Here is a 71,794-nt window from a genome sequence, read left to right as displayed (position 1 = left end):
TAAGATTCTAACCCCTTGGGTTCACTATAAAAACAGAGGCTTGCCCTCTCATTAGGGAGGCAATCTCCCATAGTCAATCTACACTACTCAAAACCATCTATTTGCTCCTAAAGTTCTTGCTCCCAAGAACCCGACGCCTCCACCATAATTCTAGCCTCCGACAAGACTCCTGGTAATTCTTCATCTCCTTAATTCTTATCAAATAATCTCTTTCAGCCTCGCTGACTTGAGCGTCGGAGTGCCTACGGCAAACACCACCCCGGTGTTTTCTGGAAGCTTCACGCTTGCCCTTTCATGTGTGCAGGTCTAGCGGATTGTCAGTAGCCTCAACCTCACGGGATTAGACCCTATTTTCATGACGGTAGATTTTTTGCATCTACAAATGACACAATCAATGTGTGAAAGGCATAGAGAAAATGTGTAAAAAAAAAAAATTACTAATACTTGGGAATTGAGAACTTTTATGGATATATTTGAAATGATGTATTGAAAATTATTTGAAATACAATTGCCTAACAATAAGACTACATTGACCAATTGAAATACCGACTGACACATCCTGACTGACGTGTCAGTTTACGTGGCATATGTCAACATCAAATTCACGCCACGTCAGACCCCAAAAACTTAAAAAAAAAAAAAAATTAAATTAAATACCCTCCAAATAAAAAATTTCTCCCAAAAATTTCACACCTTCTCCTAAATCAAATTTCACTCATTCCCCTAAATCAAATCTCTCTCCCAAAATTGAAATTGCTCTCCCACCACCACCACCCTACCACCAGCACCGTGGGCTATCGTCTTCCACCACCACTTGCAGTAGTCATTCGGTCTACCTCTTCCACCAACGCTCTATCCTTTACAAGACCCACACTTTTCGAGCATCTACCACCACCGTCGTCTGTCCTCTAACATCACCACCACTCACAGTAGTCCATAACGGAAAAATTACGGCTTTGGCAGGTCAGGTTGCAGCGTGTACCCTGTTCCAGCATGACTCGCAGGAGTCCTTAACGGAACAGAGAAAGGCAGGAGGATATGTGACCTAGCTAGTGGTAAATCATTTATTTTTTTTAGATTGAAAAGTGCATGGGAGACTCTGAGGTAGACGTTGACAATCCTGTTCTAAAAGAAGAGCAGATGCCCAGGTAATATTTTGTACTGTTATTAAATTTTAGTACATCTTGGTATGTTTCAGTATGTTTAGGCACATAAAGTTACATTATGCAATGCTTTTCTTTTCCCTTTCTGTTTCAAAATTGGTGTTCTTAGCTCAGTTGTACATAACCACGTTGATAAGAGCATTTTTATTAGTAAATTTAATACTTTCCGAGAAACGTTTGAGACTTGACAATCTCTCGGGTGCGGGGTAAAATTAACCCTTTCAAATAAATTTTTTGCTGCTTCAGTACAAAAAACCTTAGGGGTGGCAAATGAAATTTACCCAAATCATATATCCCACTAGATCGCAAACTAACATTTGCGTTTCAGTCGCAAATACTACCTAAGCTGACGTCGTTTGGCGAGAACTCTGATTCTTCCCGCCCACTTGCCACCGCCAACTCTCAGTCGCCCATAGATTACGGCGCTGATTCTTAGTAATCCAATATTCCTTGAATTAAACGCATTATAAGAGGTTTTGCGTTATTATTGACACTTACAAAGAATTTTTTGGATTATGCCAAACCTCCAAAAGTTTAAAGTAAAGAGTAATATTACACTTACAATCTAATATTCTCACAAACTTTCGCTCACAAATCAAACATGATAGCTCTCAAAGTTTAACAATGAGTCATGTCTGACTAATTATAAACTGACCAATTACGAGTTACCATATCAAAGTTGTGAGAGAGAGTTTGTAAAATTGGATTGTGAGTGGATCTTTATTGTTAAAATAATAATCCCTAATAAATAATTGGTTTGCTTTGTTAAGAAGCTAATCTCCCTTGTCAACGAAAGAAAACCATATGATAAATAGTAGCCGCCCCCTCTTTCTATAGATTTTCTTTCGTTGATAGAAGAGATTAGCTAATTCAAGAGGTTATAATATTATCCTATTCCTTTGACTCGAGAGATTAGCTTCTTCAATGGAACATACCGATTATTTATTATTATTGCACCCAATCCCACAAAAGAAACCTTAACACGTACCTTATTATGAAAAGATCAATCACTCTCTCTTCTAAATGTTTTCATTATTTAACATTGGACTCCATTATATATGATCAATTAATCATTAAAAAAAATATTTCTTTCTTTGACTTGGATCAAATCCCTTAGATCATGTACGAAGTATTGTACATGGGAATTAATAGTATCCGGCCCTATTTGGAAATATTTTGGATCAAAAAAGCTAGTTCAAAGAGAGTTTGTTTGCTTTTATCACTTTTCACTTAAATTTAAAACTTTTTAATATCTTCACCAATAGTGCCCGAAATTGGTTGTCGGAATTCGATGACCGGAAAATCTTTTGGCCTTAGACAAGGCCATCACAACCTTGGCTTGTTAAGGCTATCGATGTTAGGAGATCACACAACAAAAAACATACATCCGAGATAAATAACATAAGATTAAAATCACACCACATAAAGAGACTTGATATTTACGTGGTTCGGCATAACCCTCCTATTTACTATAGTTTCATGAACACGATATACATGAGTACACAACACCATAAACTCGGTACATAAAATAAAGCAGAAACAAATTCTAGTTTCTAACCACGCTCAACCTAGTACATAGAGCGGAAACAATCCCAGTTTTAAGACACTCTACCCATAGTATTTAATAACCCTTACATCAAATACCCTATTTTCTCAGATTCTCTCATAACCTCTAATTGGTTCACACCCCTATATTTATGGGTAGGATATAAGATATTCTATTTCTAATACGATTCATATTTCAATTTCTAATAAGACTCCATAATTTTACTCCTATTTACAATTGTATTAATTATTGAATAGTTTTCTTAAAGACATACAATTTCACGTGAGAATAAATAGGAAAGCGAGTCATAATATCCCAACAATCGTAGCTGCACAAACAAGGTTGCTATTGCGACCTTGAATTTTTAATTAAAAGTTTAATATGTTAATTTGTAATTTAATTAATATTTTGGAATGTTTGACGGGTTGATATTGTTTGTTTCGATGGGTGGTTGTGTCTGTGATTCTAGAGGCTTAATTTTTATTGATGGAGGTGATGGGGGGTGATGGTGGGGGTATGATTGAGAAAATATGTAAGTTAAGGGTTCGAACGACGGCGATGGGGGTAAGAATACAATATTAAGTTGTCAAAATGTCAAACCCCTTGGATCATGTACGAAATATATTATAAAATACTAGCCGGCCCTATTTGAAAAAAATGTATGAAGAAATGAAGAAATATATTATTTTTTTCCCAACAATTCAGTCGTTAATACTGTTACCAACTGCTTATTAATTGTTAATCAGTCTATAAATGAACACACTCATCATTTCAATTATCATTTTATTTCATTGCAATTCTCCTCTTCTTGGTATCAACAAGATGGCTTCAGTAGAAAATATGGTGGCAGAAAGCCAGAGAACTAGAAGAAGAAAAGCTCAGGGCACAGCTTCAATTCTGACAATCGCCACCGCAAATCCACCCAACATTTTCTACCAAACTGATTATCCTGACTTCTACTTCGGAGTCACCCAAAGTGATCAACTCACTCAACTCAAAGATAAGTTCAAACGCATTTGTAAGTGCATAATATCGATCCTTCATCATACTATGAAGCTATCACAGCTGTAATCTTCATTATACTTCATAGGTTTGCAGGAGAGACGGACGGATTAATATTGCTTTAATTTCTTGCCATTTACAGGTGAGAAATCAATGATAAGGAAACGACACATGCATTTGAGTGAAGAAATCATCAAACAAATCCCAAACATGACAACTCTCAACTCTCCATCTCTCAATGCTCGTCAAGAAATCCTGGCAACTGAAATTCCAAAGCTTGGCAAAGAAGCTGCATCGAAAGCCATCAAAGAATGGAACCAACCCCTATCAAATATCACCCACCTCATCTTCTGTACTTCGGCTTCCGCTGGAGAGATGCCCGGCGCCGACCACCAGCTCACCAAGCTCCTCGGCCTTCCACCCTCTGTTCAAAGACTCATGATCTATCAAGGCGGTTGCTTCGCCGCAGGTTTAATATTATTGTTCTTTTATAGTAATTATAATTATATTTGACTTATTTTTTTGTTAAATAACTAGCTCCGCCGTTGCTGGTTGCAGGCACCGCTCTCCGCCTCGCCAAGGACATTGCAGAGAACAATGCAGGCGCTCGTGTTCTCGTCGTAAGCTCTGAACTCATGCTTGTCTGCTTTCACGCACCTTCAGACACATACTTGGACGTTATTGTCGGCTCAGCACTCTTCGGTGACGGCGCAGCCGCCGTGATCGTAGGCGCTGATCCTAACAAAACCACGGAGCGTCCACTGTTCGAGCTCGTCTCGGCCACTCAAAAACTCATCCCGGACTCAGCCGACGGCATCGTGGGACACGTTCGCGAGATGGGCTTGCAATATTTCTTATCCAAAACCGTTACTGAAAAAATCGCCGACAATATTCTTCAATGTTGCGACGAAACGTTTTCTAAATTCGGGGTCAGTGACTGGAACTCGCTGTTCTACATTGTTCATCCCGGCGGGCCGTCGATTCTACGGGCTGTGGAGGAGAAACTGGGGCTGAAGGAGGAGAAACTGGAAGCGAGTTGGGGTGTGCTGAAGGAATATGGTAACATGTGGAGTTGTAGTGTGTTGTTTATACTCGATGAGATGAGGAAGCGGTCTATGGAGGAAGGGAAAAGCACCACCGGTGAAGGGCTGAAGTGCGACGTCCTGTTCGCGTTCGGGCCGGGGCTCACGGTTGAGACGATTGTTCTGCGAAGCTTTGGCCTGTGAGGGACGTGATCATCTTCTTCGACCTTGTGGAGAGTTTATGTGTGGTTAATTAATTGGGTATAAATAAGTAAATAAATAATGTATAATAAATTATTATATTACACACTATACATTTGTAGGAGATCTATTAGCTTTTTGTGATATACAGTAAAACGTCTCTATAGGTATAATGGTAGGATAAATTAATTTTATTGCTCTAAAGAGGTTATAACTTAATGATGATGTAGTTATAAAAATTATTGTTTTGATTTCTTATTTTATAATTCATGTTTAAGTACTACAATATTAGAATTTTAATTTATGCTTTAGTAGTATTAAGATTTCAATTCAGCACTTTAATTGTCTACTTTTGAAACAGATAGAAGATTGTGTCTTGGAACAAACAAAAATAAGTGTTATGAAACTATAAATGCAGTTGATGGAACTATAAATGTAGTTTATGCATAGTCAATTGATGTAGAGCCACAGACAATTGTCAATGGTTTTAAGCACTCAAAATTAGGACATTCGATGTTGATGAATTGTAAGTTACAAATGAAGTTGATGAAGAGAATAAAAGAGCCATTGCAGAATTGAGTGATAAGATTCGACAACTTCATTGCACTAATCGAATAAATATTAATGTATTTCTTGATCATCCAAATGAGCAATAAATAATGTATGTTTTAATAAAGAAGAAATCATTGCTACAATTTAATAAGAAGAGAAAAGAAATAATCTTGAGGATGATAGTATGGAAATACAAAAAGTTTTATGCTATGAAGCTCTAAACATGCTTGAGAAGCTAAATATATTTTGGCTTCAATAAGAAGCTGTCCATGCTAGCGAGTTATTATGTACTCACAAATTAAAAGATGTGATAACAACTCTGAAGCATAAATTATTATCTCAAATAACTTTAGATAAATATTTTATTTCATCTTAAATCTTTAATGCAACATAAAATATATATTTTTGTAATATACAAATAATTATTACTATGTGGAGATGACTTTTCTTAAAGTGGGAATTAATAAAAATTATAACTTATTACAATATAGAGTTTATTCTTATTTATAACTATCACAAATTGGGACTATAATTTTTTATGACTATATATAATTTATTCTTATATAAAGTATCACTATAGAAAGGTTTTACTGTATTTAAACGTTTTTTATTAGTAAATTTAATACTTTCCGAGAAACGTTTGAGACTTGACAATCTCTCGGGTGCGGGGTAAAATTAACCCTTTCAAATAAATTTTTTGCTGCTTCAGTACAAAAAACCTTAGGGGTGGCAAATGAGATTTACCCAAATTTATATATCCCACTAAATCGCAAACTAACATTTGCGTTTCAGTCGCAAATACTACCTAAGCTGACGTCGTTTGGCGAGAACTCTGATTCTTCCCGCCCACTTGCCACCGCCAACTCTCAGTCCCCGAAAGATTACCGTGCTAATTCCTAGTAATCCAATATTTCCTGAATTAAACGCACTATAAGAGGTTTTGCGTTATTATTGACATTTAGAAAGAATTTTTTGGATTATGCCAAACCTCTAAAAGTTTAAAGTAAAGAGTAATATTACACTTACAATCCAATATTCTCATAAACTTTCTCTCACAAATCAAACATGATAGCTCTCAAAGTTCAATAATGAGTCATGTTTGACTAATTATAAACTGACCAATTACGAGTTATCATATCAAAATTGTGAGAGAAAGTTTGTAAAATTAGATTGTGAGTGGATCTCTTTATTGTTAAAGTAAAATCCCTAATAAATAATTGGTTTGCTTTGTTAAGAAGGTAATCTCCCTTGTCAACGAAAGAAAACCATATGATAAATAGTAGCCGCCCCCTCTTTCTATAGATTTTCTTTCGTTGATCGAAGAGATTAGCTAATTCAAGAGGTTATAATATTATTCTATTCCTTTGACTCGAGAGATTAGCTTCTTCAATGGAACATACCGATTATTTATTATTATTGCACCCAATCCCACAAAAGAAACCTTAACACGTACCTTATTATGAAAAGATCAATCACTCTCTCTTCTAAATGTTTTCATTATTTAACATTGGACTCCATTATATATGATCAATTAATCATTAAAAAAAATATTTCTTTCTTTGACTTGGATCAAATCCCTTAGATCGTGTACGAAGTATTTACATGGGAATTAATAGTATCCGGCCCTATTTGGAAATATTTTGGATAAAAAAAGCTAGTTCAAAGAGAGTTTGTTTGCTTTTATCACTTTTCACTTAAATTTAAAACTTTTTAATATCTTCACCAATAGTGCCCGAAACCGGTTGTCGGAATTCGATGACAGGAAAATCTTTTGGCCTTAGACAAGGCCATCACAACCTTGGCTTGTTAAGGCTATCGATGTTAGGAGATCACACAACAAAAAACATACATCCGAGATAAATAACATAAGATTAAAATCACACTACATAAAGAGACTTGATATTTACGTGGTTCGGCATAACCCTCATATCTACTATAGTTTCATGAACACGATATACAAGAGTACACAACACCATGAACTCGGTACATAAAATAGAGCAGAAACAAATTCTAGTTTCTAACCACACTCAACCTATTACATAGAGCGGAAACAATCCCAGTTTTTAAGACAGTCTACCCATAATATTTAATAACCCTTACATCAAATACCCTGTTTTCTCAGATTCTCTTTTAACCTTTAATTGGTTCACACCCCTATATTTATGGGTAGGATATAAGATATTCTATTTCTAATACGATTCATATTTCAATTTCTAATAAGACTCCATAATTTTTCTCATATTTACAATTGTATTAATTATTGAACAGTTTTCTTAAAGACATACAATTTCACGTGAGAATAAATATGAAAGCGAGTCATAATATCCCAACAATCATAGCTGCACAAACAAGGTTGCTATTGTGACCTTGAATTTTTAATTAAAAGTTTAATATGTTAATTTGTAATTTAATTAATATTTTGGAATGTTTGACGGGTTGATATTCTTCGTTTCGATGGGTGGCTGTGTTTGTGATTCTAGAGGCCTAATTTTTATTGATGGAGGTGATGGGTGGTGATGGTGGGGGTATGATTGAGAAAATATGAAAGTTAAAGGTTTCAAAGGCAGCGTTGGCGGGAAGAATACTATATTAAGGTGTCAAACCCCTTGGATCACGTACGAAATATATTATAAAATACTAGCCGGTCCTATTTGAAAAATGTTCGAAGAAATATATTATAAAAAAATGGACAACCGTTGAAGTAATTGCTGGACTACAGTTGCTGGCCGTCGACGATTGTTTCCGATTACTGGGTGTAGCCGGGATCGACGTGAGTAATGTGTGTGCTATGTTCGAATGGACAGCCCGATACCAAATCAATTAATTAATCCTCACGGGGTCTTTTTCAAGACTAAAATAGTAATTATGTAGCTACTTTTCCAAACAAATATATAATCTTACTTGATAAGCAAATCCCAAATGCAGCTTGCATTATGCCATTATTTATTTCAAATTCATTGTTTAATATAGAGTTCATCAAGTTCAAACCTTAAGGTATTGGTTTCTCTAAATAGAGAAGGTAATTTGGATGGGCAAAAAATTGTCTTAGGCCTTATCAAACCTATACCTGAAACACCTACTATATGACCCAATTTTGATTAAGCATACTCTAAGATTCATGCCATAGGCCAGCCCATTACACCAACCAGACAACTAGCGAGTTGGACCTTCCAAATTACTAAGGCATTGCCCCAAATTAGGCCTTGCTGTTAGTTCATTTGGGCTCAGGCCCATCGGACCATGGTTGCTTCATAGAACTTAGAGTTCTGTTCATATCTTTATTCCTTTACATCCTATTTTATCATTCTAATTCATCCAATATCCCAATCTTAAATGAATTAGGACTCTTATTCCTATAAATCAAGACTTTCCTATTTACTCAAACTCTACTATTATGAACTTAGAGTTCAACTAGGATTCAAGCTCCTAAACTCATTATATAAATAGAGGTTATGCCTCTCATCCAATATTCAATCTCAATACCATCTATGTGCTCCTAGGAACCACCTTCACCGTAGTTCTTGTCCCCTTGGTTCTCACTAAATAGTCTTTTTCAATCTCGTTGACTTGAACGTCGGAGTGTCTACGGCAAACACTACACTGGTGTTCCCGTGAGCTTCACGCTTGCTTCTTTACGTGTGTAAGTTTAGCAGATCATTAATGACTTTAACCTTATAAGATCAGTCCGTTTTATAACAGTAGATTTTTACCGTTTACATAATTGAAATGCAATAATAATATTGTCAGGCCTTGGAGCTCAGTATAGACTAAAAAGTAGAGCAATCACCGATAAGGTACTAATTTCCTAGGTTAATGGAACCAGATCCCCACCACCAACAAATATAAAACTTCAAATATATATCATTAAGTCAAAAGAAATTATAAGAAATGTTTTTTGGTTCCATCGAAGAGATAGCATGACAAGAGCAAGATTCACATTTTTTTTTTTTTTTTTCTGGAATCAAGTAATGAAAGTAGTATTTTACACATGGTATTTTGATAGATATATATACAATAATAATAATAATAATGCATAGTCCTCTTAATTGATAAAAATAATTCAAAAAAATAAACCAATTTACAAAATAAAAGGATATATGTGCATATATTGCAAAAGAAGAAATTTATGATAATAATAAATACAAATATTGTAAGTATTTTTGTCAAATTATAAATTCAGTATGGTAAAACTGACTTTTGTTGTCATAACATCGCTTTCTTAATGCATAATTCTTTTATGTTTTTCTGGTGTCATGACACTGAGTGTCCGCGTGATGACACTTGCCCAAGCAGGTTTTATATACACATGTTGTGTCTCCATTTGAAGTTAGGATTTTATTCTTATTTGAGACATGATGTGTAAGTGGTCCTAGTACACTTGTAATTAGCTCATTGGGTGGATCAAAAAATTCGTTTTGCTTTATTGTGATCCATAGAAAGTTGATGAAAATTTTCCCAAAATGGCAAAACTCAAAAAAGGTTGTCAGTTGGCTGTCCCCTGGCATTGGTGCCAAGTTTCTTTATATTTGTCTTCTCCAATGCATTTTTTTCAAGCTCGAATATACCTCTGAAATTTCTTTACATATTTTTTGAAGTTTCTTTTGTTTTGTCAGGTTTCATATGCTCTAGGTAAGCTTATAAATACCTTGTTACTTTGTGCTGTTCATGGTTGGAACATGGGTTTTCATTGATGATGCTAGATGGGATTTCAAGCTAATGAAGCTGAAGTGCATCTTTGGCGTTGAACCTTGAGAGGAGCTCAAGCGTGACCAGGTGGTCTCGTGGAGTGAAGCTAACTTGATAGTTTGAAGTTCGACCAAAGGGTGAAGTTTTAAGTGTTGTCATAACAGGAAGTGTTTTGCAACTGATGCTTAACTTTGACTTTATAATTGAATTATAAATGTTTACTATAGTGGATTAGATTCATTCGGACGTGGTCTCATGGGTGTTGGCAGGTTGCCGAACCATGTAAAAATGTGTTGTGTGCTTTACAGTTTGTCCTTGATGCATTGTTTATGTTGATGTTAAAAAGCCAACACAAAACGCACAAATGAACATGTTAACTCATTCTGCTTAAGTTTAATCAACTTGGTAAAGTGATTAAAACTTTCAAATATATACTTTAAATATGTTCATGTTTGATGATATATTATTCAATAAATTTGTTGTGAACTTTGATAAGTATTTATATATTTTGAAATTGTTGAATATATCTTGAGTAGTGTTATATGTACAAACTAAATGTACAAACTCATGTATACAAGCCTTCTTTTATTACCACAATATTCACCTATAATAGTTCGATATTTATTGAATTAATGTTTTTGTAGAAACCCATCCATTTATTTTGTGTCTCGTTAGTTTGTGTGAAAAACTTTATATATCTAGTATTAGTTATATATTTTAACTTATGAAGAATATCGTTTTTAATATATTAATTTGAGTCCATTAAAGAAAAAGAAGGATCTTATAAAGTCGAACTTTTTTTTAGCTATTGAAGACATAATTTATTTACATATGAATGTGATATTACAACTATATATATATGTTAAATATTTTATATCAATGCGTGGTATACATTAACTACCCACCCCCTATATTGGTAACAGGGGGTTGGGTTAAATATTTTGTTATTATTTTTTTCCCAACAATTCGGTCATTAACACTGTTACCAACTACTTATTAATTGTTAATCAGTCTATAAATGAACCCACTCATCATTTCAATTATCATTTTATTTCACTGCAATTCCCTTCTCTTCTTTGGTATCAACAATATGGCTTCAGTAGAAAATATGGTGGCAGAAAGCCAGAGAACTGGAAAAAGAAGAGCTCAGGGCACAGCTTCAATTCTGACAATCGCCACCGCAAATCCACCCAACATTTTCTACCAAACTGACTATCCGGACTTCTACTTTGGAGTCACCCAAAGTGATCACCTGACTCAACTCAAAGATAATTTCAAACGCATTTGTAAGTGTAAAAACATCCTTCATCCTACTATGAAGTTATCACATCTGTAATCTTCATTATACTTCATAGGTTTGCAGGAGAGACGGACGGATTAATATATGCTTTAATTTCTTGCCATTTACAGGTGAGAAATCAATGATAAGGAAACGACACATGCATTTGAGTGAAGAAATCATCAAACAAATCCCAAACATGACAGCTCTCAACTCGCCATGTTAAGATTTTCATAATATTTTGTATATATTTTGTAATCAAGTGAATATTATGTAATCTTTTAGTCATGTCAGGTATACGATCTCAGAATATTCTAGAGATTATGTAATACAAAATATTGTGTAATCCACAATTGACATAATTAGGAGATTTAGGAGATCGTATACTTCCTATATAAAGGATGTAACTCCTTAGTGATAAATCAATGAATTGAAAACCCAATTCTTTCAAACAAACATGGTATCAGAGCCACTCTCTGATCTCTAAAAAAAAAAAAAAATTCTCATTGTAGAGCAGCCATCAAAAAATCACCGGTGAGTAACCATCCCGTCGTCGTCAATCCAAGAAGGAGAAAACGACTGCAATCAATCCAATCCTCCAAACTTCAGTCACCAGAAAACATCCTCGGCCTATCAGCCCACACACCAACCTCAACTCCACTATCATCAAATATAGCTGCAATGTGAAACCAAAAAAAAAAAAAAACACTACCAGCCATCAAATCCAGCCGCAAAACAACACCAAAACTTCCTGCAAAACAATAAATCTGCCATATCAACCTCCTGCCATATCAACACCAAAACTTCCTGCCATATTCAACCTCCAGACTTCCTGCCATATCAACCTCCTGCCATATCAACCCTCTGCCATATTCAACCTCCAGACTATACAAATCATCTTCAACAAATCTGCCATATTCAACACCAAAATACCCAAAAAAAAAAAAAATTCCAAAACCAACCATTTTCAACAAATCTGCCGCAAATTCACATCATCACCCAAACAACTTCAATCACCAAGAAACACCACCACGCTGACGNGAAGATTTTGTAACAAGCCACTTTTGATCACTTTCTTTGTCTAGAGCATCAACCTTCTGCTTCAAGTAAGCGGGTTTGTTGCCTGCATATCGAAAAACAATCAAGAGTTAGAGCTAATTTTTTCAAGGATGCAACAAGTTTTTAGAACAGTTTAGTGATCATTGTGGTGTAAACTAACCTTCCACAAGGTTAACTTTCCTGATGCTTCCAGCCCCTCCATCGCCTTCAATGAGTTCGACACTCTTAATAGCTTGTGGCATAACCTTGGGGAAGATATCATCAGCCTAAAGGACAAAGCCCTTGAACATCTTGGTTGCGAGAAGGGCACAAGTCACTGTTAAGATTTCCATAATATTGTGTAAATCTTTTGTAATCGTGTAAATATTATGTAATCCTTTAGTTATGTCAGGTATATGATCTCAGAATATTCTAGAGATTATGTAATCTCCTAATTATATCAGACAGAATATTGTGTAATCGTAATTGACATAATTAGGGGATTTAGGAGATCGTATACTCCCTATATAAAGAGTGTAACTCCTTAGTGATAAATCAATGAATTGAAAATATAATTCTTCAAATTTACATGCTATTAGAGCCACTCTCTGATCTAAAAAAATTGCTCACTCTAGAGCAACCACCAAGAAATTAACTAGCGAGAAATCCTACCATCAACCGTCATCAATCCGAAAAGAAGAAAACACGGCAATCTAAATTCTAAAACCCACCAACCCAGCCACCAACTGTCCGCTGCAAAACACAAAACACCAAAAATCCCAATCCAAAACAAATTAACAACTCCAGTCATCTTCAACCAATCTGCCGCAAATCCACATCATCACCCAAACAACTTCAATCACCAAGAAACACCACCACGCTGCCGTCGTTGAGTCAAGTAGGGAGAAAACCAGATCAACAGGACAAAAAAACCCAGATCAACGCTAAGGCTTGTCGCCGAGAAACTGCCAATCTGTCGTCGTCTTTTCGCTGATTTGTTGTTGTCTCAACCACTGTCGCCATCATCTCCGAATGCTGCTAACGTCACCGATCTGCTGACATCAACTCCGATCTATTACCGACGACTTTGATCGGCTGCTGCTGCACCACAGTGCATTTTCTTTCGTGTTTGTGTTTTTTTTTTTTAACTTTTTTTTTTCCTTTTAGTTTTTTTTTCTTTATTTTTTATTATTCTCAAGTAATATTTAAAAAAAAAAAAAAAAAATTCAAGAAAAGCCAAGTCCAAGTAAAAAAAAAAAAAAAAAGGTCAATGTCAACAATGTCTGAATCATCAGGATCAAAACCTATTATTATTCAACCCGATGGAGCTTTCAATGCAGGAATTACTCTTACCAAATCGAAATATGATGTGTGGTCTCAGCTTATGGAAATGCATATTGCAGAGAGAGAAAAACTTTCCTATATTTGTGGAAAGAAACCACCACCAAAAGAGTCCAACGAGGGGTACAAAAAATGATATGCTGAAAACCAGAAAGTCAAACGATGGTTGTTGATGTCCATGTCTCTTGAGATTATGAAGTGTTATCTACGCTTATCCATTGCTCGCGAAATCTGGAGTGCTCTATCCAAAGCTTTCTATGATGAAAGCGATGAGTTATTTGTCTTCTCCTTGCACCAGAAAGCCTTCATTGTTAAACAAAATGGAAGGCCACTCTCTGTCTATTATGGAGAATTGACATAAATATTTCAGGAATTAAACCACCGAAATAAAGTGGTTATGAAGGATCTCGATGACATAATAGCATATCAAAAATCTGTCGAGCAATTGCGAGTTCACATTTTCCTTGTAGGTTTGGATGGAGAGTTTGAACAAATTTGTAAAGAAATTCTAAGAAAAAATCCGGTTCCAAATCTGGAAGAGAGTTACCTAGAAGTCGACGAGAAGTAGTCTGTCAAACTACCTTGAAGGGAGAATCAGGAAATATTAAGACTTCAGTAAATGGTAGCCCAAAATAGAAGCCAGCATGCAAAATCCAGCAAATCAAACAACACAGACAAGAAGTGCACCCACTGCAACAAATATGGTCATACCAAGAGCCAATATTTTGAACTGGTTGGATATCCAGACTGGTGGGATCATAGTCGTGATCAAAGGAAGAAGAATTCCAAGAAAACTCTACTGCTGCTATTGTGGAAAAGAAAGAAGATGCTGATCAATGCTCATCATTTGTAGCAACTATTAAAAATGATGATAAGTCTTTACATATGTGTACATCTGTTTCTAATAGTGCATAGATAATTGATTCTGGTGCTACCAATCACATGACATTTGATTATATGCATATTTCACACTTTAAACCATCCTCACAAAAATTTGTGTCTACTACCAATGGTGAGTCCACCCAATTCATTAAAGAAGGATCAATAACCTTCCAAAATACTTTAAACTTAGATTCAGTTTTAGTTGTTCCCTTTCTAAATTACAATTTGTTGTCAATCTCACAAATAACCAAAACTTTATCTTGTGTGGTGATTTTTTTGCCTGACTTTTGTGTGTTTAAGAGCATTTAAACAAAGCAAATGATTGGTTGTCGTATTAGACGAGGGAAGTTGTATTTCTTGGATTTAGAGAAAAAAAAATTTGCCATAGTACAACAAGCTTTTACAGTTAGTGGCTTGGAAGATGACAAGCAGAAATCCTCCATCTGGTTATGGCATCGGCGTCTTGGACATGCTTCATTTGGTTACTTAAAGAAATTGTTTCCAAGTTTGTTTAAGCAAAGTGATGTTAGTTGTTTCCGCTGTGATGTTTGTGAACTTTCAAAGAGTCATCAAGTTTCTTATCCAATACAATTGAATAAAAGTTCAAATCCCTTTATGCTTATTCACTCTGATGTCTAGGGGCCCTCCCAAGTTAATACTTTAAGTGGTTCACAGTGGTTTGTTACTTTCATTGATGATTGTACAAGGATGACTTGGGTTTGTTTGATGAAATCTAAAGGGGAGGTTAATCTGGTATTTCAAAGATTTCACCAAATGGTTCATACATAGTATGATGCTCAAGTTTAGGTTCTATGAAGTGACAGTAGAGGAGAATATCAAAGTACGGACCTTCAATAGTACTTGACAACACATGATATTATTCATCAAACTACTTGCCCCAACACACCCCAACAAAATGGTGTTGTAAAGCGCAAAAATCGGCATTTATTGGAGGTTGTTGATGCTTCCTTAATAGAAGCTCACATGCCATTGTCTTTTTGGGGAGAAGCACTCTCTTCTGCAGCCTACATACCTTTTAGCTCAATTGAGTTCCAGACCCCATTCCAGGTTCTTGGTAAAACAGTGAATGCTCCAACGGTCGCGAACTTACCACCTCATGTTTTTGGTTGTGTTGCTTTTGTACACCTCCATAAACATTAACGCAACAAGTTGTCTCCTCGAGCATTGAAATGTGTTTTTGTTGGGTATGGTGTTCATCAAAAGGGGTATCGTTGTTACCATCCTCCAACTCAACAACTATTTGTAACCATGGATGTTGTGTTCCATGAAGAGCTGATGTATTTTTCTTCTGAGTCTGAACTTCAAGGGCAGTATTGTCCAAAAGAAATTCAAACTCTTAACTATGATGTTCAAGATGTGGGAGAGAGTCAGAAACTAGAACCGTTGATCAACAAGAAGATGAAGTGGATGAAAATGTCAAGGTGGTATCTCCGTCCAAAGAAACTTCATCTCAGTCTAAATCTCTCATTCCTGGTATATCACAACCACCATTCACTACAAATGTTCTCGATTTAGAGTATGAACCAATAGAGTCTAAACCAATTAGGAAACAGTTACCACCACGGAGTACTAGAGGGATTCCTAAACCAACATACGAACCTGAGCCATCTAGTAAGGTCAAATATCCCATGATTCATTATGTGTCTAACCATCGTCCGTCAGAATCAAATTTGTCATTTGTGAATCAATTATCCACTATATCTATTCCTAACAGTGTGTAGGAAGCCTTATATGATCCAAAATAAAAAGCTGCTATGAATGAAGAGATGATATCATTATAGAAGAATGAGACTTGGGAACTTGTTGATCGTCCACTAGGAAAGAAGACTGTTGGATGTCGATGGGTTTACACTGTGAAGTATAAAGCTGATGGTATGATTGAACGATTTAAAGAAAGACTAGTAACAAAAGGGAACACTCAAACTCATGGGATAGACTATATAGAGACATTTGCACTTGTAGCCAAAATCAACATAGTACATCTCTTGTACTCTTGTTTTCTTTGGCTGCAAACCTGGATTGACCATTACAACAGTTTGATGTGCATAATGCTTTCCTACATGGAGAATTGTCTGAAGAAATCTATATGGATCCTCCACTAGGGTGTATTTTACCAGGGAAACATAGCCAAAAGGTATGTAAGTTAAGAATTACTGTATGGGTTAAAACAACCTCCGAGGGCATGGTTTGGGAGGTTCACCAAAGCTATGAAGTTTTTGAGCTACCATCAGAGCAATTCAGATCACACACTATTCCTTAAAAAACAAGGAAAAATCACTGCACTTATTGTATATGTGGATGATATGGTGGTTACAGGAAATAATCCAGAAGAAAGGAAGGCTCTGCAAAAGTACTTATCAGAAGAACTTGAGATGAAAGACCTAGGTTCTTTAAAATATTTTCTTGGAATTGAAGTGTCTCGATCTAACATAGGTATCTTTCTATCACAAAGAAAGTATGCCTTGAATGTGTTGTAGGAAATTGGTATATCAGCATGTCAACTAGTTGATACACCAATCGAAGAAGGCTTGAAATTAGGAGTCGAGACTGATTAAGTACTAGTTGACAAAGGGAGATACTAGAGACTTGTGGGAAGATTGATGTACTTGTCTCGCACTAGGCCAGATCTTGCTTATGCATTGAGTATAGTCAGTCAGTTCATGCATAATCCTGGAGAGTAGCATATGAACGCAGTTATGCGTATCCTAAGATATTTAAAACATGCTCCTGGAAAGGGAATCTTGTTTTCTAAAAATAAGGACTACCAAAATGTGCATGCATATATTGATGCTGATTAGGCTAGAGCAGTGGATGACAGACGATCTAGAGCAGTGGATGACAGACGATCTACTTTTGGTTATTTCACTTATGTAGGAGGTAATCTAGTCATGTGGAGAAGCAAGAAATAGAATGTTGTGGCACGCTCAAGCGTTGAAGTAGAATTTAAGGGAATGACACTTGGGATTTGTGAAGCTTTGTGGCTAAGATTTCTACTACAAGATTTGGGTTATCAACCTAATCAACCAATCCAGTTATATTGTAACAATAAAGCAGCATGTGACGTTGCTCATAATCCAGTTCAACATGATTGTACGAAGCACGTTGAAGTAGATAGATTTTTCATCAAAGAAAAACTGGATGAAAAGATTATTGAACTGCTCAAGATTTGATCAGAGGATCAATTGGCCAATATTCTTACCAAGGCTGTCTCCAAATGTATTTTCTCACAAGTGTTAGACAAGTTGGGCATGTGTGACATCTATGTACCAACTTGAGGGGGAGTGTTAAGATTTCCATAATATTATGTAAATATTTTGTAATCATGTAAATATTATGTAATCTTTTAGTTATGTTAGGTATATGATCTCAGAATATTCTAGAGATTATGTAATCTCCTAATTATGTCAGACTGAATATTGTGTAATCGTAATTGACATAATTAGAGGATTTAGGAGATCATATACTCCCTATATAAAGGGTGTAACTCCTTAGTGATAAATCAATGAATTGAAAATACAATTCTTCAAATTTACAATCACCTCCAATTCATCAGTGATAACTCCTATGATTACCTTAAGTAGTTGAAAATGGAAAGGAAGAATGAGAATCGATTATTTATAAGTAAGGAGCTTTGAGTTGTGGAGATGTTAGAAGTGAAGGTGCTATTTATGGGAGCTTTGAGTTGTGGAGATGTTAGAAGTGAAGGTGCTATTTATGGGCCGGGGATACAGAATTTTGAGATTTATGAGAGCTGAAAATTTAATTGCTTATCTTTTTTTTTTTTTTTTATCACGTAATCTGACTTGACTAAATAGAATATGCCTTGCAGAAGAATTTTCTTGGGGTTGGACAGATCCTTCTAGTATTAACACAAGAGCGAAAAAACAAAACAAAAACATTAGTTCCTTTGTAAAAGTTTTAAGTAATATAAGTACCTGCAGAAAATGGAAATCTCTGCTGTAAAGTAGATTTTACTATTGGCAGAAGAATGAAGATGATGAAGTTCAAAATTTTAGTCATTATAGCGCTAAATGCATGTCCATGAATTCTTGATAAAGTCACTCAATGGCAGAATTAGTTCAACTTAAATTTAAGAATGAATGGATTTAGCCTAGTCACGGAATGCAGGTTTTATTTTTATTTATTTTTTAATAAACGGCTTTTTCCTACCCAAGGTTTGTCTTAACGACACTTTTTCACCCAAAAAGTTTCAAAATACCACTTTACCAACCAAACGTTATGTTCCATTAATAATTTTTGTTAAATATAGTGATATTCATTGTGAAGATGGAAATACCCTTCTCTCTTTTTCTTCTCTTCTCTTCTTAGCCTCCATCGTGGCCAAAACCACCACCAACTCCACCTCCTCCTCCTCCTGCTCCACTACCACCACCAATACCACTTCCATCTAATCTAATTTTTTTTAATCAATCAACCCACCATTCAATCAATTCCAATCAATAGTAAAAACAAACACAACAACTCTCTAAAATCCGACAATAAGGGGTCATCGGCATGCGTGTAGAGGCAGTCGCGTGGGTGTGGCGCACACAGGTGTGGGCTATTGGAAATTGGCTTGGGACTTTCGTCAAGCAGTTAGTGGAGGTGGTTTAGAGCTTCATAAATCCGACGATAAGGGGCCACCGGTGGCCAAAAAATCAAATCCACACACACTCAAAGCACTTTTACGACTTCCAATTTCAAAAATCAACCTCCAAAATGCCCTAATTTCATTAGACGAGCAAAAACCCCAATTTCGTAAAGAAACAAACCCTAGAGAGGAGGACAATATTGACAAGTGAACGGTGTTGGGGTGGAGGTTTTGGATAGGGGGTGCTGGTGAGAAGAATGGTGGTGACAGGGGTGGTTTTCAGTGAAGGAGTTGACTAGAATCAGCAAAAATCACTCGGCCAAAATAGTGGGCTGTAGCCAGTGATTGGTGGGACGAATAGGGAGGGGGAAACATGGGTTTTGTTCAGGAGGCTGAAGGGAGTGCTTTGGTGGTGTCGGGGGTAGTTGTTGATGTCGAAAAAGGGCTGATAAGGCCTAGGTTGGTTGTCTTGTGCGGTGGAGGATTTTGCGAAAAAAAGTTTGATTTCAACCAGATCTTGGGCAAATTTGGGGAATGGCTCAATGGATGAAAGGGGTGAATATATCTATTTATTTGGTGAAGAAATCAATGGAAAACAACACCCAAATGGCGGCGGCAGCATCGACAAAGGTGAGGTTATGTGGAAGATAAAAAGATTGAGTTTATTTAGGTGGCGGTGGGGGTTTTCTAGAGTAGGTTAATTGATCATCATACCCTTACTTATAACGGACTTTTGATCATCTTGTCCTTCTTCACAATGAAATTTACTAACGGAACTGTGCTATGGGTAGTAAACTGATATTTTGAAACTTTTTAGAAGGAAAAGTATCATTAAGGCAAACCTTAGGGGGGAAAAAGTCGTTTACTCTTTTTTAGTAAGCTGTAAGTCAGTTAATACAAACGGAGTTTCTTTAGAAAGACAAACATTAAGGTACTTATTCTTGTCATGGTATAGCATTCAGACTATCCATGATATATCTTGCATTTGAACCCTATTTTGAGTTAAAAAATTATAATAACAATAACAAAACAATGAAGTCTTGTTGATGTATTTGGCAATTGGTCCAATACATTATCAAAGATTATTTGACTAGGTTTGTGTTTTGATGTTGCATATTGAATGGACGTGTGAGTTAAATATTGCAACAAGAATTAATTAATTAGAACTTATCACCTACCAGTCTGGATGGTGACCACGTTCCCACGTACTTACATTAACCAATATTCAGATATAATATTCAACAGAATGTGAATTATAAAATTCAAAATTCCTGCCCATTCGACTTCTATGTATAATTATATTTGGAGTCAAGGACTTCGTGCTGCTATAAAACAGAAGGTGTCATGAGTCTATTTTTCTTTTCCACCAACCGAATATTGCTCTTAAAAAATAGTTTAATTTATTTATGAATAAAGGATGCTTCCGTGAAATGTGGCTATATATATAATTGATAGATATTCTATATTTTACTAGTCAATAATAATATATTCACCTGAAAATATCGTAAACTAAAATTATTGCGGAGACCATTACACAGAGAAAAGAGATAGGCGTACTAAAATTTACTAAAAGATAGGCTTCAATGGCCTTGAACATTCCTGAAGCCTTTTCTTTCCCACCCTTGATTTGTTCTTCCATGATATACTCTTGCACATGGATCCGCCATCCATTGTAATTAACTTAGATGCATTTAATTAACTGAAGGGAGGATGGTAATGCGGAGGAGGAAGATTGGTTGATTTTTAGGTAGATTTTGAGGTTAGAGATGAAGAACTGAGTGTGAAAAATTGAGACACTGTTATCTAAAATGGTACTTGCAAATTATACAGTCATTATCGTTTGTAACAAGTAAATTGCAAGAAGAAAGAACAGTTTTAATTGGTCAAGAGCCTTAGGAGAAGGAATAAAAGAGCTGGAGGGAAATTATTCTCAATTAATTGAAGAGACAACAAGCTTGACTGAAGACTGGCTGCTGTGGAAAACAATGGGGTATGGGGACATCAATATTTAATTGTTTCCTTCAGTCGTTATTTTAGAAAATATGATCTCATCTCATGAAACTGTTTCGATTGAAATTTTATTGTCTGATTGCGAATGCCTTACATCAATCGACCCAAAATATTATACTATGTTTACTTATCTTAGTAATCTACCTTATTATAAACTTTAATTAATTCTGTAAGATAGATGAAATAGATATATGGAAATGTAATAATTGGTACCAATGCATAGGGGATATGAATTGGAGTAAAATCCGGGGTTGAATCTTATGTTTTTTTTTTTTTTTTTCATTTGCAAGTACATTTTCACAAAATACATAAAAGATCTCGTAACAAGCCACTTTTATCACGCCCAAGGTAGTATTAGAATCATTAATGATCCATGATCCACTTATTTTTGGTAAATGGTAAAGCAAACCACACAAATAGCTTGAGAAAAGCAAACACATAACATCTTAACAGGCATCAGGATTAGTTGGCCTGGAGGTATGCTTCAACAGCTTTGACCATGACGGCTGTCTTTTCTTTTGCCTTGTTAATCAAATTCTCTCCGGGGACATCAAAGCCAGGTAAGGTGTAGAATTTGACAGTGGACTTAAAGATGGATCCTCCGTCAGGAGATGACTCCCACTTGGTCTCATAACTAATTTTCTCGAATTTGTTAGCCAACATGTCACCTTCAAAGATGGTATAGCAGTGCACGAAGTTTTCTTTGTCTAGTGCATCAACCTTTTGCTTCATGTAAGTGTCGTCTGCATAACGAAAAACAATCAAGAGTTAGTGCTATTTTTTCAAGGATGCAACAAGTTTTAACAACAATTTAGTGATCATCTTGGTGTAAATTAACTAACCTTCCACAAGGTTAACTTTCCTGATGCTTCCAGCCCCTCCATCACCTTCGATGAGTTCGGCACTCTTAATAGCTTGTGACATAATCTTGGGGAAGAGTTGATCAGCGTCAAGGACAGAGGCCTTGAACATCTTGGCTGGGGGGAGGACACTAGCGACCTCAATTTCACCGGTGACAACTCCCATGATTACCTTAAAAAGTATAAAAGTTTAAGTAACTGAAAGTCTGAAAATGAAAAGGAAGAATGAGAAGTGATTACTGATAAGTAAGGAGCTTTGAGTGGTGGAGATGTTAGAAGTGGAGGTGCTATTTATAGGCCGGGGATTCAGAATTCATGGCACACAGCTGAATATTCAAATCCCTTATCTTTTTTTTAGTCAGGTAATCAGACTTGACTAAGAATATGCCTTGCCAAAAAAATTCCTTGGACCGGATAGAACCTTCTAATATTAACACAAGAACAGATAAACAAAACAAAATATTAGTTCCTTAGTAAAAGTTCTATGTAATATAAGTACAAGCAAATGGAATCACTGCTATCATAGACATTTTACAATTGACAGAAGATTAATTAACTTCAATTTTTTACTCCTTTAAGAGTTAAATGTCCATGAATTCTCGATAAAGTGCACTTAGTGGTGATCACAGAGTGCAAATTTTATTTTTATATTAATTTTTAATGAAGCTGTAATTCAATTAATACAAATGGAGTTTCTTCAAAAAGTTCTTTTCATGGTAAAGCATTTAGACTATCCATATTTATTGCATTTGAACCCTTTTTTGCGTTAGAAAAAAATTAATAATAAATATAAAGTTTGGCTTGATATGTTGGAGATCTCATATTGAGTAGGCACACTTAAGCCAATGGGTTTATAAGAGTGGGTAATCCTCCTACTCAATAAGACTTTTTGGGTGGGGAGTTAGGTCAAACTTCAACAAGTGGTATCAAAGCCAGCCCCATTTGAGCTGAGTGATTGATCAGCGGTGGACTGTCAAACTACCTCCATTCATAGGCAAATGGACCATATGGGCTTGACCGTGAGGGAGAGTGTTGGAGATCCCATATCGACTAGACACGCTCAAGCCAATGGGTTTATAAGAGTGGGCAATTCTCCCACTCAATAAGGCCTTTTGGTGAGGAGTTAGGCTCAACTCCGACATGATGTATTTGGCTATTAGATCCGATCCATTATCAAAGCCTAATATTTGACTTGGTTTGGGTTTTGATCTTGCATAACTGAGTCCTGTCTTATCTGGGATTTGGTTCTTAGTTATCAATTCATCAAAGGAAAATAATACAGCTACCGACGGTAGTGCACCGAATGACGTGACAAAATCCTGACCGTTTATTAATTTTAACTTAATATTAATCAACGGTCAGGATTTTGCCACGTCATTCAATGCACAAATTCAGTGCACTACTGTCGGTGGCTGTAGCATTACTCTTCATCAAATGCAGCCATGGCCATGAAAAGCAAAAATATTACAACGATAATTGATTATGACGAATCACCTACCAGTGTGAATTGTGATCATGTTCTCATTTTCTCCAATGTTACCTGACCAATTGTTCATATATAATAATCAACAGAATGTGAACTATAAAAAGAGAAATTGCCGGCCATTCAACTTCTATAATTAACTATAGCTTATGAACCGTCAGTTGACTCTCTTACAGCCAAGGACTTTGTTCTGCTCTAGACAACATTATATTTTAAAACTGGTTTATATCTATTAAGGGACGATGCAATTGCGTGAAACGTGACTGTATATAATTGATAATACTTTCAATGAGCAGCAGTTATGAACCTTAAAGTCAAGGACTTCGTGCTGCTATAAAACAGAAGGGGAGTTTTATTTTTCTTTTCCACCTAACGAATATTCCTTTTAACAAACAGTTTTATTTATGAATAAAGGATGCTTATGTGAAATGTGGCTATATATAACTGATGGATATTCTACATTTTACTAGTCAATAACAATATATTAACCTGAAAATATAGCAGAGACGTCTGGCATCTCAAGAGATTACATTACTTTGCATAGGTTTTCTGGTATCCCAAACAAATTTATCTGTATATATGCATGATTACATTGTGAATAGTGATTATTCAGGAGTCAGGATAAGGCACCAGTTATTTCCAAGTGATGGCTTGACTAAAGGATAATATTTAGTATATTTATTGTAAACTGAAAACAACAGATTGTTTGTTTCAATAAAACATTCAAACATTGCAAGCCACTTGTGGTCAGTCGCCAAGGCTTATTAAGCACACAGTAACAGCAAAGACTTTCTCGGCATACAAAAATCGACCTTTTCAACAGGCGTCTAGGATTTCCAAAATAGAAAATAGGCTTCAATGGCCTTGAACATAAATATTATTACCTGTTGGTTTTTAAGAGCCGTTGAACTCTAAGGAAAGATAAGGAGAGAATGAAAAGAGTTGAACCAAAAATTTCATTACACTGCAACTTACAATATATACAACAAAAGCATACTGTTTTACCAATTGCAACAACCATTCAGACTTTTAAAATTTAAAACAAAGTTGGCAACTAATACAACCTTAATCTAAGCTGATTTCACCTAAACATGTCACTAAAAAAACAACTACTACAGCAACTTCAATTTCGGCAGTCAGGGAGGAATGCAGCAGCTGCTTGGCACCAAAACACATTCAAAAAACCAAACTAACTTTTAACTGAATTTCCAGCAAATTATCAATGTTTCAACACTCCTCCTTGATAATTTTGCTGGAAACACCAAGTCTGATCCTAAAGCCTTCAAACTTGTTTTTGGATAATCCCTTAGTTAGGATGTCAGCCACTTGATCATCACCATTGCAGTGGACCAGAACTTCCCCTTCTTGCTCAGCTTCTCTCACTGCATGGAACTTGATCTTTATGTGTTTAGTTCTCCCATGATGGACTAGATTCTTAGTCATAGCCACAGCCGATTGATTGTCACACATTATCATAGTAGGATGTCTCTGCTTCAGCTTCAAATCTTCCAGGATTTTCTCAACCAGACAGCTTGGTTCATAGCAGCTGCAGCCGAAATGTATTCTGCTTCTACTGTGGATTGTGCAACCGTTTCTCATTTCTTTGATAGCCAATAGATTGCACCATGATTCAGGAAGAAAGCATACCCTGAAGTGCTCTTTATGTCTTCCACAGAACCACCCCAGTCACTATCAGAGAATCCTTTTAGGCCAAAGTTTTCTGACCTCTTAGACCATACTCCAAAGTTGGTGCTCCCTTTCACATACTTGAGCACTCTTTTTGTAGCTTTAAAATGTGTTTCCTTGGGTTGATTCATGAACCTAGATAGTAAACTTATTGCAAACATGATATCAGGCCTGGTTGCTATTAGGTACAGCAAGCAGCCAACCAAGCTTCTGTACTATCCCTCATCAACACTTTCTGCATTATCATCCTTTGACAGCTTCAGATTTGGAACTAGAGGAACATCCACTGATTTGCAATTTTCCATATTGAATTCCCTCAAAACTTCAATTGCATACTTCTCTTGATTAACAAAAATTCCAGTTGAGCTTTGATGAACCTGCATCCCAAGAAAGTAAGCCATTTCACCTAAATCTGTCATCTCAAACTCATCAAGCATGGAGCTCTTGAATTCCTCCAGTTGAGTTGGTTTGCTCCTGTCACAAGTAGATCATCAACATACAAGGAGATGATCATAACATCCTCATCAATCTCCCTAACATACAATGTGTGCTCATTTGGACTTCTTACAAAATCCAAACTCAGCAAATGATCATTTATTCTGTTGTACCAGGCCCTTGGTGCCTGTTTCAGGCCATACAAGGCCTTCCTTAGGAGATAGACTTTGTCTTCCTTTCCCCGACTTTGTACCTTTCCGGCTATTCAACATATATCTCCTCATTCAGCCATCCATTAAGGAATGCAGATTTGATGTCCAACTAAAATATTTTTGATGCAAATTGGGCTGCCACTGCAAGCAATAACCTGATTGTGTCATGCCTTGCAACTGGTGCAAAGGTGTCCAGAAAATCAACACCATACTGCTGAGCAAAACCTTTGACAACCAGCCTTACTTTGTGCTTAAGGACTGAACCATCTGGATTGAGCTTCTTCTTGAAAATCCATTTAACTTGGATCACTTTCCTGTTCTGAGGTCTATCCACCAAGTTCCAAATTCGATTCTTCTCAATCATTGCAAGCTCTTCCTTCATGGCAACTCTCCAAACTTCTGATTTTGCAACCTCAAAGTAACATGTTGGCTCAAGTGAGGCTATGTTACATCTCTCATAAACCTCAGCTAAAGGTCTGGTACCTCTAACTGAAATTTCTTCTTCTGCATCACTCTTAACATCATAAAAAATTTGATCATCTACAGCTTCTATCCAGCTTGGTTTTGTCTCCACATCAACTCTATTTTCTTCCCAATTCCATACTCCATCCTCTTCAATTTTGACATCCCTGGAAGTCTGAATTTTTCTGGTTTCTGGAACATACACCCTATAGGCTTTAGATTGACTATTATAGCCTATTAAAATGCCAATTAAGGCCTTTCATCTAGCTTGGACCTTTTTGCTGCTGGAACCAAAATGTAGCATATATTTCCGAATATTTTGAGCCTATCTACTGCTGGTTTAACTCCATACCATGCTTTATAGGGTATTTTGCTGTCTAAGGCTTTTGTGGGAAGCCTATTGAGCAGAAACACTACTGTATTGACAACTTCTGCCCAAAATTTCTTTGGCAACCTCTTCTTAGCTACCATACATCTAGCATCTCTACAACTGATCTATTCTCCCTCTCACTAACTCTATTTTGATGTGGAGTGTAGGGGCTGCTGTATTGATGCTTAATTCCAACATCCTTGCACACTTGTTCAAACTCTTGGGAAGTGTATTTTGTACCAGTATCACTGCTCAAGATTTTTAAAGTTTTTCTAGCTTAATTTTCCACCAGCAACTTCTCTTTTTTGCTTCAAAAAATACACCCAACACATCCTAGAATAGTCATCAATAAACACACAAAGTACCTACTTTCACTCAATGACAAAGTTTCCATAGGACCACATACATCTGTATGAATGAGCTGCTCTCCAGGCTTGGTTTGCAGGGAAGGATTGCCTACTCAACTTGCCAAGTTGACAGGCTTGGCATATGGTAATACTCTCCTCTAATTTTGGCAGATTTTGGACCAGTTTCTTGGTCTGAATTTCCTTGAGACCTTGTTAATGAATATGGCCAAGTCTCTTATGCCATTTCACAAACTCATCTACTCTTACACTGCAAGCTCTATGTTCAGTTTTTTTCAGCTTAATGGGAAAGCTTTTTCCCACCATTTTGACTTTCATTAACTCACACCCCTTACTGTCTAGAATTTGGCAAATATGATTTTCAAAATGCAAGACATAATGGTTTTCTAGCATTTGTCCTACACTTAAAAGGCTTTGAGTGATTTTGGGTGCATAGAGTACATTTGAGATGAGTTTTGTACCTGTAGAGGTCTGAATTGCAACATCTCCCTTCCCCTTTGCTTTAACATAATCATAATTTGCAATTTTAATCCTGGATTGATGTGCTGAGTTTAATCTAACAAAATCCTGCAGGTGTGGTGTCATATGGTTTGTACACCTACTGTCAACCAGCCAGCCAGCCATCATAGCATCTTGGTGGTGCATTGCAGGAGGCCATAAACAATTGTTCTGCCCCTTGTTCAGGTTGCTGGCCATCTGTCACTTGTGCTTGCTGTTGGGGCTGCTCTCCTTTGTTCTTGCATACCCTTTCTATATGACCAAATTGTTTACAAGCCCTGCACTGTATTCCTAGCTTAAACCAGCATCTTTTTTCGGAATGCCCCTTCCTTTTACAGTGGGAGCAAGGTGGATATTCCTTCATCCCACCTGATTTTCCCAATTGGCCATTGCTCATTTCTTTCCCCTTCTTCTCACTGACATACCTCATATTGTTCCCTTGAGCTGGTTTGGTTTTGTGAGTTGCCATCATTGCACCCTCACCTACATCTTCTTGCCTCAAGAGCCTTCTTTGCTATTGTGCTTCAGTGCATGAACCAGCTCTATGAGTGTAACCTGCCCCATGTCTCTTGAGTCCTATAGAGATGAGATTTTGGACTCAAATCTTTCAGGTAGGCTGACCAGAACTTTCTCCACCACTCTCCTGTCTGTCAACTCCACTCCTAATAGCCTTATTTTGTTGACAACACTCATCAATCTGTCAACATAGTCCTTAACCTTCTCTGATTCTTGCATCCTCTGCATCTCAAACTCTCTTCTTAAATTTAGCACCTGCATGTTCCTTGTTGTGGTGCTGCCCATGTACTCTTCTCTCAGCTTATCCCATGCCTCTTTTGGAGTTTCGTATGCCATGATCCTTATGAATACAAGGTTTGTTATAGTAGCATGAATGTGGGAAAGGGTTCTCGATGCTTTGGCTGTTTCTTCCTCATGCAGTCTCATCTGATTATGGGTAGGATTTGGTCCTAATGGAGGTGGCTGCCTGTTTTCTTCCACATCTGCCACACAGCCCCTGACCCCGGAGGAAGGCTTTCATCTTTACAGCCCATATGTGGTAGTGTTCCCCATTAAACACTGGGGGCTGACATCAAGGCTGATTGAGCAGCCATTGTTTCAATTTTTGTGTCTGATGTAGGAAAATAAGAGGGCAGATGCAGGCTGTTTTTGGGCTGAGATGGGAGGTGTTCTTGAGTTGAGGTTGATGATTGAATGCAAGAGAGATTTAAGGTTGTTTTTGTGTGTGGCTCTGATACCATTTGTTGGTTTTTAAGAGCCGGCGAACTCTAAGGAAAGATAAGGAGAGTATGAAAAGAGTTGAACTAAAAATTTCATTACACTACAACTTACAATATATACAACAAAAGCATACTGTTTTACCAACTGCAACAACCATTCAGACTTTTAAAATTTAAAACAAAGTTGGCAACCAATACAACCTTAATCTAAGCTGATTTCACCTAAACATGTCACTAAAAAAAACAACTACTACAACAGCTTCAATTTCGGCAGTCAGGGAGGAATGCAGCAGCTGCTTGGCACCAAAACACATTAAAAAAACCAAACTAACTTTTAACTGAATTTCCAGCAAATTATCAATGTTTCAACATTACCAATCAAACGGAAGAAAGTTTGGAGTTGAGGTCTTTTATTATTTGATCTTCATGATCAATAAGTCCGGTGCATATAGTTTAAACAAGGATAATATAAATGATCTTTACCACTGTATACATCTTATGTGATCCGTTTCATGGATCTTATTCTTGTGGACAACTTGTTTACTCTCTTGGAAATTAAAGAAACAGTAAACGACAAGTGTTTAACCATATTAGCTTGTTAGTAAATGAAAAAAAATTATAAATTGAGGGTGAGAAAATATTATCCATAATGGTACTTACAGTCATTATCATTTGTTACATGACAGTTAGAAGAAGACAAAAAGTTTTAATTGCACAAAGGCCATTGAAGAAAACAATAAAAGAGCTGGAGAAGAATTAACCTCAACTGAAGAGACAACAAGTTTGACTGGAGACTGGCTGCTGTGAACTGTGATATTCAGTGGCGGCAACAATATGTAATTGGTTATTATCATTTTTTTAACGGAAAATATGATCTCATGACACTGTTTTGATGAAAATTTTCTAGTCTGATAGCAAATTCCTTGGACCAAACGACCCAAAATATTAAACTGTGTTTACTTATCTTAGTAATTTACCTAATTTTAAACTTTAATTAATTTTCTAAGATAGATGAATAGATGGAAATGTAATAATTGGTACCCATGTAAAGGAAATATGAACTGGAGTAAAATCTGGGGTGGTTGAAATTAATCTTATGTTATTAAATTCATTTGCAAGTAGATTTTCACAAATAATGTATCTTATTGCCCAGGGATATCATTTCCCCAAATTTTCAACAGTTCTAATAAGTTGGTCAAATTTGGATTTTAATATACCTGAATTAACTTGTATTCAATAAAAATGATACAAACATATTGGACTTCTTGGAATCTTGTTTTTTAGTGGATTCTCTGAATATACCAAACAAGATTTGGTATAATCCTTACATAATCACTCTTTGAAAAAAAAAAAAACCGTAAAAAGATCTCTTGACAAGCCACTTTTATCACTCCTAAGGTCTTATTAGGATCATTAATGATCCATGATCCACTTATTTTTGGTAATTGGTATAGCAAACCACACAAATAGCTTGAGGAAAGCAAACACATAACACATTTTAACAGGCATCAGGATTAATTGGCCTGGAGGTATGCTTCAACAGCCTTGACCATGACGGCTGTCTTTTCTTTTGCCTTGTTGATTAAATTCTCTGCTGGGACATCAAAGCCAGGTAAGGTGTAGAATTTCACAGTGGACTTAAAGATGGATCCTCCATCAGGAGATGACTCCCACTTGGTCTCGTAACTAATTTTCTCGAATTTGTTAGCCAACATGCCACCTTCAAAGATGGTATAGCAGTGCACGAAGTTTTCTTTGTCTAGTGCATCAACCTTTTGCTTCATGTAAGTGTCGTCTGCATAACGAAAAACAATCAAGAGTTAGTGCTATTTTTTCAAGGATGCAACAAGTTTTAACAACAATTTAGTGATCATCTTGGTGTAAATTAACTAACCTTCTACAAGGTTAACTTTCCTGATGCTTCCAGCCCCTCCATCACCTTCGATGAGTTCGGCACTCTTAATAGCTTGTGACATAATCTTGGGGAAGAGTTGATCAGCGTCAAGGACAGAGGCCTTGAACATCTTGGCTGGGGGGAGGACACTAGCGACCTCAATTTCACCGGTGACAACTCCCATGATTACCTTAAAAAGTATAAAAGTTTAAGTAACTGAAAGTCTGAAAATGAAAAGGAAGAATGAGAAGTGATTACTGATAAGTAAGGAGCTTTGAGTGGTGGAGATGTTAGAAGTGGAGGTGCTATTTATAGGCCGGGGATTCAGAATTCATGGCACACAGCTGAATATTCAAATCCCTTATCTTTTTTTTAGTCAGGTAATCAGACTTGACTAAGAATATGCCTTGCCAAAAAAATTCCTTGGACCGGATAGAACCTTCTAATATTAACACAAGAACAGATAAACAAAACAAAATATTAGTTCCTTAGTAAAAGTTTTATGTAATATAAGTACAAGCAAATGGAATCACTGCTATCATAGACATTTTACAATTGACAGAAGATTAATTAACTTCAATTTTTTACTCCTTTAAGAGTTAAATGTCCATGAATTCTCGATAAAGTGCACTTAGTGGTGATCACAGAGTGCAAATTTTATTTTTATATTAATTTTTAATGAAGCTGTAATTCAATTAATACAAATGGAGTTTCTTCAAAAAGTTCTTTTCATGGTAAAGCATTTAGACTATCCATATTTATTGCATTTGAACCCTTTTTTGCGTTAGAAAAAAATTGATAATACTTTCAATGACCAGCAGTTATTAACCTTAAAGTCAAGGACTTCGTGCTGCTGTAAAACAGAAGGGGAGTTTTATTTTTCTTTTCCACCTAACGAATATTCTTTTTAAAAAACAGTTTTATTTATGAATAAAGGATGCTTATGTGAAATGTGGCTATATATAATTGATAGCATTACACCCACATAATATTTATTATACCCGGTATTACAATTAATAACTAAACACCTAGTTGATTAATTTGAAAGAAAAACACATAAATTGAGTTTTAAAGATTAATTCATACCTATGTATCAATCTTCTTGAATAAACCTTTCTCTTTGCTTCGAGTATGTAACTCAAAAGTAAAACAAGAGATTGAGAGAATGAATTTTTTCACAAACTGAAACTATTATTGATTTTTCTTCCAATAAAAATATACATAAGCTTCTCTTTATATAGAGAAGTCCGGATTTCAAATGAATTGAATCCGTAAAACAAATCGAAACAAAACAAAACAAAAAGTCTAATCAATCACCAACTAAAGGTGACTTATCAAACCTATAAAGACTAATAAACTAATAAGAAAATAACATCTATCTCTAAGATAATGACACTGAGGTTCACATGTCTCCCACGTGTCTTACAAAGATATAAATATTATATTACACGTTTTATATATCAAAATATAATTATAACAAACGACAATACACAACATCCAATGCCTTCTTTTAATCTAGATCGTTGAATTCTGTCGGCAAAATCCTGAATGTCCACACATTATCTTCTGCTTGTTTGATACACGTCAGTGTATTACATGTTGGACATTTTCGGTTGTCCAAATCTGCATCCTCTAGATTTTTATCAATCTTTAAAGTTATACACTTCTATAAGATCAATAAAATCTTTCAGAGTCTCATCTTCTTGGGCTTCCTGGTCGTGGGCTAAGACCACCCTCAGAAGATCAATAGTACCTTCCATTAAAGCTTGCTTTGATAGATGGGCTAAATCAAACCCTTCTAGTAGCGTTCTTAACTGGGCTTGGTTATGTTTGAAGAGTGCATCCTGGATTGTTGCATACATGTTTGGTAAAACTACCACTATCCCATTATGGATATGGACAGTAACATTTGCTTTAACAAGTTCTTCTAGCTTGGATTTAACCAGTAGCAGTTTTGCAATATGCAACCTGGTCCAATCTTCCTTTTCTTTCCTTTGAATTTCTTCTAGTGCATAAGATCCCATTCTTACCTTGTTATCTAACATAATTCGGTACCATGGTTCTCCTACAAGAAATTCTCATATCTGTACAGGTTGAACATTATAGTTCTCTTGCAATGAGGAAGTAATCATGCAAGTGAAAGTGTCGACCTTTCTATTCAATACACATAGCGTTTGTTTAACCGCGTCTAGCATATTTGGGTCCACCATTGCTTCCTGTACATCAATTTACATTGTATCGATCCATCCTCTATTCAAAAGATTTCTTCAATAACCTTTTCTAAAGGTTTTCCACGGAACGTACAATTCCATAGCGCCAATAGGATAAACTGCTAATCCTTGGACCAAATCCGCCAAGGCAGTTTTTCCCAATTTTACTATTAGATTATTTAAATTCTTGAGTTTGAGATCTATCATGTCAAACAAATGACATTTTCTCATTACCTCGATTTTTTGAATTCCTGCTTCATAAAGCATAGCAGTTCCTCTAAACTCCTCGTCTTCATAAAATAGTTTGTCAGCTTCCAGCCAAGCTATCCTTCTTACTAACTTCTCTAAACACCTCTTCAGTTGTACTTCCCTTTAACTTGTCACTAATGCGATTCTAATTTCGGTTTCCAAATCCTCCCAGAGTGTTTGACTAGCCGGAGTTAATCTTAACCCTTCTGGAAAGCTAAACCTCTCACAAATATCCGCGTCAATTAACCGCTTTTGTGGAGTGTGTGGGATCACCACGCTTGCAGCGCCTGATGATGAATCCTCAAAAGTTTTTGTCTTTTGCAATGGACAATAAGCCCGTTCATGTCCTTCTTGTTTACAAGACCAACAAACCATTGCTTTCTTCTAGGATTTTTGTTTTTCCTTCTTAGGAGTAACCTCATTTTCAGAAGTAACTTCCTTCGTAGAAGTACCTTTCAAGCGTTGAAATTTTGGGTTTCTTCTTGCCAAAGTATCAGAGTGATAAGAGCGTAAAAGTATATATTTTGTTAGTGATTTAATTGGATTATTTGTGAAAAAATTTGTTTAATTTGTGGAATTTGAATTAATTATTTCATAAATACCTTTTACGGGGATCACGGGTGTATTTTGAGTATTTTCAAGTTTAAATTGATATTTGAAGGAAAAAGAATGATGTCGATGAAATTCATGACAAGTAGGAACAAACGGTGCAAGAATCGGAGTTGAAACGAGAAAGTTGTGGCTCGTTGAAGATACAACGTAAAATCTAGAAATCCTTCAAGATGAGCATGCTTCGATGTTTCGATCATAACTTGAGCTGTAGAAATTAGAATTTGACGATTCCTATGGTGTTGGAAAGCTTATTCAGAGAGCTACAAAGTTCATGTTGATGACTTTACCAAATTCTGAAGATCACAGACTCGTGGGACAGAAAGAACAATCATCATAGCGACCATTTCTGATTGCCGCAGTGATGGGTCACAGACCTGTTTGGGTTATTGCATTCTCCTAGTCCGAATCTGAATGGGTTAAAGCATTTAATTCTTTCCTAAGTAACCTCCAAACATAAGGGTCTTTAATTAGTTTTTGGGGATTAAGAAGGAGAAAGGACGGCTACTATTTTGGATATTGGAATTCTTGTAGTTCTTATTTGCCAATTAGAGAAGTTTTTATATTTTTCTTTCTTGAACTCATGTTATTGGATACAATGGTTGTTTTTATTACTACATTTGTGAACTAAATCCCTTTTCTAGGGCTAAAGATGTAGCTCAATTTATGAATATGTGTTGACTTTATTGTTGTTAATTCTTATTGAGCGTTAATTCTAAGTTTTATTATTGTGTATAATGCTTTCAATTCTTAAGGATCCGAGAGTTGAATGATATCATGGGTTGGGTTGAGATCGAGAGATGAAACCTGATTTGTCTAAGGTAATAAAACCATAGATTGAGCAAACTCTAGAGTTTGGTTACCGCGATCTATGAGGCTCTGGTAAATTCTATAGAACGTAATGATCTCTTAACTCCTAAATCCAACTTAGAGATAGTTTGGGTTGTTGCTTAAGGGTTAATTCGCTAATTGTTTGAGAGAAAGTTAGTGGAATATCAGGGAATTTGGCCTTTAGAATAAGCTTAATTAGGTTAGCAATAATTGTCAATGCATAGGATTCAATTGGTGTGAAATCTGTGCCCTAGGTTTAGTCATATTGATCTGTTTACCAAATTATTCATAAAATTCTGCTTTTGTTTAGTTTTTAGTTTGTTATCTTTTTCATTAAATTCATTCTTAAAATTCTGTTTCATCAAATAGTAACAAAATAGACTAATTTGGTACTTGGTAGGTAATTCCCTTGGGATTCGACACTCATTTACTCGAGTTTTATTACTTGCGCGATTTTGTACACTTGCGAAAAGCCTGTCACATAGTCATAGTCTCGACTCTTTCCTTCTTTAACCTGCTTTGCTGTAGTAGTCTGCTTAGGAGTAGAGATCACCCGCTTATCTACAGTCTTCTCCTTTTTAACAGTAACCCTTGGAGCCGAAGTTATCTTCAAGGGACAATTCCTTCTCAAGTGTCCTCATTGTTTACACTTGGAACATGAGAAGTGATTTCCAGTTTCCTTCTTGTTCATCATTATCGTATAATTCTTCAGAGAAATGTCTTGACAAAAAGTCAGTAACCAAGTTAGATTTACCAGAAATATATTCAAATTTGATTCTATAATTTGCAAACCAAATTTTCCATCTGATTAGTCTAGCTTTGTCATCCTTTAAAGACAGTTTCATAAAAGTTTTTAAATATTTAGAGTCTGTCCTTAAAGTAAATTCCTGACTGATTACGAACAATCGAAATCGGTCAATACATTCTGTCGCTGCTAAAACTTCCTTTTCATGGACATGATAGTTTATCTCAACATGAGAGAATTTTCTTGACGCATATCGAACAATCCGTTCAATATTATCAGTACCCTTAGCCTTAAGCACACCTCCCCAGTATAAGTGGGACGCATCACTCTCTATAATAAGCGCATCCTCATCTTCAGGGAGTTTTAAAGGTTTTAATTGCTTTGTCAAGGCTTTGGTCCGCTTAACACAATTAGTATCTTCAAGTGTCCAAACCCAGGGCACTTTATCACTAACCTTAAATGTCAAGCCATTGATTACATTAGCGAGATTAGGAACATATTCGCACATATAATTGGCTAATCCAAGAAATTGTTGTAACATGTGCTTATCTTCCAGCACATCTGGAAATTCCAGCAACTTCTTCGAGATATGTTCTTGGAGTTGAATACCTCCTTCACCTATCTCAACACCTAAGAACTTCACCTTATTCTTAAACCATTCTACCTTTCTTTCAGATAGAATCATTCTATTATTAAGAAACCTTTTGATCACCAGTTTAAGATGATTTACATGCTCTTCTTTGGTCTTACTAAAAACCAGAACATCATCAATATAGACTACACAAAAGTTAGATAAGTCTCCAAAGACTTTATCCATTTTCCTCTGGAATATTGATGGTGCCTGCTTAAGCCCAAAAGGCAGAACCATGCATTCAAACAATCCTTTCGAACAGGTGAAAGCCGTCAAATGAATGCTTGACTCCTCCATTCTGATATGCCAGAAACCTGACTTTAGATCGAATTTTGAGAAGATTTTTCCAAATCTAGCTTTATTCAAACAAGCTGATTTGTTTGGTATCTTATAGGCATCATAAATAGTTTTATCATTCAATTGCCTATAATCGATAACCATCCGCGCCTTGCCTCTTTCCCGCTCAGCTCTATTCATGATCATGAATGTTGGCGAAAAGTGTGGGCTTTTACTAGTGCGTATTAATTGCTTTTCCAGCAATTCCGATATTTGTTTGCTAAATTCCTCCTCTGCATCAGGAGTATAAGGATATGATTTGGTAGTTATCGTATCATCATCCTTCTTTAATTTAAGCGAAGCATATATACCGTTCATTTCCCATAACTTTAGCGGTTGATTATCAAAGCATGGAGAAAGTTCCTCTTTAAAGGATTTTACAAGTTCCTCAATCCTTAAAGAGTTCTTTTGGCTCTTGCTTTCAACCTTCAAGATTATCTCCTTATCTGTTGATTTATCCATGCTCTCAAGGCATGCACCAGAGGGACTAACCTCCTGCGATATACCCTGTACGATCCGGTTTATATGATGACTTGGATACAATCTTTGAAAGAAAACAGCCTCATCCATTCCTTCTGCTTCAGAAGCTTTCAACCACCATTTTTCTTTTTCCAAAATTTGGAAAACAATGTGATCTACTTCTTGCGTTAGTTTCACCGATCTAAAAATGTTTCTAACTTTCGAAACTTCAGGCTTAGCAAGAATAGGGATTTTATGACCTCCAAGGATAATGTGGCCGTTATCCTGAATAAATGGTCTAATTTCTGCTTGCCCTCGCAGAAAGCTATTCCCGAGAATAAAATCTACTTCTAAGTAATCCACTATAAGGACTTCCCTTAGAGTATTTTTTTCTCGTTTAACAGTACAACCACATTTTCAACCACATTCGTGATCATACTTTGACCTCCATCTACAACTGTATTTAGGATTGGTCTTTCCAATGATTTCCAAAGCTCCTCTGGAAAACATTGCTTTCTTGTAATATATTTGGTTGCTCCTGTGTCTACAAGAACATCTAGAATATATTCCTCATATTCTGGAAAACATAGTTTAGCACGAATGCAAGTGTCAATAGTACCTTGAATTAGCGCATGACAATGTATTTCATAACTCATCATCATTTTCGTGCTTGGAGTTTCGTCTTCATATACTAGAATTTGTAAAGATTTATATCCAACTATTTTCCTGCTACTGCTACTCCCAGCATCACTAGCAGTGTCATCTGTTTTCGGTATATTTTTCCTTGATATGATAGGTTGAATATCCTTATTCCGTTCCAAAGACACTGAGTTTCTAGGCATAGGAAGAGTAACATCAACCTCATTATCAAGTTCCTTGATTTGAATTCCTTAATTTGGGTTTAATTCCACCACGTTAGGCTGCTTCAAATATTCTAAAACCCATCGTTTTGGCCATATAAGAGCCTTAGCATTGACTACCATAGGTCGAATTAGAATTACAGAATCCTGTCCCAGGCCATGAATCTCAGTATCTGCACTGGAGTTCATTCGTATAAGATTAACAGAATTTATCAACCGATAAATCAACCTATACTGAATTGTGATTCCGTCACTAGAAGCCATTAAGTCTTCTAGCCCTGAAGTATGAATTTGAATAACCATAATCCATTTAAGATTTGGATCCTAGAGACTAACCATATATCTTAGTTTAGCAGTCCCGTAGGTATCTCCCAAAGTCAGGTTAGAGTGAAAGCCACCAATTAAAGCTTTTCCAAACATAAGCCATCGCCTGTCCATCAAAGCAACCTGAACAAGTACATTCATTCCTCCACGGAATAATCCTTGTACATGTATCTATACAGCACCAAGTTGCACATAATTATACTTGTCATTTGCCCGTTTGGCAAGAGTTCTAACCTTCCGTATAGGTACTCATTGTTCGAGAGTACCAATTCACCTTCTCAAGACTGAGAGAAAGCTACACAAACAGGTTTTTCATGTACATCTTCCAAGCCTTCAGCTTTAAATAACCACTTAGAGCGTTTCACAAAAACTTATCTAGGTGTTAACCTCGGAATTATCCAATTATCCGGGTTACCCGAGTGATCCTCATAATTAGACGACGAACTAATTACTGAGCTAGGATTTTCATCTTCATTTCTAATTGGGATAAGATCATCCTCATCACCAATTCCACTATTCCTAGGATATTCACTAAGATTTCTAGCCCTTTGCATGAATATACCTATGCGTTGAAGATTTGAATATTATTCCTCAAAAGTCATACCTTTTGAGTCATCCTCTGAAGAATCCGAATCTTCAGAATAATCCGAAATTAATTCATAAACCTCGTCATCTGAATTAATTTTGTATCCCCAAACTGGCTCATATTCAGAAGTTTGGCTTTCAGCGTTGACTTCTAAAAATCTTATCGCGGCCTTCTTCTTTCCCTTATGAGGGCATCTATCCGCAAAATGATTTTTGTCACCACAAATCCAGCAACAATTACAATCTTTTGCGTTTTTGCTAGATGGACAAGTAGCACAATACTTATGCAGTCCTCGTTCCTTAGCATTGAGTCTACCCTTCCCTATTCGCCTAATAAACCTTCCATGATCTAGAAGATTCCTTTTATTGGTGACAAGTCTTTTCACCATATTACGGAAACGTTTCAGCTTAAAATTCTTTTTACCAAATGATCATTTCCGTTTCATATGGTTTTTCCAACTTCGATGTTTAGTCGAATTCCTCGACTCACAGCCATATTGTCCTGGCACTCCATCAAAGTTTTGACAACAAGATTCATTGAACTCAAGTTTTTTGGCCTCTTTATCCAATTTGGCATTCAAACATCTTGTTCTCATGAGTTGTCTAACAGCTTCTATCCTTCCTCCTAAAGAATCAACAACCTGATTTTTTTCGACTAGAAGCTTAAACACCTCGTTTGTTGCCTTATCCCAATCACCTTGGGTTTCTTTGGCCACGAACTGGGCATACCCTGGAGGCAATCCAGGATATTTTTCCTGCAGACTTGCCGCAAACTAATCTAGAACGTCCTGACCACCCATGGTCAATCTGAATCAATCCTTAAGCTAGCTACAAAGTCTGACTCTTAATATGGTTAAGGATCCAAATCCAACTGGGATTCGACGTACCAATAAGGAATTACCGCCTTAGCCTTTTCCAACCACTTATTCCAAAGTTCCAACTCGGCAACTTCAATAGTTGAGATTCGACAGATAAAGCATAAAATCTTTGTGCACCCTTGACTAAAGGCCTTTTGGATAACATCCAAAAGTCGCTTTACTCCTAGCCAAGTCAGATACTCTTCTCAAATATCTGGGTTTCCGTTACAGAGTTCTAACACGACCCATTTAACCTCTTGTTCTTTATACCCTTCAATAGGCCACACTTGTTCAATGTCACTTAGAACCAAGGACATCTCCTATTTTACTGGCTTGGTAAAATAGTTAAGATGTGTTCCAGTGTCTTGACCTTTTGAAGTACAGAATTGACCTTTTCAATTTGTTTTCCGATCTGAGTCAATTCTTCGTTTAGAGCAAATATATGATACACCATATAATTTACTCTCCTGTCTAGGTTATCAAGCTTCTGGGTCAAAAGCTCTAACTTATCTATGACAGTATTTAATAAACCAATCTTCGGTTTTCCCTCGAGTCCATGATCCAAATGAAAACAAGTCTTATTTACACAAACTTCATCATTTAAACCATTATTCATGCTATAGAACTTTCAACAGGTTAACAGGTCTAAATACCCCTGTCTTCCAAAGCTCTGATACTATTACACCCACATAATATTTGTTATACCCTGAAAATATCAGAACCGAAAATATAGTAGAGACATCTGGCATCTCAAGAGATTACATTACTTTGCATAGGTTTTCTAGTATCCCAAACAAATTTATCTGTATATATGATTCAATTGTGAATAGTGATTATTCAGAAGTCAGGACAAGGCACCAGTTATTTCCAAGTGATGGCTTGACTAAAGGATAATATTTAGTATATTTATTGTAAACTGAAAACAACATATTGTTTGTTTCAATAAAACATTCAAACATTGCAAGCCACTTGTGGTCACAATCGCCAAGGCTTATTCAGCACAGAGTAATAGCAAAGACGTTCTCAGCATACAAAAATCGACCATTTCAATAGGCGTCTAGGATTTCCAATAAAGAAATTAGGCTTCAATGGCCTTGAACATAAATATTATTACCAATCAAACGGAAGAAAGTTTGGAGTTGAGGTCTTGTATTATTTGATCTTCATGATCAATAAGTCCGGTGCATTTAGTTTAAACAAGGATAATATAAATGATCTTTACCACTGTAGACATCTTATTGTTAGTAAATGAACCATATACGCAGTGGAAACAAAAAAAAAAAATACAAGGATTGTTTAAATGAGTCAAGATCAAGGGTGTAATTTTACAATTTATACTGAAGTAAAATCTGAACAAAAAAGTTAATCATGAGTTTAGAAAAACATACGCACATTTGGAGGCTCCTCCAAATTTGTCAATGAACGTTTTGCTATCGATCCAAGTGTAGGATCTAACCCACGTAGTCCATACGAAGACAATCACAAAGAACTAAGGAGGGATTTGCTAGATTCTCCTTAGTCTTAAGAATCAAGAAGACAAATCAAATGAATTGATTTTGGGCAAAAATGGATTCTGTTGTGGGAGTGTAAATGGGGCTGTGTGTTTTTGCTTTTTCAAAGAGAAAAATGAACTAATGAATTAACTCACACATTTTACAAATTACATTTTTCTTTTATAGTAAAACTTTAATGCCCTATTCCCATATGGAATAGGCTTGGCTCTAACCCAAACACCCCATGTTACCAAACACTCCCAATTAGATATTTTATATTTATTTCATCATTATCTCAATTAAAATCAATTAATATATATTTAATCTATATATTAACATTTAACAATAATGATGATTTAATTAAATATATGCGAACACATATTTAAACGTAATTTCACTTATTTAATTTTTCTAATAAATTAAATAAAGGCTACGACTTCAGCAAATTTAATTACACTGTGAAATTACCAAAATGCCTTTTTGCCTAAAAATATGAAAATGCCCTTCTTTCTTCCTGAGTTTTAAATTATCTTCTATGTGTGTGACTCATAGGCTCCTCATCATATCGGCAGTGTATAGTATCGCGATTAATACTAATTAATCATCTCACTGTACACAGACCAAAATTGGCCCCTGGCAAGGCATCATGACCACCCGATAGATTCGGATTCAACAAAGTAGCTACCTGTCAACAATATGGTTACCGTACAATTCGATCATTTCATCATACATTATCTCGACGAAACGAAGGCATAGAAATAGTGTCAACCTTCGGTTACTCTCGATATTATGTATTCAGTTTCTGAACCAATGACCTGTATTATAATCCGAATAGAGCAACAACTCAATCCCACTGTGGCCACAGTTTTAGTGTCATTGCCATATACTGAATTACGCCGTGAGATAACTTCTCCTGTACCTGGGAGTGATAATCCTCTGTCAATCCACCATAGTCTTGATACACTTCTTGACGCAGCCATTCACCACCGTATTGACAGCTCTGAAAAGAACTGCGTTAGGCTAGTATCAAACTACACCAATCGGTGCACAAGATGCTCCGGTAATCTCAAGTCTAAGGATCACATGCACCACCATTCGTTAGAGGATTTGTTCCATAGACACTGGGGTTACCATCCATATGGAATCCTCTGATGGGTCAGTCCAGTGAACTTGCTACGGTGTATTCGCCTACAGCAAGCACTCATGTGTTAGACCAGGTTGTCACCAAACAACCTTGACAAGTAAGATTAGTCACTGTCTTTCGACAGGGTAATTCAACACTATGATAGCCTTACCGTATTATCTGTGCCCTTACTTCAGAATAATACTGGAGCTACGGACGTTTCTAGAATGACCACCATATGTGCTCATAGGGTTCTCACTATTAAGATTTGAAATACTTGATACTCTCGTCACGGTTTTACCATTCTAAGGACATATATCAATACATATTGCAATAATAATGATTTACGCGTTATAGAATAAAATGTCTTTTATTGATTAATAAACATTATTACAAAGAGTCAATTCCATAATGATTTATTGGCTCTAGGGTACCTACTTCAACACTTATGTGACCCATTAGATGGATCTTATTTTTGTGGACAACTTGTTTACTCTCTTTGGAAATTAAAGAAACAGTAAATGACAAGTGTTTAACCAGACTAGCTTGTTAGTAAATGAAAAAAAAAACTATGAATTGAGGGTGAGAAAATATTATCCATAATGGTACTTACAGTAATTATCATTTGTAACATGAAAGTTAGAAGAAGACAAAAAGTTTTAATTGCGCAAAGGCCACTGAAGAAGACAATAAATGAGCTGGAGAAGAATTATTCTCAATTGAAGAGACAACAAGTTTGACTGGAGACTGGCAACTGTGATACTCAGTGGAGGCAACAATATGTAATTGGTTATTATCATTTTTTTAACGGAAAATATGATCTCATGACACTGTTTTGATGAAAATTTTCTAGTCTGATAGCAAATTCCTTGGACCAAACGACCCAAAATATTAAACTGTGTTTACTTATCTTAGTAATTTACCTAATTTTAAACTTTAATTAATTTTCTAAGATAGATGAATAGATGGAAATGTAATAATTGGTACCCATGTAATGGAAATATGAACTGGAGTAAAATCTGGGGTTGAAATTAATCTTATGTTCTTGATTTCATTTGCAAGTAGATTTTCACAAATAATGTATCTTATTGCCCAGGGTTATCTTTTCCCCAAATTTTCAACAGTTCTAATAAGTTGGTCAAATTTGGATTTAATATACCTGAATTAACTTTATTCAATCAAAATGATACAAACATATTCGACTTCTTGGAATCTTGTTTTTTAGTGGATTCTCTGAATATACCAAACAAGATTTGGTATAATCCTTACATAACCACTCTTTGAGGGGAAAAAAAAAAAAAAGGTAAAAAGATCTCTTGACAAGCCACTTTTATCACTCCCGAGGTCTTATTAGAATCATTAATGATCCATAATCCTCTTATTTTTGGTAATTGGTAAAGCAAACCACACAAAAAAGCTTGAGGAAAGCAAACACATAACATCTTAACAGGCATGAGGATTAATTGGCCTGGAGGTATGCTTCAACAGCTTTGACCATGACGGCTGTCTTTTCTTTTGCCTTGTTAATCAAATTCTCTCCGGGGACATCAAAACCAGGTAAGGTGTAGAATTTCACAGTGGACTTAAAGATGGATCCTCCATCAGAAGATGACTCCCACTTGGTCTCGTAACTAATTTTCTCGAATTTGTTAGCCAACATGCCACCTTCAAAGATGGTATAGCAGTGCACGAAGTTTTCTTTGTCTAGTGCATCAACCTTTTGCTTCATGTAACTGTCGTCTGCATAACGAAAAACAATCAAGAGTTAGTGCTATTTTTTCAAGGATGCAACAAGTTTTTACAACAATTTAGTGAATTAACTAACCTTCCACAAGGTTAACTTTCCTGATGCTTCCAGCCCCTCCATCACCTTCGATGAGTTCGGCACTCTTAATAGCTTGTGACATAATCTTGGGGAAGAGTTGATCAGCGTCAACGACAGAGGCCTTGAACATCTTGGCTGGGGGGAGGACACTAGCGACCTCAATTTCACCGGTGACAACTCCCATGATTACCTTAAAAAGTATAATAGTTTAAGTAACTGAAAATGAAAAGGAAGAATGAGAAGTGATTACTGATAAGTAAGGAGATTTGATTGGTGGAGATGTTAGAAGTGGAGGTGCTATTTATAGGCCGGGGATTCAGAATTTCATGACACAGAGCTGAATATTTAAATCCCTTATCTTTTTTATCACGTAATCTGGCTTGACTAAGGATATGCCTTGCCAAAAAATTTCCTTGGACCGCATAGAACCTTCTAATATTAACACAACAGATAAACAAAACAAAATATTAGTTCCTTTGTAGAAGTTTTTAAGTAATATAAGTAGAAGCAAATGGAAATCACTGCTGCAAGATAGATTTTACCATTGACAGAAGATTAATTAACTTCAAATTTGTAGAAATTAAAGTGTTAAATGTCCATGAATTCTCGATAAAGTGCACTTAGTGGTGATGGTAAAATTAGTTGATCTTAAACGTAAGAATGGAATAACAATAAAGTCTGGGTAATGTATTTAGCTGTTAGATCAAATACATTATCAGAGCCTATTTGACTTGGTTAGTGTTTTTGATCTTGCATATGGAATGAATCGTGTGAGTTAAAATATAAATTATTGTTGTTTAGAAGTTAAATGTTATTACTGAGCCCTTTCTTATCTGGGATTTGGAGTTTCAAAACAAACGTTCATCGTTCTTCTTCTTGGTTATTGATTTTTCAAAATGAAGCCATGACCATGGAAGCTGTATTATTAGAACAACAATTAATATATTAAAACTGGTCATCACCTACCAGTATAATTGTGACCATGTGCTCATCTTCTCCAACAGTACATTAACCATTATTCAGATATTATATTCAACAGAATGTGAATTATAAAATAAGACATTATTGCAGTCAAGGACTGTGTTCTGCTTTCAAACAAAAAAGTGGGCATATTTTTATTTGCTCTAGGCAACATTCTATTTTAAAACTGGTTTCATTTATGATGGTATTGCTTGCGTGAAATCGCGGCTATATGGTTGATAATACAGCTTCAAAGACTGGCGGTTCTATAATGAACCACTCAACAATAATATATTGACCTGAAAATAACCAAAAAAAATATATATATATTTTAATAATGTAGTCTCTATCTTTACTAAAAAATAAAAATATTGCAGAGACCATTCCTTATGAACAAGAGCTTGCATCTGCATGAGTTTGCACAAGTTTTCTGGTATCTCAAAACTTAAATTGTGAATATTGAAAATTCAGGATGAGGCACCCATCATTTTCAAGTGAGGGCTTGACTAAAGGATAATTATTAGTAAATAGTGATGGCTTGACTGAAGGATAATTATTATTTATTAGAAAATTCATCGTAAACTGAAAACAAGAGACTTTTTTGTTCCAATGAAACAGTTCAAGCCACTTGGTAGTCTTATTAATCACAGTATAAAGAGTAGAAGACATTCTCAGCAGACTAAAATTGACCTTTTTAATAAGCATTAGGATTTGCTAAAAGGTAGGCTTCAATGGCTTTGAACATTCCTGAAGACTTTTCTTTCCCGCCCTTGATTTGCTCTTCCTTGATCTCAAAGTCGCCAACGGTGAAGTACTTGCAGATGGATCCACCATCTGGAGAGGGCGCTACCTTGATCTCATGAGTAATTTTCTCGAGTGAACTCATTAATGCATCACCCTCAATCACAATGTATCAGCAGCTGAAATCCTCTTTGTCTAATGCTTCAACTTTATGCTTCACATAATTGAATTGGCTGCCTGCAATTTAGAAAATAATAAACTAGTCACTTTAGTGCTATCATTTTCTGCTATAATATTGAATTATGAAAAAAATATAGTAGGTATCATAAATTATAATATATGATGTCTAAGTTATTAAGTTGTAAACTAGCCTTCGCCGAAAGTAATTTTCTTGATGCTTCCAGGCCCTCCGTCTCCTTCAATGAGTTCAATGTTTTTAATGGCCTGTGGGACAATCTTAGGGATAAGTTTGTCACCATCGAGGACAAAGGCCTTGAACATCTTAGCTGGAGCGAGTATTGTAGTGACCTCCATTTCATAAGTGAATACACCTCGAAAAACTAACTCAAGTGAAGAAGGAGTCAAATCACATATATGCATTATAACAGCTCACTAAATTAGCAATCTGAGATATATAAGTATAACTCCTAACACTTATATTTATTCATCTAATCAAACGATAGCCATGGAAGCTGCAGCAATATTACAGCAAGAATTAACTAGAGAGTACCACCTACCAGTGTGAATTGAATTTTCAACAACATGTGAATTATAAAATACAAAATTCTGCACATTCAACTTAGATGTGAATTGAGTATTTTTATTTTTTCTACCTTAAATATTCCTTTAAAAAAATATAGTTTTGTTTATAAATACAGGATGCTTGCGTGAAATGTGGTTATATAATTTATAATACTTTCTAAGTCCATCCGGTGATGCTATATTATAGTTATCAAGAAAATAAAGCCAGAACGACTTCCACCTACCCAAAGTTTAGCATAAAGAGAAATTGATACCCAAAAGGTTTAAAAATAACAAACAAGTACTTTCTATCATATTCTGTTAGGGATTTCTATCTGTTAAAAGACAGTATAGTAATTTCATCTACAATCACAAAATTTTTAAATTTTAAATCTTTTTCTCTGTATCTATTCTCACTCCAAGCCCGTTTGCACAGCCCTCTTGCATTATCAATCGATTTTTTGATCGGATCTAGCATTTTTCTGCAAAGTTTGATGATAAACAGTGACACTGGCCCTTGCTGACACGTGTTGAGAATGGAGATCGGTGAGTATTCCAGTATTTTCACTATTTTTATCTTTTAGCAGATAGAAATTTTTAACAGAATATGACGAAAAGTGGATATTTATCATTTTTAAATCTTTTGAGTATCACTTTATCTATATAGTAAACTTTGGGTATGTGTAAGTCATTGCCCCTAAAATAAAATAACAAAACAAATATATGATATTATTAGTTATGAATATTTGATAATTCAGAACAAGGCAGCCATCAACTGAATCGTACGTGATAACTTGATTGAAACCTATCTCATCTTCATTAAATTTGAGGATAGGGATAAAAGATCTTCACAAATCAAGATAACGAAAGATCTTCACGAATCAGACAACTTACAACAATAAATTAATGCATTAAATAAATTTTAAATTTTAAATTTTTCAATATTAGAAGATGGAGGCTTATCCTCTTACTATAGACAGTCGTCCTCATAAGAGGATGGACGTCCATAAATAATTTAGACCAAATTTTTTTAGTTTAAATTATGAATAGACATTCATTCTAGATAAACGATCGTCTATATAATATAGACAAGAGTCTATTTTAAATGAACGATTGTCCAATAATAATAAACGATCATCCATATTTGATGAACAGCCGTTCATTTACGAAATATTTGTTAACGTGATAATAACTCATCTGATTCAGTTGATACGTTATTCGATATAAAAATTTAGTATAAAACGTCGGCGTCCGTAGCATTTTTCCCTTAAATATTCCTTTGAAAAAAATATAGTTTTGTTTATAAGTAAAGGATGCTTGCGTGAAATGTGGTTATATAATTTATAATACTTTCTAAGTCCATCCGGTGATGGTATATTCTGTCAATAAAATAAAATAACAAAACAAATATATGATATTAAATTAATTATGAATGTTTGAAAATAATTCAGAACAAGGCAGTCATCAAACGTGACAGCTTGATTGAAACCTATCTCATCTTCATTAAATTTGAGGATAGGGATGAAAGATCTTCACAGATCAAGAAAACGACAGATCTTCATGAATTATGACAACTTACAAAAGTATTCATAACATTGAACTGAAAAGAGTATAAATAAATAGCTTTCCTCTTTGTTGATGCTCGATTTTGCACCAACGAATTTTTACGTGTATAATATCAATTGACTGTTCGATGCACGTGAAAATAGAATATAAGAAAAGTAAAATAGCTGTAGAGGGAGTTTTTTAAGTGGTTCGGACGTTAAGATAGCAAGTCCTACGTCCACTGGTTTGCATTGATATTAGTGGGTGTCAGGTCACGGTCGCGAGCTGACTTACATCAGACGAAAAAGTCAAAGAAAAGTTTACAAGAGAGAGATTTCTGTTTCTTCTTTTTGTATGTAAAATGGCCGAATCCCCTTAATGAAGGGGTCTTCCCTATTTTATACTGAATCGAAGCGTATAATCATCACTAAATCCGTGGTTTGGTGTAATTGTCAGTACATAATCTAGCTTTATGTCCCATTTCCCTTTTTCCAAGCTGACATCGCACGACTTGTTGCAGGAGAATGGACGCGTGTGGGCTCCACATCACTTGGCAGGTCTGACGTGTGCGTGCTGCTCTGACGGGAGCAGGTCGCCCTTCACGTGACTTTCCCACGTCAGCCCTTTATTTCCTGGGGCACAACAGAAGCCCCCTAGTTTTTAAGGTTCGAAGGTCGGACCTTGGAAACTAAANAAGAACTCGGCCCGGCCCAGCACTGAGCATAAAATATACCTGGGTTTGGGTATGAAAAATCAGGCCCAGATGTGGATATATTTTATGAAAATTTGAAAATTACAAATAACCCCTGATCAAATTACGTGGACACCTAAGAAATTTTATATAAGGTAACATTATGTGGAACCCCCTGAAAAAACTACTAGCCCCCATACATCTAGTTAAATTTTCAAAAGTACCCTAATCATTTTAACCAAACCTAAGCCTAAAGCCCAGCGTCACAAATCCCACATCAGAAACACATTAGGGAGGTCTTAGGCTTATAAGACCATCTCCAACCTTTTGATGTTAAACACTATTGCATCTCCAACCTACTAAACCAAATATTACACTAAAAAGAATATTTCTTAGAATATTCTCTTTCTTTTTATTTTATTGTAATAATCAACAATTAATCTATTTCACTCATTATTTTTGTATATATTAATTAAATATAGGGAATGATATTTTTATTAAATAATAATTACTTTGAAAATTATACTAATTTAATAAAATTAAGCATTTATTTAATCAAATAAACATTACATTTAATATAGAAAAACATTACATAATATAAAATGATACCAAAAAAAAAAAAAAAAAGATGTATTGTCTTTTAATTTTAGTGTTTTTAAATTAGTGTTAATTTTTATTTTGAGTTATTGTAATTTAATATTTGCATTGAATAAAGTTTTGTTTTTAATTTTTTATCATTTTTTGAATTATATCATTATTATGAATTTATTATTATAAATATTAACATAAATAGTAATCAAATTAAATTAAATACAAATAATCAAATTTGGTGTGATTTTTTGGGTAAAATTTAATAATCCAATTAACTTAATAAAATTTAAAAAAAAAATTAATAGTGCTACAATGCCACGCCAATTTGGTGTGGCGTTACAATGCTACGCCACTTAGCGCTGGGTTGGAGCAAAAACCCACGCCATTTTGGTGTTTTTTACACCAAAATGGCGTGGGTTAGAGATGCCTTAAAGGAGAGTCCCTCCACCTAATGGGTTAAACTTTTAGATGTGAAACTCTCAGCTCGTGACACCAGACAGGTCCGACCTGGGTGTTGAAAACCCTAGCTTTTTCCTGTTTGTGCATTTTTTAAATTGACCACAAGCGATGATGATAAGTACATGTATGTTATTTCATTTATTAGTTGTCAAGATTATAAGAATAAGTTCACTGACCATCCTTAACTTGTAAAATTTCCGAAATACTGTTACTTATAGATGGTGAAGATCAGAGCATCTCATCTGTAAACTATGTGTATTAACCAAACATGGCCTTCTGAAAGTACTAAGTGCTAATAATCCAAAAGACTGAAGTTCAAGTCCTCCTTTCATTAAGAACTCAGCTTAACATAAATAGCACACTTGATGCCCAAATTTGTTTTTTGTGAAAGCATTCAGGAATCTGTCAACTTAACTACGATGAAAACAAAACTTGGAATTGCTTCATCATTTTTATCATCTACAGAACTTGCCAAAACTGTTTTATCTGCTTGTAACTCTTCCATAAAGGGTCATCTTCAAACTCAGTCTATAAATAAGGCCTTAATACCCTTTATCTCTCACTACACAATAACTCTCCACAAACTATATCATTAGTGCTCTTCTTTCCTATTGTTCTCATACAAACACAGATCATAATGGGTGTGTTCACTTATGAAATTAATGGAGGTTGTTACAAAAATCCCTCCAACGAAGATTTTCAAGGCCTTTGTCCTAGATGGTGACAGTCTTATCCCAAGATTGCGCCACAGGCCATTAAGAATGTTGAACTCATTAAAGGAGATGGAGGGCCTGGCAGCATCAAGAAGATTACTTTTGGCGAAGGCTAGTTTACACCATAATCACTTAAACCCCTTATATGTCATATTTTGCTAACCTCTTATATTTCATATTTTGCTAGTAACATTTTCATCTAAAGTAACAAGTGCTTGTTTTACTTGCTTTGTTCATTGCAGGAAGCCAATTTGATTATGTGAAGCATAAGGTTGAAGCTCTAGACAAAGAGAATTTAACCTACAGTTACAGTGTGATTGAAGGTGATGCATTGATGAAATCACTCGAGAAAATTACATATGAGATCAAGATAGCATCTTCTCCAGACGGAGGATCCATCTGCAAAAGCATCAGCCAGTACTATACCGTTGGCGACTTTGAGATCAAGGAAGAGCAAATCAAAGCTGGCAAAGAAAAGTCTTCAGGATTGTTCAAGGCCCTTGAAGCCTACCTTTTGGCAAATCCTGATGCCTAATAAAGTTACCAATATTAGTATGTTGACAGACTGCTTTGGTTAATAAGGCTTGGCGCCAAGTGGCTTGTATTAATTTTCCACTGGACTAAAGAATCTGTCTTTTATCACTTTACAAATAAAAATAAATGGCCATTGCTACCCTAACAAGCACTCAGAAAAAACCTGAAGACAGTACTAAAGATAATATCACAGGCCACTTGGAATCATAATCATGGTAAATGCAATTTGGATAAAATAATATGTAGAATCCACTTATTATGGTAACTGACCAGCTGGTTCTCGTTACACATTTTCTCAAAATGTCACCTTCGATGGTGCTAGCTGTAGCATAATACAAATTTTTCTTTGTCTATTGCTTCCACCTTGTACTTCATGCAACTGGATTTGCCTCCTGTGCTGAATATTGAAAAATCAGACAGTTAATTATGCAACAAATTATAAGATCTGTATGCCGATCACTGTGTTCTAAACTAACATACACAACGATTTTGTGGCCTTCATAGCATTTAAAAACCAAGAAGCACAAAGAAATCAAGAAATAAGATCAACATATTGCATTTTTGACAACTTGTAAAATTTATTAACAGGGACTAGAGGGGGTAAAGATTAAAGTATCCATCTGTAAGCTATGTGCACCGCAACTATCCAACGTGTTAAGTTGATCAATTAGAAAGAACGAAATAATTAATATTCATCAATAGGTAGTTGTGAGAGAATGCCAAATTTTCTTGGGCATCGTAAAACATGAATACAGAATAATATATAACTGTTTGCATGTAGTAGCTGATGTTTTCATGATAAGGGCCATAAAGAAAGAGCTAATAATTCACTTTAGGTAGAGTAATAAAATATTTGTTAAATAATTATTGCTCCTTAAGGCCGGTTAAAAATAATCCAATACAAATATAAGGCCAAACGAGTTGTGCATACCCAAGGTTTGCTATAATGACAAAGTGGTACTTAAAAGGTTTAGAAATAACAAACAAGTACCTTCCGTCATGTGCTATTAGTTATTTCTGTTTGTTAACAGTGAAAAGACTAAAATGCCCTTGAAAGTTTGATATTTTAATTTTTTATAAATTTCTAAAAAAACCCCCTAGGTTTGCTAATTTAACTAAACACTCTCATATGTAAAAAGTTTGTTAAATGACAAAAACACCCCCACCACTCGCAGTGCCAGATTCCGGCCACCACTGTCGAAATCTGGCCGGAAATTGCGTTACAACACAGACCCCGTTGGATCTGTGTCGTAACGCGTCGATCTGGCCTTTTTCGGCCAGATCAACCAAGCCGTCGACGCTACAGATGGAGTTTTGCGGCCACGACGGCCAGATCTAGCCGTAGATCTGGCCAGAAAAGGCCAGATCTGGCCGTAGAGGCCGCAAAACTCCATCGCTGCCTCGAAGGCCAGATCGACACGTTACGACACAAACCCGACGGGTCTGTGTCGTATGGATTTGGCTGGAAAATGCCAGATCTGGCCGTTGAGGCCGCAAAACTCCATCGCTGCCTCAAAGGCCAAATCGACACGTTACGACACAAATCTGACGGGTCTATGTCGTAACGCAATTTCCCGGCTAGTTTCCGACGGTGGTGGTCGGAATCTGGCACTGTGGGTGGTGGGGATGTTTTTATCATTTAACAAACTTTTTATATATGGGGGTGTTTAGTAAATTAGCCAACTTAGGGAGTTTTTTAGAAATTTTTAAATTTATAAAAAAACTAAAATATCAAACTTTTAAGGGCATTTTAGTCTTTTTACTATGAACAAACAGAAATCACTAACAACACATGACGGAAGGTACATGTTTGTCGTTTCCAAAACTTTTAGGTACTAATTTGTCGTTACGGCAAACCTTGGGTATCATTCAGCCCATAAAGATTACATTGAGATGTTGTTTTGTGTATCCTTGTACCAGAGCTTATCTGTAAAGGAACACAACTTGTGGAAGAAAGGATTAAAATAAGATTGGAAATATGAGAATAATTCATATTAGCAATAGGAGTATCATTTCCTATCATAACTAGAAAATTTCTAAATGTACCAAGGTTACGAGAGAGGATGCGTATGTGATATGAGAAGAATATTAGAAGTTAAATTTGTTCCATATCGCCAAGTTGGTAGGCTGTTATGATATATATATATATATAGTTGTACTTCATTTTTTCCTTGAGTTAGTTTTTGAGCGTGAGTTTTACTTAAGAATACATTATGTTTATTATTCTTAGAATAAAAATTATGGCGGATTATAGAGTAATTAAGTCATATTTGGGTTGATGAACTATTAAGTTGCAATATGTTAACTTTGAAATCTTGATCAGCAAAAATAGCCACCTTAGAAATTTACCAAAATGCAGTTTTTTCTGGATTTTTTCCATGAGATGTATCAGTTTTTATACATGGATTATTAAGCATTTAATAGAGAATAAGCACAAAGAAAGAAATAAGATCAGCATATTGCATTTTTACCAACTTGTAAAATTTTATTAACCCGAACTTACGAAGATTTTCTCGATTTATTCGTAGTTTCTTTTGCTTGAGCTTAAGGTTGAATAATCGTTCCCAAAAATTGGAAATGAAAATAAAGTAAATACCAAATACCTAGAAAGGAGGGTTAAAGAAAATCCATTAACCATTAAATATGGAACTTGATTATTTGGTAATGAAATTTGGACAGACATAGATGATCCATCTGTAAACTATTTGCAGTGCAACTATTAAGGAAGTTCTAATGACCCAATAACTCATTTTCAAGTCCTTTCACTTGGTTATTAATAACTTTGTTTAACATGGACTGCCCACTTTGATGCCCAAATTTGTTCTTTGTGCAATCATTCTGGAATTCCAGTTAACTATTCAGAAAAAGATGCAGGTTATATAGTACAAAACTTGGAATCAATTTATGCAATTACAGAAAAATATTGCTTGAAGAACTATTGATGTTATCTAACCACATTGGAAGTATCCAATAAAATATGAAAAAGTTGCCCAAATTTTCTTCCATCTGCCAGAGAAACTGCAAACTCGAGTGTATAAAAAAGGCCTCAATTTCCTTGATCTCTCACCATTAAAGCTTTCTAAGAACCAATCAACCTTCCTCCTCATTTTCATTGTCCTTGTTTCAATTATCTCTAAACACAAAGGTTATAATGGGTGTGTTCACTTATGAAATGGAGGTGGTTACAAAAATCCCCCCAACTAAGATATTCAAGGCCTTTGTCCTTGAAGGTGACAGTCTCATCCCCAAGATCGTGCCACAGGCCATTAAGAATGTTGAATTCATTCAAGGAGATGGAGGGCCAGGCAGTATCAAGAAAATTACTTTTGGCGAAGGCTAGTTTACACTATAATCACTTAATCATCTTATGTCATACTTTTGCAAGTAACATAAATCCAATTTAACAAGTGCTTGTTTTACTTGTCTTTTGTCAATTGCAGGAAGCCAATTTGACTATGTGAAGCATAAGGTTGAAGCATTAGACAAAAAGAATTTGACCTACAGTTACAGTGTGATTGAGGGTGATGCACTGATGAAATCACTTGAAAAAATCACTTATGAGATCAAGATATCATCTTCTCCAGACGGTGGATCCATCTGCAAAAGCATCAGCAAGTACTATACCGTTGGCGACTTTGAGATCAAGGAAGAGCAAATCAAAGCTGGCAAAGAAAAGTCTTCAGGATTGTTCAAGGCCCTTGAAGCCTACCTTTTGGCAAATCCTGATGCCTAATAAAGTTACCAATATCAGTATGTTGAGAGACTCTGTTTTGGTTAATAAGGCTTGGCGCCAAGTGGCTTGTAATTTTCCACTAGAATAAAGAGTCTTTATTGTATCACTTCACAAATAAATATATGAAAATAATAATAATAATAATAAATTCTTGCGGTTAAGCTATATATATATATATGACACTAGAAAACGATGAGTGTATTGTCTTGAGATTATATCAAGAATAGTTAATGTAGATCAAACTGGGAACTTGATTAAAATATCCAACAGAATGGCAATTTATTGAGACACTCACCTTATAATTGGTGCATATTTATTGAACAAACTCTAGCTTTCAAGCTTCGACCAGACATTTAAACCAAAACATGGTGAATAAACAAAAAGAAAAGAAAATATCACAGTATGACAGAATCCTGAATAGCGACCAATTCGAAACTGGTTAAGTGAACTTTAGGCATAGAGGTCAGGGTTTGCCAAGAGATGTGCTTCCACAACCTTGTACAATTCCACTGCTTTTTCTTGGCTTGCCTTGAAGACTTCTTCTTTAATTTCATGATCACCCTTTGTATGGTATTCACTGGCCACCTTACAAACGCTTCCACCATTGTCAGAAGAAGCCTCGAATTTAACCTCGTACACAATTGATTCAAGCTTATCCCCCAAACTGTCGCCTTCAATCAAAGTGTACTTGCACACAAAGTTCTCTTTGTCGAGTACGTCGATCCTGTGCTTCACATACTTGTAGTAACTTCCTGTCAATCACATTAATCAAAGTGCCATCAGTTCATCTTAATGTTAAAAAATACAAAGCAATACGTTCATTAAGAAAAATTCATTTCACCGGACTAACCATCTGGGAAGTTTATTAGCTNAAAATAGATTAGAGAAGTGATTTTTAGCATCCACCTACTTAATCAACGAGCAATGTAATTTAAATCCTACCAAATTTCTTTCTATATCTCGATAATATTTTTTGGGAAAACTAGTTAAAAACTTTTGACAAATTCAATACGTTTATTTAATCGGTTTAGTAGATAAAACCATTCATTTAGTTTTGTTCCATTTTTACCCCTCCACAACTTACCTACCCTCACTCTAGCAACTCTAGCATTAGAGGCATTAGAGTCAGTCTAGCACTAGAGTAGCGGCTCCACTTGACTTGAGCATTAGAACCTTTTTTTTTTTTTACAATTATTCTCCACATTATCCTTAGAAATTAAATATTAAAATTTCTTTAAACTAATAGATAAATTAGCTAATTATATTTTATAAAAAAATAAAATAAATGTTTTTGAAAAGGAATAGTAAATGTATATAAAATTTATTGTAACTTCGTAAAAATAAGAAATGTAATAAAAATATTAATATATTTTTTTCACTTTAATGCTAGAGTTGACTAGAATCCAGCATTAGTAGAGATGGCAATGGGCTCCATATTTTTGGGTATCTAGCCCTGCTTAAAAAGCTCGGGCTTTACCCTAGGTCGCGGGTTTAGGCTTGGGCTTAGGCCTAGGCCTGATTTTAAGGCCCGACCTCAAGTACGGACCGAGCTTAGGTATGTCTTCCGGCCTAGCCCACCAATTTTAGTATTAATTATACTAAATTACTCTTATATTATATATTTAATTACAAGATTATCCTACATATATATATTCATTTTTTCCAAACCCTACATGGATGGATAGATGCACTTTGTGGAAAGTTATTTATATATTTGGTGAGTATTCAAAAATAAATTAATATTTAAAAATTGTTTCCTGAATTAAAAATATAAAAAAATTGAAATTTATTAATATTTAAAAATTCACATTATAAAAATGAGCAGGCTTGGGTCGGGCCTGAGGTTACAAAAAGCCTATCGAGCTAGGCTTGGGTTTTACTTATCATACCCGTGATCGGGTTGGGTTGGGCTTGAGCCTTTGTCATGAGGTCAGGCTTGGGCTTGGCCCAAGAGGTACCTGGTCTCGGACCGACCCACTGCCATCACTAAGCATTAGAGTGGAGCCACTTGGTGCTAAAGTGAAGACGGCAAAAGTAGAAAGAAATTGGATAGAAGATCTTATTTACTAAGCAAATTAAGGAAGATTTATTTCTATTTTCTTACAAAATAATATATATATTAAACTTATAATAAATAATAAGGGTCTTTATTTTTTTAATACACCCATGTTTTAAAAATTCTGTGTTTTTTTTTTTTTTTTNTAACTCGGTTTTGTTTTTAGAGTGATCAAAAGTATTCTATAGGATTGACAAATATTACTCTCCAATGAAACTCTCATATTTCCTGAATGCCGCCAGAATCACTTTCAAAATTTGACTTATAATTAGAGATGAGTAGTGAATTTTTTAGGTCTATAATAATCTCTCCTCTCTACAAATCTTTCAAGATCCTGCACAATGCTGCTTTTAAGATCTGGCTCAGTGGCAAGTGTATCAGATGTTGCAGGATGATCAAGATTAGAGATGGGCATTTGCCCCGGGCCTGCGAGGATCCGTCCTGACCCGGCCCATGGTCCTTAGTTATGTCCCCGCATCCGGGGACGGGCCGAAGAAAGGGATAGTGCAATCCCCGCCCCCCTGGAGCCCCGGCTGCCCCGCTTTTTTTAGATTTTTTTCGTTTTTTGTTTCCTTTACAAAATTGTATATAAAGTTAAAGTTTAAATCATAATTTTAAGTAATGTATCTAAATTTATGATATATACTTTTATAATATTTTATAATGTTTGTATTAAATTTATAGAAAAGTAATTTAAACGAGGGAGTTTAATAATTAAATATATGTATTATTACTTTGTGAATTTCACAAAGTAATAATACATGGGACATGGCCCAAAAATAAATTTAATTAGATTATTACAATTTACACACCAATATAAGAACATATACAATTGCTTAACAACTTACAAATTACACAAATTCAATTATCCTTGTAATTAATTAATTGATCGATTAAATATGATGTTAAACTTAATCAAATGATGGGATTTGTCCCTTCCACATATGGACTAATTTTATTAGTTGTAGTGGACATAGTGTTTTATGAATTAATTTATCAATTTACCTAGTAAATTATGTTAAGATTGAATTTAGTTATGTTAATTTCATGAAAAATTAATTAATTAACATGGCTAACTAAACCTAAGCCTCCATACAATTGAATAACTAAGCAATTTACCTAATAAATTATGTTAAGATTGAATATAATTATTGTATTAATTCTTGATTTCTTGTTGGAGTTGTCTGAGTACTCCAGCGGCAACAATCCAACATTTTAACTTTCTGTAAATGGGCCCTGGCTTTTTCCAGTCGTTCAATGGCCCCTCCCTGTCATTCTTTTGAATTTCAAATAGTATTTAAGATCTTTAGTTTTCGATTATCTAATAAATTACTTAATGAAAGTAGATTATCGTTCCAACTATTTCGAAATTGGATGACATTTAACTTTAACAAATTGTTAAGCAATTAGAAATATATGGTTTACAAGCTTTTTGAACTGTGAATGACATAGACACATAGTTGCAACAATGTAGCCTAAATGATGATTATATTTTATTGTTTGAAATCCATGAGTATGTTCCAATTTTTACCAAGAAATAGTTATTCACCATATTCAATTATTCATATCAATTTGCTTTTTAAATCTTAATTTAAATTTTACAAGAAATTGTTAGATTTTATATTTTCTTACCTTAAATTATGTCTTTTTAATTAATTAAGTCAATTAACTATTGAAATTAAACTGTCAAATTGTTAAATATAATACTTATCAATATACTAGTTTTTCACAATTAAAATAATTAATTTAACGGAAAGTTTTGATTTACACGGGGCAAAAATCCCCGTGAAGCCCCAGTTATCGAGACGGGACGGGTATGGTCATGATTTTGTCCCTGCGAGCCAGGGATGGTCATGAGAAAAATCCCTGCCTGCGGGGATGGGCCGGGGATGGTCCTCAGAGAGGGTAACGGGGATGGGCCCAGGGCATGGGTTCCTCGGCTTGCGCCCATCTCTAATCAAGATTCACCGGTACCCACATATGGTTCACGAAGCCGAAACAAGCATAATCAGGATCAAGAGTGAAGATTTTTGAGCTCTTGCTCTCCTGCTTCATTGACTTAGCGTCTTTGTATTTATGAGGGAAGGTGAGTTCGAAAGCCCTAATCTCGAGTCCATGACTACTAGATTTCTGAACGAGTTTGGGGTTTACTGGTCTACAGACAAAAACCCACTTGAGTTTAACTCCATTAAAGACATCGACTACTTCTTCATCCATTCCTAATTAAATTTGGATTGGATAAACAAGTTTACTATTTGCTCAAATGGAGGGAAAAGCTACTGGTTTGGCGATACTATTTTTTATCGCTCAAACAGAACTGGATTTCATTGGCTTTGGGCTTCCTACGCGGTAAAATCTTAATCTTAAAATCACCCGATTCTTAGAGTTTACACTATGAGCTATACACTTTGGGCCCAAACAATATAAGATTACCCCGAGGATAATGTAGGACAAGCCCGAAAAGACAATATAAAGCAAAAACCCTAACCTATAGTCTCCAAGTCCAACCACCCTGAACCTTCAAGCGTTCACTTTGCACCAGTAAGAAGAGTATCCAGGAGACCCCATTGATCGCTCAACATACAATGAAGATATATTTGAAGAATGGGACGTTCGGCCTAATAGTTGGTTAACTGAGAGCTGCATTAAGAGATGTCAAATATCCCAAGCTATTATTGTTTGAAGAAGAGTAATATTGCGTAATAACACTGCCACATATAATATATTCAAAACAGTTTGAAACTATGTCATGTTTAATTAACAAAATTACAGGAGTAGAAAGAAGAAAATACNTGTTTGGATTAAAATAATTAATTAAATAATTAGTATGACTCTAAGTTTGTTTTTGTTATTAATTTAAGTTTGATTATAAAACACTTCCGTTTCTTAATATGCCATAAGTTGTCATATTATAATATTATAATTAATTAAAAATCTAATCATTTAATTAAGTAATGGTTATCAATTTATTATATATGATCACCATAGATATGCTTAGAATTTGAAAATTAAGTAAATCCTAATTATATAATTCTAGTAATAAACACCCTTTCAATGGCCAATCATACACTAAATTAATCAAATAATTAATGAATCCATGTGTTGACTAATCTATTTCGATTCTCTTAATGACGTACCTCAAAACTTTATAATATTTAATAGCTTTTACAATAAGATTAATTTTATAAATAATATCTAAAATTATATGCTAAAATAAATTTATCATACAAGAACGTAATGATATATACAAACTTTGGATTATATTTGGCAACTACTTTGATTTAAAATTTTATATATAAAATCTATTTTCCAAAAACATTTTAAGTACATTTTTTAGTAAAAAAAATACCATTTACAGAAAAAACATGTTTCTTTGGAAACCCAGTACACATAATTTTCTCAATTTTTTTAAAATCAATTTCAACTAATTTAAATAGAAATATTATTATTTCAACTACTTAGAATATTTATTATTTTAACAGATAATTAATTATTTAATTAAACTTATTTTAAATAATAATAATAATAAGAAAAAGAAAAAGAAATTCACCTGTTTTCAGAAAAAACATTTTCAACATTCTCAAAAAAACAGAAAGTTTCATTTTCTTGCAAATACCCCCCCTCAGAAAAACAAAATTGTTTTCCAAGTGTTCATATGATTTTCCGAGTCATTCACGGCGTGAGTCTCTTTGTCTTCTCCCTTCTTCTTCTTCTTCTTCTTCACCTACAAAAACCCCTCAAAACGAACCATTTCAAGCTGACTCTGAGCTGAAACAAAATGAAGAAACTAAAGACTTATTACATGCAAATACGACACAACAATACTCACCAAACGACAGTCGAAAGAAAATGGATTTTCCCTCTGGCAATCGGCTCAATAGTCTCTTTGTTCCTCCTCTTTCTCACCACTTTAACTTCACCAGACGGCACTCCGTTTCTGCCTTTTTATCGTTCAATTTCGTTTTCTGGGTCTTCAGTTTTTGTTGAATCTAAACTTCAGACTATTCCCATTTTAAACCTCCCTCCGCCTCCGCGTTTCGCTTACATGATCTCTGGATCTGTGGGCGACGGTAACATGATAAAACGCACTCTTTTGGCGCTGTATCATCCAAATAATGTTTATGTTCTTCATTTGGATAGGGCGTCGTCTGATGCCGAGCGTTTAGATCTAAAGAACTTTGTCAATGAGCACCCTTTATTTGTGCAATTTGGGAATGTTAAGGTGATTGCTAAGGCCAATCTCGTGACTTATAGAGGCCCGACAATGGTAGCCAATACGTTACATGGGGCTGCTATTTTGTTGAGGGAAGGTGGAGAATGGGATTGGTTTATTAATCTTAGTGCGTCTGATTATCCACTTGTGACTCAAGATGGTTAGTGAATTTTGTTTTTCTTTTTTTGAGATTAATGATGTTTGTGAATCTGGGTTTGGTTTAGTTTTGATTAAGTTCGGTGGGATTGATCTAACTGTGATTAGTGAAGTGAGGTGTTTTTTGTTGTTAAATTGTGGTTTTTTAATCTGAGTTTCGATCTGTTTTTGATTAATTTTGGTTTGTTTCCGTGGGTTTGTGCTTGTTAGATCTCCTGCATACGTTTTCCTATTTGCCGAGGGATCTGAATTTCATTGATCATACTAGTAATATTGGGTGGAAAGAGTGAGTTTTGATTCACTTTGTTTTGTGTTTTTGTTGGTTTTGATTTTAATTTTGGACCTCACTTGTGTAGTCTGATTGTGCGTGTGGTAGGTTCCAGAGGGCGAAACCGATAATTGTAGATCCAGGGTTGTATATGACAAAGAAAGCTGATGTATTTTGGGTTACACAGAAGAGGAGTGTACCATCTGCATTCAAACTCTTTACAGGTGCAAATTTTAGCTTTTTTAAGTGGTTTTTGTTTATGCATAAATACTCTTGTTTATGTCTCTTACTATGACTTATTATCTATTTATTTTGTACATTGTTTGAAATTTGTTTCGTTTTAAATTTTCACTTGTGAACTTGTTTGTCAATGTGAAGATGAGATTTTGAAAAAGTTGTCAAGAAAACTGGGAACTTATGCAAGATAAATGGTTGAGAGCTGCTGAGTTGTGCAGGCGTTTTTTAGTTTACTGCCATTGATAATTATGAAGGTTCTAACAGTGTCAGGGTCCATTGACTGAATCATAATATATGGATATCTTTCTCATAATATAGTGTGGATGCATCAATTTTGCATGAGTTTGGTAATATATGATTTTTTTTTGGGATCTCAATTGAAATGGGATTTCTTAGAAAAGTTGAGACAGTTCAGAGAACTAAATCCAAATTTTGATCTAAAACAGGGGACAGATATGTTGAAGAGCTGCTTAAAATCATACAAGTTTTCCATGTTATCTGAATTGGTAGATTCATGTTGTGAATTTAGCATTAGTTGGAATGAAAATTATAACTGGAGGGTTGGCAGGTTTTTTGTCAAAATACAGGTGTTATGCTGGCTGGGATGAGTCTTATTTTTTCTTCTTTACCAACAGTTGCAGAATTAAGGAAACAATATATAACTTTTCTCAAATAATTTGAACTAGGTAAAATTTAGTAGGGAATTCTTGTCCTTTATGACTTCGACATTCTTTCTAATACTCGGCCTTGTAATCCTAGTAATGGTAAATGACCCACTTTTTAGTTGTTGTCATGTTAAAATTAGTTGATCTGATTCTTCAAGGTTAGAACCCACAGCATCAAGGTCATATACATGTTACCTGCATTCAGCTGAATCATGCACTTTTGTGTAACATTTTGCTACCCCTTATGCGCTTGAAACATATATAGATATCTTCTTAGAGATGATTACTGTTTTTGCACAAATTATATATTAGAACAGAATGGCAGGGAAAGTGAGTAATAATTTAGTTGGTCGACAAGTTTGGGGAACTCATCATCTATTTTGACTGTCTTTTTACGTGAAGTTATTTGGAAGAAGCATGTTGAATGAATTATTATGTGATGCTATGATGTAACTTGCCCTTTAGGATAGGTGCATAGCATTGATTTTCTATGGCTTTGCTTGTTCATAGGGATCACAATATTTTCTAAGATCATATCTTTGCTCAAGTTGCATTTACTTTGTGAGATGATTTGACCATTTGTTCTCTAATTGCTTCACAATAGTGTATGTTATTCTCAACTATCATGTGATATTTCATATTTCATCAGTCATTGGTAAATTTCATTTGTTAATTTCAGAATTGTAGTTCCTGTCCCTTTACTAGTTTGATACTTTGTTTCTATTAGCCTCTACTAGGTTATGTTTAGTAGCTTGTCTTCCTTAAGTCGGGTTTGAACAAAGCTCATATACTTGAATGGTGCTTGACACTTGAGGTTCTTACTAGGTCCCAGTTGCAAATCATATTACTTTTTGTGGGTGGGTTGCTGAAACCAAACGTATACATTTTTCTGTCATAGGTTCTGCTTGGATGGCACTTTCTCGGCCTTTTATTGATTACTGCATCTGGGGATGGGACAACCTACCACGGACTGTCCTTATGTACTATTCAAATTTCTTATCATCTCCAGAAGGTTACTTCCACACTGTCATTTGTAATGCTCAAGAGTTTCGTAACACCACTGTCAATACTGACCTCCATTTCATATCATGGGACAACCCTCCTAAGCAGCATCCTCACTACCTTAACGTTGCTGACATGAAAAGGATGGTTGACAGCAATGCCCCATTTGCGAGGAAGTTCCCTCGCGACAATCCTGTGCTTGACAAAATTGATTCTGAGCTCTTGTCCCGAGGTCCAGGAATGGCTACTCCTGGTGGTTGGTGCATAGGAACAGGGGCAAACGGAACAGATCCGTGTTCTCTTATTGGTAATGTCACTAGCCTCAGGCCTGGCCCTGGAGCAAAACGGCTTGAAAATTTGATAAGCTCTCTGTTATCAAGTGAGAAATTCCGGCCAAGACAGTGCAAGTAACAAGAACCTAAGTCAACTTTAGCAGGTGCTTCCCATATATTTTGGGTTAGTCTATATCAGAAGACGGATATGACCAAGTAATCAGTTTACCTACTAGTAGGGGAGATAGAAATTAAGCATGCAGAAAGTATACACGATCTCTGGTTTATAGGGGTGGATTCTCTGGTTGGTTTATACAGTCACACGAAAGAGATGGATTTGCCGGAAAGATTTCAGCTACAGACCCAGGAGTACACCTGTAATATTCCGGTGTAAGTGACCGAGCTTATCTGTCTTAGTATCCCAATTTCTTTGCCCTTTTCATTTAGTACACGCATTTGCCTTGATCCAACACCAAGCTTGTTCAGGACTTTGATGTAATGGAAGAGCATTTGACTGAAATAGTGTTAGAAAAAGAAAATTCACGGAAAAGATCATATAACAAACGAAAATTCTTAGAAAATTTTGTTATTTGCCTTGTGTATTAATGAGTTGCTTCTACTTGCTCGGTTACTAACTATATGGTTGATCTGATCGTTGATTCCATTTCCATATCAGGCAAAAGAAACGTCTAGGTTTATTGTGATGACTTGGTATTGGTTTATGGTTATGATTTTAGGCCAACGTTGAACCATCGAGTCCGAAGTCGAGAATCGTTTAAGTAGATTTAATGGTTCAATTGAGAGGTAACGTTTTTTGTTATCTCAAACGTAATAGAATCTCGGTAGTGAAATTAAATTATAACTTGAAAGAATTGATTTGACGGTTAAAAATATTTGTTTCTTTTCTTGAGTGTTTGAGTTTAAACTTTGGGGTTATTTATCACAATAACATTATGATTTATTTGGTTCTTTAAGTTCGTAAGGTGTTTAATAGATCTTGAGGATTACTTGAGATGTAAGCAAACTTATCTAAACAGCTTGGTTATCAAAATAAAAAAGAAAAAAGAAAATTAAATTACCTTTGGAATTTCCATTGACCATTGGATTGTGACAGTAATGAAACAGTCAATCAACGTTGGATTGAGTTGCTGTTGGGTATTTGTGTAGCAATAAGTTTAGGATTTTGGGCCTTGTTCATGACCCCATTTATCTTTTATTGGTAACCCAATTTGGATTTTATATATTTTAAACCGCACAATGTTATTTATATCTCAGAATACAACCCCATTTAACAACAGCAATTGCGATCAAAAGAGTCACTAATACATAAATAAATGGTTTATTAACAAACGGACAACATGATATACAATAATAAACTCACTGCTAATCCTTTGAATCCAGTATCGAAGGGAATCATCCCCAGACAATGAATGTTCTTATTCAAACCTTTAAACCAACCCATCACGGAGAGTTATTTTTCTTGAAAACTTGCTTCAGATATAAAACTTTTTGAGTATTTAGGGATGTTCTTGTCGTTCACTACAACGTATCTTGATAACAAATTCCTACTTCTGAAACGCATATCGTTCGTTCTGCTCGTAACAATCCAATCAGTTTATCAAGTAAAAAAACAGACATTTCATATTCTGAAACCCGCTCTTTTTATTGATTGCCAGCTTTTAAATTAAGAAACCACAAACACAACTAGTTCAATTAACATACGTATAACCTCATCTGTGTGAGAATATAAAGAATTTGAAAGTTTTAAGGGATTACCAAATGATTAAAACTTATGGGAAATCAGTTGTTTGTTCATATTGTGTACAAGAGTTGTTTAAAGCATAAATGAAACATTCATCAAAGCAAGAAAAGAACACACTCATTTTTACATGGTTCGGCAACATGTCTACATCCATGAGACCCAAGTTCAGAAGAAACAAATCCACTATGTAGAGTTCAAATACAAAGCAAGAAAAGTATAGTTGCAAAACACTCCATGTTTTCAACACTTCAATCTTCTCTTCTTTGATTGAACTTCAAGCCACCATAGCAAGCTTCACACATGAGACCACCAGGTCGCGTTTGAACTCCTCTCAAGTTTCAACAATGAAGACCAATCTTTGGAATAGCAGCTTGCACACATCCAAGCATCAACATGGAACCATGTTGCAGGATCGTCACAACAAAGACAATGTAAGAAAAGCTAATTTTAAACCTACCAAAGCATATGAGAAACCATAAACGAAAACAAAAACCTTAGAAGATATTCAGTGATGAATAAGAGGCAATTAGGTTTCTTAATGAAGATGCCATAAAAGTATGAATATACAGAGAACAAGTTGACTAAGGTTGGGGGACAAAAAAGTTAAAGTAAAACTTTTGTGTTTTTCTTTTTGCACAAAAAATTTGGGACCACAAACAAAAGCAATATTCATTTTCTCACACAATGAATATAAAGTAGACAAGTGAAACGACAAAAAAAGAATATCAACAAGAAATAATATTGTCCAAAAAGCCAAACGGGTGTGTAATGTGTGATTGAGGAAAAATATTTGTCAGATGCATTGTGAGCACACATACTTTAAAGTGCTCATACTTGTGAAAATGGTCACTTTTAAAGAATGTGTCCATATTGACAGAAAGGAAAAGATAATGCAAGACTCAAAATAAGATCATAAGAAGACAAAAACATTAACAGAATTCACTGTACAAACCTTGTGTTCTTGAAGCAAGCAAAAGCTGGGTCGTCATACCTTGAGCAATAGCCTCTATGGAGAATAATTCAGTTCAAAAACAAGAGATTTAACAGATTGTTTCCATTAAAGAATTAATCACAAGGTTTGAGGAGGACTCCTGTCGAAGAAAGACAGTACTCTTGCATCCGTTGCATATACAATCATACAAATGAATTATGTTAACATAAATACACACGTTTTCTCATTGATTGATTGTAGACTACTTTTACAGAATAATCAGAAAAAACTATCCTCTCTTTGTGGTCATTGAGAACACAATAATAGTGGAGACTGACAAAAAGACTGACTCCGTACAAACTATATGATCTATATGCAAGTAATGAGGGTAATTAACAATATATATATATATATGGATTCATAAATTTTATTATTTACTTGTATTATTGGTGATTTAATCCTCAATCAGCACGTTAATTGGATGGTGCCAATTAATGCAATCAGACATGAATTCTTTTGACTAAAAAGCATTATCAGTTTGAAAAAGAAAGTTTTAGCAAGAGATTGAAGTTGAAGGCTGACTGAGTCATCTCCTTCCTAGCTTGCAAAGCAGTCAAACATCTTAATCCAAAGAACCCCTGTAGTTTTACGATCATTTAACCCCCACACCCCCCAACCCCCCCCCTCTAGCTCTGGGTACCTGGAACCCCCTGTAGTTTTACTCTCCACCAACAAGTCCTATAGTTTTACGATTGATCAAAAGAACCCCGATAGTGACATAGTGTCATGCACGTCTATATATATATATATATAAAGGAGAAATTGCTTGCGCGCTTAGTTAAGTGACGAAGGATCTTCGGCCAAACGGATCACCGGCTCCGAAGGCCCATTTAGGTGGCTACCACGGCCTCTCAACAAATCTGGAAATGAATATGCGACAAACAAGACGAGATAATAAGGGCTCGTTTGACTTATTATTTCTATCAATATTCTCAATCATATTCCCAAAATATTTGTTTGTTTTGTTATTTGAGAAATATTAGTATATTTTTTTAATTACTTTTAGATCCCTTAAGTTTATTAATTTTATTAAATACCTCCAAAAAAAAGTTTAAAAATTAACAAAAACACCCCCACCCACACATACTTGCCAGATTCCGACAACCATCATCGGTGGTAGCTGGAATCTGTCACAACGACCTACAAACGACCAAAACTAGTTGTTAATTCACCGATCTGGTTGTCAGTGATGGCCAGATCTGGACTTTTGCAACCGTCAACGGCCAGATCTAGCCGTAGATCTAGGCTTTTCTGACTAGATCCGTGGTGGATCTGGCCAAAAAAGGCCATATCGACGCCCTACCTGTCAGATCCAATCGGTCTGTGTCGTAACGCTATTTTTTGGCTAGATTCCGACGGTGGTGGCCAAAATCTGACACTGTCGCTAGGTGGGGGTGTTTTTGTCATTTTATAAAATTTTTATATATTGGGGTGTTTAGTTAAATTAGCAAACCTAGGGGTTTTTATGTTAAATTTTAAATTTTATCTCGTAATACTCTCCTATTCAACTACCCAATATTATTCCCAAAATCCTATTCAAAATAACAAAACAAACGGATCCAAATTTTTTTACGAAATACAAATAAGTGCGTTAGACTTGCTTCATGGCCCATGTGCTCACGAATTGGATTTGGACCCATATCTTCCTATTTGGGGCGACTTTCCTTCTAGTGGATCGTGATCCAAGTCTGTTATTAACTTATTTTATATATATATATATATGACACAAGTTCCATGAGCTAAGCATAAACTAATCATATAATTAAAAACATATTGATGCGATATGCATGGTTGGATTAAAGAATTTAAAGTTGAACTTTAAAATTTAATAAATTATATAAAGTTTATGAAAATCGTTCAGTAATGTCATATTAGTTTGTCTTAATTAAGAGTAATTAATAAAAGAAACATGCAATTAATAAAATAGCATATCCAGCTTAACGTTGTTGTTGTTTTATAGGACGGCAGAAGCACAACTATCGAATCTGAATAAGGGAACCATGAAAGGTAAAGAAATGTACTGGGATTGGGAGATCGATGATATTGCTTTGATATAATGCTCAATCGAATATGGTAAAAGAAGTAATAATAGATTAACTCAAGAACAGGTTAAGATGATGCTTACCTTGTTAATCTCTCATGAAGTAGATTAGGAAGGTGGGTTTGTAATGAGATATTGTCAGAAATGGAAGAAATGGAGAGGCTTCAGTCGAGGAGAGATAATGCTTACATGTAGGTGTGATGGATGCAGATAGCGAGGCATGCAAGCACCATCTCTCCTCCGACAGAAGTCTCTGTAAATCTCTCTTTGTAATCAACATTCATCGCTTCTTCTTCGCCTTAGATTCTTCATATATAATCGAGAATAAGTCAAGAAGCAAAGTTGAACAGCTGGTTCTTTTTGCCTTGTTGAACTGCTCTAAGCGTTCTTGCCAAAATGCAAACCCTCACCGTTTCCTTTTCTCTCTTATCCACGCAAATTAATGCATAAATATATATAAATTGTTGCTAACTTTATAACAGGGAGGTGGTATTGAGGGAAGGAGTTAGCTATATAATGAATTTTATATGTATACATATAATTTGTCAACGATTTAATGAGCTGGAGCAGCTGAGAGAGAATCTCCTTTGACCCTAAAGGGTCGGATTTCATTTTTAAAATTTTGGTTTTAATCTGTAACAATGGTGTTATACGATGATGAATGAAATTTAGGTTTAGGTAGATGAAACTAACAATCTATTATCTTCCCCATAATGTTTTAATGACCATTTCAATGATTTGATTAATCAGCAAAATGGATACGACAGATACATATACCATATAATAACTAAGAAACGTGACTTTGAATAAGAAATGAAAATGATTTTCTAACTGATATATTGAAAGAGGCAGCTCATGGCAAATATAATAATTAAACTTCCTGAAAAGCATGGAAGAAGGGAAAAACCTGAGGAACCTTAGTGAATTCAAATAAACTCCGGGACCATAGCTCACAGAACTAAACAATTATACAACCAAGATAAGAGAGCAAGACGCCGCACACATGAGATTCCACTTACGTTAAGAAACAACTTGACCCAAAAACTTAAAATATTAAATAAATTTTGGCATATATATATACGGATGGATTACTTATTTTTAAGTGTGCCACAAAATTGATCAAGACCATCGAGGGATTATGGCAGATCCAACTCTTCTGTCCATAGAAAAAGAGTAAACAGCTTTTTCGTACTCAAATAATAGTTTAATGATACTTTTTCATCCACAAACTTTTAAAATATCATTTTACTATCCAAATTAATATTTCGTTTCTGATTTCGACATCGTGGCGACCCTACACTATCACCATTCTCTTCCTTGATCATCACTCATCAAAACCCCTTCAAATCATACTCTCGTCGATCCCATCAATCATCAGTAATCAAACGATTAGGGTTTGCGTAACCGTCCCTCCCAAGTCAAATTTCAATAAATCGTAACCACTAAAATCCAATCTTCTACCATCAAAAGGCTCATCAGCCTCTATCTTTAAAAGCTTTAACAATCTGGATCGAGTTTATTTTTTGTTCATCATGAAATATAAATTTAGATAATAAAGTGGTATTTTGAAAGCATGTGAGTGGGTGGAAAAAAGTTGTTAAACTCATAGAAAAATGACGAGAGGCCACAAGACACATAAATTTACTTGAATATCCATTTCCCAGAGCCTCGTAAAAGGAATTAATGGAGGAATCAAAGTTTCATTATTTATCCACTTACAAACACTATAGACAAAAAGCTTTTAAACTTTCCTTTCAGTTGTAGCTTTAGACTTTTGTGGATAAAGGTTAGCAATAGTAATAGCTTAATGAATGAAGGGAGTTGATTAATCAATATACACCACATAAGAGAGCATGTGCTTTATTCTGAGTGGATATATAGTTTTTAGTTTCCGTGTGTATGTGTGTATATATATATATAACGAGTTCCACGAGCTAATCATCCTGAAAGTGATCATATTTATAATAAAATTGACAGATATGAGCTGTTGATGCACAGCTCACCAAAGATTCTCCAACTTGTAGTTAATTTTCTCTTCATAAAACCCCGAGGAATAGTAATAGATTATATATTAATACATATAAAGTCAAGTGACAGGATCCATTTGCTACCGCAAATTGGCAAATTGTATATTTGAAGAGAGACAAATTGATTAGAAGATAAGATTTTAGCAGGACAGAATAAATAATCGCATATTAGGGGAGAAGACTGAAATACTATTTGGAGAATTTAAAGAACAACAAATATATCTAATAATATTGACGCAAAAAATCACCAATGATATGATGATAAAAGAGTAAAGAGGTCTAACATGAGTTTTTAAATTTGAGTTTTCTTATGCACTAATAAGAGTGATCACTCCAAAAATTTATCCGATTTTAATTTTAAGCTCTAGAAGTTTATTTGAGATACAAACAAACTTGTACGTATAGATATTATTTAAATTCATTAATATTTATTTCCGAGTGGGGACATTAATTAAGTTAATGTTCTAATCCATCCATGACATAAGCTTGCTGCTTTTTCTTTTTATAAGATAAGAGAATCATCATTGCTCTTAATTTTTTAAAGCTTTTTTTTTTTTTTTTTTTTTTAATACATGATTGGCGTTTTTGCTCTGAATCATGTGAACAATAAAAAGTCCCCAAGAATTGCACCCTTGCATCTGGAAATAAACTTTTTCCTAAAGAGAGAGAGAGAGAGAGAGAGAGAGAGAGAGATCTCAATGTTATCATCCTAGCCACTACTGAGGTTTTGTATCTCATCTTCTTCATTACATAAGACTGAGAAATTGAATATGTTTAAAGTACATCAAAAGGCCAATCTGAGAGCTGAATATGAATCTTTGGCTTCTTCCTCCATAGCTCCCAAGGTACATGTTACATAGTTCTTGTTTCAATTGTATGCTTTTAAGTAAATTTTACATACACAAACAATATGCACATGTGCAAATTAAAGACCAACACATGCATAAGATAATCAAAACGATAATGGCGAGGATCAGGTCGTATTAGGGAAATGAACTATAACTTATACAGATTCCAGAATACAATTAATTGACCATAATTCTTATATATGCAGATGTCCTGATTTCTATAAAACCCAGATGAAGTTTGCTATATGAAAATAATATATATATATATATTGAAATTTACTATTGATGATAATCTATTTGAGTTGTCAACGTAGAACAGGTAGCTGCTGGCGGCTACTAGCCCAACCTTTTCAGCGGCTACTAGCACAACCTTTTCAATACTAAGTTTTGAAATCCTCTTATCTCATACCATGATGTCATATGGTTGATGAAACTATGAACCTGAATTATTATTATTATTTAAAAAAATCTATACAAACTTCTTCACAACTGTAGCCTCAAACATCTAATGATCCATGTTTGACCTGGTAATATATATATTATATATATATATATATATATATATATCATCTAGCAT

General features: G+C 35.1%; 7 protein-coding genes and 2 pseudogenes across 7 annotated transcripts; 4 read left to right on the top strand and 5 right to left on the bottom strand.

Annotated features, from left to right (window-relative positions):
- The first annotated feature begins 3,507 nt into the window (after positions 1 to 3,507).
- Positions 3,508 to 5,061, top strand: LOC116108148 (chalcone synthase-like). Its single transcript, XM_031394425.1, has 3 exons — positions 3,508 to 3,727; positions 3,854 to 4,180; positions 4,270 to 5,061. The coding sequence occupies exons 1-3, from the start codon at positions 3,532 to 3,534 to the stop codon at positions 4,935 to 4,937; spliced, it is 1,191 nt and encodes a 396-aa protein (XP_031250285.1). The 5' UTR covers positions 3,508 to 3,531; the 3' UTR covers positions 4,938 to 5,061.
- Positions 5,062 to 21,686: 16,625 nt separating this feature from the next.
- Positions 21,687 to 22,392, bottom strand: LOC116108158 (major strawberry allergen Fra a 1-2-like). The gene is made up of 2 exons (XM_031394433.1): positions 22,177 to 22,392; positions 21,687 to 22,077 (listed from the first exon to the last, which is right to left on the bottom strand). The coding sequence occupies exons 1-2, from the start codon at positions 22,358 to 22,360 to the stop codon at positions 21,797 to 21,799; spliced, it is 465 nt and encodes a 154-aa protein (XP_031250293.1). The 5' UTR covers positions 22,361 to 22,392; the 3' UTR covers positions 21,687 to 21,796.
- Positions 22,393 to 30,140: 7,748 nt separating this feature from the next.
- LOC116108153 (major strawberry allergen Fra a 1-2-like) lies at positions 30,141 to 31,050 on the bottom strand. Its single transcript, XM_031394429.1, has 2 exons — positions 30,835 to 31,050; positions 30,141 to 30,735 (listed from the first exon to the last, which is right to left on the bottom strand). The coding sequence occupies exons 1-2, from the start codon at positions 31,016 to 31,018 to the stop codon at positions 30,455 to 30,457; spliced, it is 465 nt and encodes a 154-aa protein (XP_031250289.1). The 5' UTR covers positions 31,019 to 31,050; the 3' UTR covers positions 30,141 to 30,454.
- Positions 31,051 to 43,605: 12,555 nt separating this feature from the next.
- On the bottom strand, positions 43,606 to 44,235 carry LOC116108154 (major strawberry allergen Fra a 1-2-like). The gene is made up of 2 exons (XM_031394430.1): positions 43,972 to 44,235; positions 43,606 to 43,886 (listed from the first exon to the last, which is right to left on the bottom strand). The coding sequence occupies exons 1-2, from the start codon at positions 44,153 to 44,155 to the stop codon at positions 43,606 to 43,608; spliced, it is 465 nt and encodes a 154-aa protein (XP_031250290.1). The 5' UTR covers positions 44,156 to 44,235.
- Positions 44,236 to 45,625: 1,390 nt separating this feature from the next.
- LOC116108140 lies at positions 45,626 to 46,272 on the bottom strand (annotated as a pseudogene).
- Positions 46,273 to 50,336: 4,064 nt separating this feature from the next.
- LOC116108156 lies at positions 50,337 to 51,085 on the top strand (annotated as a pseudogene).
- Positions 51,086 to 54,090: 3,005 nt separating this feature from the next.
- LOC116108157 (major allergen Pru ar 1-like) lies at positions 54,091 to 54,679 on the top strand. The gene is made up of 2 exons (XM_031394432.1): positions 54,091 to 54,281; positions 54,387 to 54,679. Exons 1-2 carry the CDS (start codon positions 54,098 to 54,100, stop codon positions 54,677 to 54,679), a joined length of 477 nt encoding a protein of 158 aa, XP_031250292.1. The 5' UTR covers positions 54,091 to 54,097.
- A 254-nt stretch (positions 54,680 to 54,933) lies between these two features.
- LOC116108139 (pathogenesis-related protein STH-2-like) lies at positions 54,934 to 58,952 on the bottom strand. Its single transcript, XM_031394415.1, has 3 exons — positions 58,704 to 58,952; positions 55,530 to 55,548; positions 54,934 to 55,431 (listed from the first exon to the last, which is right to left on the bottom strand). Exons 1-3 carry the CDS (start codon positions 58,950 to 58,952, stop codon positions 55,130 to 55,132), a joined length of 570 nt encoding a protein of 189 aa, XP_031250275.1. The 3' UTR covers positions 54,934 to 55,129.
- A 1,495-nt stretch (positions 58,953 to 60,447) lies between these two features.
- On the top strand, positions 60,448 to 64,068 carry LOC116108164 (beta-glucuronosyltransferase GlcAT14B-like). The gene is made up of 4 exons (XM_031394435.1): positions 60,448 to 61,108; positions 61,315 to 61,390; positions 61,481 to 61,596; positions 63,173 to 64,068. The coding sequence occupies exons 1-4, from the start codon at positions 60,514 to 60,516 to the stop codon at positions 63,685 to 63,687; spliced, it is 1,302 nt and encodes a 433-aa protein (XP_031250295.1). The 5' UTR covers positions 60,448 to 60,513; the 3' UTR covers positions 63,688 to 64,068.
- The last annotated feature ends 7,726 nt before the right edge of the window (positions 64,069 to 71,794 follow it).

This window comes from Pistacia vera, unplaced genomic scaffold (genome assembly GCF_008641045.1).
Source record: "Pistacia vera cultivar Batoury unplaced genomic scaffold, PisVer_v2 Contig555, whole genome shotgun sequence".
In the NCBI taxonomy this organism is placed as follows: Eukaryota; Viridiplantae; Streptophyta; class Magnoliopsida; order Sapindales; family Anacardiaceae; genus Pistacia; species Pistacia vera.
This window is presented reverse-complemented; position numbering and strand designations above follow the sequence as displayed.

What these genes read in the sequence shown, in the direction of transcription:
- LOC116108148 (XM_031394425.1), top strand. Translation starts at nt 3,532, where the DNA reads ATGGCTTCAGTAGAAAATATGGTGGCAGAAAGCCAGAGAACTAGAAGA. An exon ending in AGATAAGTTCAAACGCATTT is followed by an intron (nt 3,728 to 3,853) that starts GTAAGTGCATAA and finishes TGCCATTTACAG; the next exon opens with GTGAGAAATCAATGATAAGG. An exon ending in AGGCGGTTGCTTCGCCGCAG is followed by an intron (nt 4,181 to 4,269) that starts GTTTAATATTAT and finishes TGCTGGTTGCAG; the next exon opens with GCACCGCTCTCCGCCTCGCC.
- LOC116108158 (XM_031394433.1), bottom strand. Translation starts at nt 22,360, where the DNA reads ATGGGAGTTGTCACCGGTGAAATTGAGGTCGCTAGTGTCCTCCCCCCA. An exon ending in GAAAGTTAACCTTGTGGAAG is followed by an intron (nt 22,078 to 22,176) that starts GTTAGTTAATTT and finishes TTCGTTATGCAG; the next exon opens with ACGACACTTACATGAAGCAA.
- LOC116108153 (XM_031394429.1), bottom strand. Translation starts at nt 31,018, where the DNA reads ATGGGAGTTGTCACCGGTGAAATTGAGGTCGCTAGTGTCCTCCCCCCA. An exon ending in GAAAGTTAACCTTGTAGAAG is followed by an intron (nt 30,736 to 30,834) that starts GTTAGTTAATTT and finishes TTCGTTATGCAG; the next exon opens with ACGACACTTACATGAAGCAA.
- LOC116108154 (XM_031394430.1), bottom strand. Translation starts at nt 44,155, where the DNA reads ATGGGAGTTGTCACCGGTGAAATTGAGGTCGCTAGTGTCCTCCCCCCA. An exon ending in GAAAGTTAACCTTGTGGAAG is followed by an intron (nt 43,887 to 43,971) that starts GTTAGTTAATTC and finishes TTCGTTATGCAG; the next exon opens with ACGACAGTTACATGAAGCAA.
- LOC116108157 (XM_031394432.1), top strand. Translation starts at nt 54,098, where the DNA reads ATGGGTGTGTTCACTTATGAAATGGAGGTGGTTACAAAAATCCCCCCA. An exon ending in GAAAATTACTTTTGGCGAAG is followed by an intron (nt 54,282 to 54,386) that starts GCTAGTTTACAC and finishes TGTCAATTGCAG; the next exon opens with GAAGCCAATTTGACTATGTG.
- LOC116108139 (XM_031394415.1), bottom strand. Translation starts at nt 58,952, where the DNA reads ATGGATGAAGAAGTAGTCGATGTCTTTAATGGAGTTAAACTCAAGTGG.
- LOC116108164 (XM_031394435.1), top strand. Translation starts at nt 60,514, where the DNA reads ATGAAGAAACTAAAGACTTATTACATGCAAATACGACACAACAATACT. An exon ending in TCCACTTGTGACTCAAGATG is followed by an intron (nt 61,109 to 61,314) that starts GTTAGTGAATTT and finishes TGTGCTTGTTAG; the next exon opens with ATCTCCTGCATACGTTTTCC. An exon ending in AGTAATATTGGGTGGAAAGA is followed by an intron (nt 61,391 to 61,480) that starts GTGAGTTTTGAT and finishes TGCGTGTGGTAG; the next exon opens with GTTCCAGAGGGCGAAACCGA.